Source organism: Gigantopelta aegis, chromosome 7, assembly GCF_016097555.1.
Source record: "Gigantopelta aegis isolate Gae_Host chromosome 7, Gae_host_genome, whole genome shotgun sequence".
Lineage (NCBI taxonomy): Eukaryota > Metazoa > Mollusca > Gastropoda > Neomphalida > Peltospiridae > Gigantopelta > Gigantopelta aegis.
Genome location: NC_054705.1, coordinates 12,687,393 through 12,759,481, shown reverse-complemented (window position 1 = coordinate 12,759,481; position 72,089 = coordinate 12,687,393). Strand labels below are relative to the sequence as shown.

The 72,089-nt window shown below is 36.0% G+C and overlaps 1 protein-coding gene, 2 long non-coding RNA genes and 1 pseudogene across 3 annotated transcripts; all 4 read left to right on the top strand.

The window, feature by feature from the left end:
- The first annotated feature begins 9,389 nt into the window (after positions 1–9,389).
- On the top strand, positions 9,390–10,052 carry LOC121377901. The gene has a single exon (XM_041505998.1). It carries the CDS (start codon positions 9,390–9,392, stop codon positions 10,050–10,052), a length of 663 nt encoding a protein of 220 aa, XP_041361932.1.
- Positions 10,053–31,161: 21,109 nt separating this feature from the next.
- LOC121377900 lies at positions 31,162–35,769 on the top strand (annotated as a pseudogene).
- A 305-nt stretch (positions 35,770–36,074) lies between these two features.
- LOC121376897 lies at positions 36,075–38,119 on the top strand. Its single transcript, XR_005958553.1, has 4 exons — positions 36,075–36,324; positions 36,805–36,975; positions 37,430–37,589; positions 37,931–38,119. It is a non-coding gene; the product is annotated as an uncharacterized LOC121376897 (long non-coding RNA).
- Positions 38,120–57,552: 19,433 nt separating this feature from the next.
- LOC121376898 lies at positions 57,553–61,230 on the top strand. Its single transcript, XR_005958554.1, has 2 exons — positions 57,553–57,789; positions 58,933–61,230. It is a non-coding gene; the product is annotated as an uncharacterized LOC121376898 (long non-coding RNA).
- The last annotated feature ends 10,859 nt before the right edge of the window (positions 61,231–72,089 follow it).

Below are 72,089 nucleotides of genomic sequence, written 5' to 3'. Positions count from 1 at the left end.
TAGGATAAATATAATTCGCTATTCGTGTATTTTTTAATATCTAAAGTGTCAACCTCGTGTAGTTAAAGGCATATTGTCACAGACCACTGACCTATTTAATGGTGTAACAAAGTATTACCTGAACAAAACTAATTTGATTTGTCCCTAAATGTACTTTATTCAACCATCTTTATAACCACCATACTCCATTTATTAATGACATTTTGTAAAAATAATTGAATTATGGCAATGATCCATAATTCAAAAGCTAAAATTGCCGAGAGGGACGACATGGATTTCACTCCATCATGGTTCAGTTAAGTTGACGCGATAGCTAGATTTGGTTTCCAACAATTAATGTAATTTTTATTTATTATCCATTTTAAGAGAAATAAGGTCCTTAAATCCGTGATAGTATGGCTTTAATCGGTATTTGTCTTGGCAGAGCCTCGACAAATACCGATTAACATAGTATCGGTTGATATTTTCCATATTAAAAAAAAAATACATGTGACGACTCCTCTCTCTCTCTCTCTCTCTCTCTCTCTCTCTCTCTCTCTCTCTCTCTCTCTCTCTCTCTCTCTCTCTCTCTCCCATTATTAGTGTGGTATAAGTGGGTGTAATTCTTTGATTTGTTGGTAATATTTATCTTTGAATGTAATGAGTTATTTCCCAGTGTTAGTTGTGACGATTTCAAAACAAATTCCTCAGCCAAATTGTTTTCGTATTCAGTATTTTATGGCTTCGAGCCCTAGCTTGTATGGGATGTTAGTATATAGTCTCTTGTTATATTCTTAGACAGGTGAATCAAACAGTCTATGTCATCCAAAATATAAGGCTGCCTTTCCATTGGTCCGGTTTTACCCGCGCGGCTATTTCTGCCGCTAAGCGGCTCGAACCGCATGGGGAATCCATAAAATGACGTCATTTTGGGGTATTACCCATGATTACCCATCTCCTGCACTTGTGTGTTTTACAGCGTTATTTAATTTTCACATTTTAGGAGTAGGCATTTTTAGCATTCTTCGTGCAATGGGTGAGAAAAGTTCACACATGAGCAAATTGAAATTTTAACTGGCTTGGTGATCGAAAACCCGTGTTTCTGCCAGAAAGAAATTTTTGTGTATGACGCTATGTAATTGAATTCAACCACAGTCAACGGGGTATGGGGGACCTCTCCCAGAAAGAAAATGGGTTAAGTTTAGGGTTAGGGTTAAGAAAATCATACAGTAATAATAAGAGTAATTAATTATTGTCAAAAAGTCAACTTAAAAAAAAAATTAAATCTGCTAAAAATTTGGGTATGGCGCCATACCCGTTTTACCCTCTGGCAGAAACCCTGATTACCAATCCTTAAGTGAATGCAAGTACCAGATCTGAACTAACAATTGCTGGACGAGAATCGCAAGAAAATTCAACGTCCAATACATGACAGGTGCCACAACAACAACAACAACAACAATAATAATAATAATAAAAATAATCATAATCATAATCATTATGTTACTATTATACACGCATATTAATGGAAAGTTAATAAACACAACCATCATAATGAATTAAAATAATATTAAGTTCACTAAATTACGTCTACACAGTATCGGTGACGAATGCTGAAATTTTGCAATGTTTTAATTTTTAAAGATTTCAAGTTTGTCAATTTAAAAATTTATTTATTGAAAAAAAAGAGAAAAGAAGCGAATCCGGACCGCGATGTCTTCCTCATAAATCCGCTTATGTTAACACCCTTTATCCTCGTTCAATGATGAAAAAACGCCGTACAGATATTATAATAACATGAAATGAGTTCAAATAACTGACGTGCATGCTCACCAACTTCTTACTAACAATAATATTTACCGTGTTCACTTTAATAACAAAGAATAAAAAAGTCCTTTTATAGCAAGAATTGTGTTATTTTAAGAGGTAAACTATTGTGTTTTTAAAGTAATTTTTATGATACGGTGGGCTGTTCCGTCCTTACCCATCCCATACCCGTGGCAGGGGCGTAGCGTGATTTGGACCTGGGGGTGGTGGTGGGGGGGGGGGGGGGGTCGAATATGAACCAAGTGGACCCTGTTTCTATTTTGTTTTTGCACCACCAGAGTGGTGTCAGTAAAACAAAATCGGTTCCTCATTGTTCTATGTTTCCAAAATATGTGTGTCATTTTACATGTATTAGCTCTCGTACCGTTTTTTTTTTTTTTTTTTTTTTTTTTTTGAGGGTGTAATTAATTTCAGTTTGGTTTGATGTAAAAAGAAAACTAGGCTTATGTGTTTTGGAATAGGCCTATAACAAAAAACCAAAACAAAAAACAACAACTATTTTTGTGTCCAATTTAGAAAACAATCGGCTCATAAATAAATAATATGTAGTAAATTACATAGCATGGGGTGGGAGCGTTCCCTGTGGGACGGACTTAAGTGATAGTTCAAATCTCGATTTGATCAAATGTTCGGGGGGGGGGGGGGGGGGTTCTTCTGTACAAATTTTTTAGTAATGGATCTTCCTCATTTTACAATGGCATATTTCAATTTGCATATGGCCGCTTGATTAATTAATGACGTCACATGGAAGAAACCGTGTCATAAGAACCCTCAATGGAAATGTGCTAGCCGCGCGGGTAGAAAGGCAGCCTAACTTGATACCAGCAAAACAAGTAGTTTTAGAATAATATGAATGAATTACTTACACATTTGAGCAGGGATCGTTGATCCACCTAGAATTGGTCTCATTGGCAAATCACACGAGTTTGCATTTTCTATGTCTGAAGTATCTTGTTTTTCTACTTCACTTTTTATTTTATAACTTTTATGGATCTTAGGAGTCTAATAGTCGATAGAAATTTGCAGTCTATGGATCACAGCTGATTAAAAAAATCACTTTTCCTTTAGGTGAAGCTCAGTAGATAATGTTTGAACGTGTTTCGTTTTTAATATTTGTTGGACATTGGATACTTTGTTGGAAACAAAGAAAGAAATGTTTTATTTAACAGCACACTCAACACATTTTATATTACGGTTTTATGACGTCAGACATATGGTTAAGGACCACACAGATTTTTGAGAAGAAACCCGCTGTCGCCACTACATGGGCTACTCTTTCCGATTAGCAGCAAGGGATCTTTTATTTGCGCTTCCCACAGGCAGGATAACACAAACCATGGCCTTTGTTGAACCAGTTATGGATCACTGGTCGGTGCAAGTGGTTTACACCTATCCATTGCGGAGCACTCACTCAGGGTTTGGAGTCGGTATCTGGATTAAAAATCCCATTCCTCGACTGGGATCCGAACCCATTACCTACCAGCCAGTAGACCGATGGCCTAACCACGACGCCACCGAGGCCAGTTACTTTGTTGGATGTCTCTATAAATATCAAGTGTCCGTTATAGGTCATGGGCTACATAGAGTCCTAGTGCAACCCCCACCTCCACCCCCTCCCTCCACAACTCTACTACATTATATTTTTCTAGAAGCCCCAATATGTTTTCAACATGAAACTAGCTGCTAAAAGTGAACCAATTGGGATCCAGTACTCATCTGTCATTAGTGTTTGAGGGTACTCCATAAAATGTAATGTTTTTCGTTGACGTCGGGCCATAATTGGTACCCTCTAAATTTTGTTCAGCACTAAAATACCCATATTTTCGTCAGTGGCATGTATAATGTTTCAAATCAAAGCTTATGATCAACTGGTCCACATGGCATACTTTAATATAGGATATCCACTAACACATATATGACTAAATCATCACTAAATGACCACACCTTTTCATCTTCCCACACAATATCTCAATTTCTATATTTTGTTTTTCAGAAGACCACATTGAATGTCTGTTACCTGCTTGCTTGATAGTTTGTCATATTATTTCATTTGACACCAATATCATCATCCTGTGTTCATTAAAATTATACAAGGTGTGATGTTTTACAGGGGTTTACCGAATTGTACTCTTGTAATCCAAAATGTCGGTCTCAGATTTGGTCTCTTTAGAAAAACAGTGTTCAGTTTATGTTTGAAGTTGATTGCAAATTAACTTTTCCAAGGAATCCGATGTTGCCAAACGATGTTTGATCAAGTGTGTCCAATACGTCCCCTGCCACCTTTATTTTCGGTGGTTTAGCATGATCACTTAGTTATATATATAATTTCTGGTTGATTAAAAAAAAGAAAGAAAGTGTCTGCCCTTTTAAATTAATTCAAATAATAGCTAATTCAATCGAATTCAGAATCCTAGATGACAGCCATATTGCTGAACATTGAAAATCGTTGCCAAATTGGTGAAGTATTATGATGAGTTCACCAAACCCTTTTCAAATGCTCTTAATATTTTGATCTTGTATACGTATTGCTACTTTATCGCACAATAAAATGCACAATTTACTTAAAATGGTTACTGCAGTAAAACAAAATATGAAGGTGTTTTGAAAGTATCTGTTAAATCAATGTTGGAAATTGACCCCCAGAAATGCTTGATGCGATAATCAAATATAAGGATGGCATTAGGCCTTTCTTCAAACAACTTCATATATTTGTTGTGAAACACTGAATTGTGTGTAGGATGTTTCAGTAATGTTTTAATCTCGGTTGCATATTGCTCATCTAACACCTAAACAAACTGTGTGTGCATCAATGTACACGCTCTCTACAAGAGTCATGCCTATCCAGTGTTCGAGATTAAAATGTTTGGCCAGTATCCCAATTGGATACTAACATTTCAAAATCTGGTATCCCACCTGAGAATTTAGTATTATATGGTATCCCGGTGGGATACTGGGTTCTTGAAGTCTGGTATCCAAAATTAAATTCTGGTATCCCCAGGATATCGGGATACCGTTAATCTCGAACACTGCTATCAGAAAAGAGGTATCCATGATCCACGTAGATCCACAGCTGTTTGTCGACAAAAATCTGATTCCAGTGGTGGAGGAGACCAACGTTCTGGGTGTTATATTTGATAGGAAGCTATCTTTTGTACCTTATTTATTTTATAAGTTATTAGTAATACAGAATGTGGGGCAGACAGAAAGGTTATGCTTCGTTTGGAAATATGTTTAGTTAGATCAAAACATGATTATGGATGTATTGTGTATTGGTCTGTATGCAAGTCTTACGTCCAGATTCTATATGCTATACACATTTAGCGTTGCCTCCAACTGTCCTGATAAAATTAACAAAAATAACGCCAAATACCAAATGTATCAAATACATGCAGCAATATAATTTTTGTAGGTGGTTAATTTTGTTGAATGTGAAATTCGCGTGTAATTGCGTTTGGAAACCACTAATTCGCTTCAAGTACATCCCCCTTCTGGCCAGCCAAGATCAACCACAAATCGTCAAGATCGGTACATTGTCAATATGGACATACGGCAAAGTACTGCTATGGTAAGACGGTTAAGAGACAATTTTTCGAACCCCTACTGGCACGTAAGAGTTAAGTCAAACTATTCGTTATCGTCTTCGTCAATAAGACTTTTGCAATCGACATCAAGCAATTTGACCTCCCCGTATGCTATGCCATCGAGTTGTGACTAGTGTAGACGTCATCGTCGCTGAACACATCAACAGTGGAACAGAGTTCTTTTAACTGATGAGTCTCGATTCCCACTAAACTTAAATGATGCAAGGATAAGAGTTTATCGCCAGCCAGGTGATAGGTTAGTTGACGTCAGTGTTTGACAACGTCATAGATATGGAGCTGGTAGCGTTGTGGTCTGCGGTGGAAATTTATATTGCCATATGATTCCCCTTTACGTTGTGAATGGAATGGAAATCTCACTGGTGTTCGGTACAGAGATGAAATTTTACATCTTTTGGTCATTGTTGCACAGCGAACCATATGATCAAACTGAGTACTACAGGATAACAATGTGCGGCCACATAGAGCTAGGTGGCAACAGATTTCTTACAAGTTATATGAATGGATTCGCCAGCATATTCCCTTGACTTGGTAGTTGTTTGGGATGAGTTTGAAAGAAGATGTTTTGACAATTATGCCCCCCACACACCAACAATCTCCAAGAATGGTAGGCAATCCCACAGGCTTTCTTCCAGCATCTGGTCAACAACATTGCGTTGGTGTGCTAAATGTCTCAACACAATAGGTGATGATACATGCTACATAACTTAACCTCACTTGTGTGATTTTCCTTTTTCAATATGTCGAGTGTTAACGAAGGCTATCAAATTGTCCACCATATTGTTTAGACATTTTGTTTAAGATCCATGCACATCATTATGTTTTTTAATTAAACAAATCATTGCACAACATTCATATACAGTCATTTAAAATGTTCAGTCCAGTCCAATACATTATTGTTTTGAGTCACATATTATAGTTCGAATGTGCTACCGTTTGCATGTAACTTGAGTCCATATTTCTTTTGCAAGACACTCAGACCTGTTGTAAAATATATGAAAGAAAATGGAACATATAAAAAATACCTTGCTGCATTACGAAAAATGTAGCGGGTTTTCTCTGATGACTACGAGTCATAATTACCAAATGTTTGACATCCAATGACCGATAATTAATTAATCAATGTGCTCTAGTGGTGTTGTTAAACAAAACAAATATACTATCGCAAGTGGTATGTCACGTTCATTTTCTATGGTGATTATTTTCTCATGTTCAGCTTTTTGCTATGTTATGTTCAGGTCTTCTTTTCATTGATGTGCCAAGTTCTGTTGTGTGACCTATGTTATGTTCATGTCAGGTTGTGTGTGCTATGTCATGGTCAGCTTATGTTGTGTGTGCTATGTCAAGCTCAGCTTCTGTTGTACGTGCTATGTTGTGCTAATATTTTGATGTGTGTGTGTGCGCGCGTGTGTATGTGTGTGTGTGTGTGATCAGTATTAACATCATGCAGTGTCGGACACGGTGGGACTGTGTATGTGTGTGTGTGTGTTCGCGCGCGCGTGTGTGTGTGTGTGTGTGTTGTGTCATGTTCACGTTCAACATTCTGTTGCAAATATTCGTTAACTGTAAAGTTTATCAAAATTCATAGATCTCGCTATCGTTTATTCGCCTTTTAACTGTACGTCTGATTACACTGTCTTTTGTTACTGAACTTTGTCCTGGATAACTTACAATTGCATTTGTATGTGCAATATTGTTAATCCATAATGCCTACATGTAGGGCAGTCTTGTAGATCTCCAAAGGCAGCTGCAAGACGGATCTTGATCAGTGTAATTATGCTTGCATTTTGGTCGTATATGCCACATACAACATTATTATGAATTAAAATTGTATCTACAGATACAAATTACATGTTGGAAACTTTGCTTTGATTAAAAACACTTTAAAATAGATATTTGTTTTTCAAGAAAATTCACCAAAACATATAATTATGGTGCACATAATGTAGCAAATCATACAAACATTTTTAATGTTACTGCAATTCCTATTTATATATAGACACGATTCTTGTATGTTGCCAAATGGTTCGTTGCATACAGTATAATCTCCCCCCCCCCCCCACACCCCCAATAATAGACAACAACAAGTCATATTATATTTAGGATTTAAGCACATAAACATATTCACATAATGTATGCTTTATTGTACTTCACATTTGTAATTTCTATCACAGTCCGATAACAAAGAATACATATCGGTCGTATTTGGCACATACGACCTATGTCAGACATAATTATATAACGAATTGTATTTAAAAAGGGTGTATCCACCACATACAACCAGTCGTGTTCATACAATGCACAGCAAGCAAATCGGAGGAAAGTCGTATGTTTCGTGCAAATTGGTTTCTGTGATTCGCTTAAATCGTCCTGTATAAGCGATGCTATTAGGGACACGTTTTAGGTCGGCACTTACGACCTTTTAGCTCTCACGCGACGATCAGACAAATGGAGAAACATGAATGATGATTACATCTTCGTATATTCAGAATGTGAAACAAAATGCGAGGACCTCCCACTGGATCGCGAAACTGACATTATTTAGAGTTGGCTGCAAGATGGACGTACATTGTGTTAATATGTACACTATTAATACATAGTCGATGGTGTGCAGGTGATAAAACAGGGTTGAAAATTAACATAAAAACCATGGTCGCCAGCAGGACCAGTTGAAGAAAAATCTTACTGGCCCTTCTCAAATTCAAGTAGCCCTCCAATTTAACTGCACAATAAAAATCAAAACTAAGAGTTTTCTTTGTTGAATAACAACCATGTATAATAATAACCATGTATATAGTCCGTTTGCGTCAGAAGGAAAACGATGAATTGGCATACAACTTCATAATGAATGTTAAAATTCATATTATTAAGTTTTAAACTCGTACAAACCCAAAAGGTTTTTTTTTAAAAAGAAAAGAAATCCATTATAAATAAAACATGTTTTTTACAATTTACAATTAAATGATACAGATTAAATATAATGTTTAATACAAAAATGCTAGAACAGGCAATTTATGCAGTTTGACGTGCATTGTCTCTCAAATTATCGATATTGCAGTGAAGATACTAACTGCGCATTTTTTAGTATATTAGTCTGAGAGTGGCAGTCCTCTTTGTGGCGATGCAAGAGAGATGAACTCAAGTAAAGGATTTTCTCGGGAGTGGTTGTTCTATAGACAAGGCACTAGATAAGATTGATGGAATCATCCACAATTTTCCCAAATACCCATACGATTTAATACATTACTATTTTTCTTATATGAATTTTATATTTACATGCCAATCAATTGACTTTTGGAATAATCCCTGTCTTAATGGAAAATGTATTTTTTACTGGGAGTTAAAACTACAAGATAAATTTAGATTTTGTCCTAGAATAAAATACTAGTAAGCTAATCAAATAGGATTTATTTGTACCATACCATTTAATAATGTAAAAAAACAAATTAGGTCTACTATATAATTATGTAGTATCCAGTCCATTCCAATAAGCCGACGACTTTAAAAATAAATTTCAAGTGTCTACAATACGTTCAGAGCTATATTTGTTTACAGTCCCAGACCATAATCGTAGAAACTGAAACATAGTCTGGTCAGCCTGTTCTATAATATTGTCTCCTGCCAGATCTGTAGTTCATGCCAGCAGAGATGCGGCAGTGTCTTTTGTCACAGTGGTCATTTGATTCAGTTACAGTGTGTTTCCTTTTTAACTGGTACTATACTCGCCAGACTTTAAAATCGATGGTCGTCCAACAGACTAACTTTGTAAAATTCTTGGTCACCCTTAGGCAATAAAGGTCGCCACGGGCGACCGAGCGACCGCTAATGTTCACCCCTGAGAAAATGTAGGCAATCATTTTGCTTAAAATGTCTCATTTGTTACATGTTACATTAAAAAACCCTAACCCAACACGCAGCAATATAATCTATTTTTTATTAGAATCAAACCAAGCCAAACAATCTATCTATGGCCTGAAGGTAACAATGAAAACTGCAAATGAAGATATATTTCATCTGTCAAAAAACATGAACGAAGTTCAGGAAGAAAACCAGCGACTATATGACGAAATCCTTTACCTCCAGACTAGATCTATGCGGTTTAATTCGTTGTTCTCGGGCATCCCTGATCAAGGTCAAGATGAAAACACAGAAGATGTTTTAAAATCCTTCATTAAAAAAGAACTAGAAATCGAAGACGACTTGCCAATTCAGGTAACTCACAGATTAGGACCATATAGACCGTCAAACCAAAGACCACGAACTATTGTGGCACACTTTCGGCAGCTAAAAGAGAAGGACAAAATTAAACAAGCAGCCAAGAAACCTGCAGGGAAGCCTTTTGGAATAAATTACCAATTCCCAAGAGAAATAGCAGAAAGAAGGAATGAACTATATCCGATATTTAGAGAAGCAAAAAAGAAAAACCAAAAAGCATTTCTGAAAGTGGATAGACTCTTCATTAATGGAAAGGAATATCTGCCAGAAAGTCGACTCTACAACCCTCACCAGTACCAGACCCCAATGAGACACCAAGCACTAGAAACAGATATCAGTGGAAGAGCCCCATCCAAAAAGAGACCCAACCCCAGCCCTGGTTTTGAGGACACAAACCGATTTGATGCTTTAGCCAGTCTCCCTCCCAACTAGGGGTGTCATGGAGTATCAAATTATGTGCCTCAACAAACTATTACCTCTGACACATCTCCTTTAATGTTATCTATGAATCCCAGAAACCACATTATATGAAAACTGATCAGAATACATGTGTACATGCTGTAGATAATGAGGTACTTAAATCAAATAACATTTATTTGGCATATTGCTTAGCAGAACAAACTACTAATTATGTAAGTAAAGCACCTAACTCTATACTTTCTAACATATATCTTGAACAATGTACAGCTACAAAGTATAAACCTATAAATCTTGGTAGCTCCACAAAGTTATACAACAATACTGTCAGCCCATCACCCACAACCAGTACCTTTAGGAGTATTAGCCATCCTATACCTGTACCAGTCAACACTGTCACTAAGCTACCCAAACAAGATTTTGTTACCAATATGCCAAATGAACCTAACACCTTGTTAAACAAAGTTTCCAGCAATGATCCACACTGTGAGTTCACAGGAATCAATATTCCTCATGAACTTAATGTACCCCATAATATACCCCATAATGATACTACATCTCGCACTAAGGCTACCAGTACCAGCATCTTAGAAACTATACCTGAAAGAAAACCAAATATAGCTAGAAAGGAAACATTATCTGAACCCAAAATACTAACAACCCATACTTGTAATACATCAAATGTTGACCCAATTTGTAATATAAACATGGCTGTTAACTGTCCGTCGTGAGACGGATTTCCGTCGTCAGAGAAATTGTGGAAATTATTTTTTCAGTCAGGTTTTTTTTTTTTTTTTAAATGAGAATCACTTCGGCCGTTTTCGGTTTCCGTAATGTCAACCCGATCGCTTCTGACGTTTTTTTTGCCCCACTGACCCCCTTTAGGGACCCATCCCAGGGTATAAACTACTATACATTTTGGGGCCCATTCCCCTAACGTAAATTCCCAATCCAATATCAAACTTTTCCCCAATTAGACCCTTCAACCCAACAGTTTCCCAATAAAGATTCCCAAAGTTGCTCTTATCGTGGACACTTGAACTCATAAAAATGTTTACAAATTTAGCTAATAGTATTATTATTTTTTTTTAAATGAGATCGAAAAAGTGGTTTTCCGATCGATTATGAACACGTGACGAACAACTCTGACCTGGATATGCAAATTAGGTGTATCCTCTTTTGATACAGTCTGTTGTATCGTAGTTTTTAGTAATAATGCCTACATTGTCTGATATAATATATTTTTGGTAGAAGAATATAACTTTTTGTTTTAATCCATCCATTTGCATTAACACATATTTGGGATCTATTGCAACACGTCCAATCCGCTATTTACGGACGTAGAAAGTAAAAGTATTGACTTAATATGCATCCTGCACTACCATTTGCTGTGCTATTTTAAGCAGACGATCTTATTTTGTAAAAAGGTGTGTATATATGTTTCGTACTGTTTTTTTCAGATATTTTATTATTATTATTTTAAAAAAAAATTAAATCATGTTTGGTACGGTTTTTGTAATTACCCCCCCCCCCCCCCCAAAAAAAAAAAAAAAAACAAAAAAAAAAAACCCCGTTACTACAGTAGTTGTAAATTAAGTGAAAAAAAAACCTAATTTAAATTCGCTACTCACTCCCTTTGAAGTAATGGCCGTACCCGATGTCACACCATGTGACGAACAGCACGTGCAAGTTTGAACACTGTTACAATGTAATAGTTTTGCTGGGAGATTATTGCGTATTATAGATATCGAGACTTAATAAAATTGATCCGGTGAAAAATTAACATTTACCGACCAGCGGTATGTTACTTCTTTATTATTTACGATTGAATAATGGGGTCATTCGAGAACTACTCAACGTGCACTAAGAAGAGTAGGAATTATGGGATGTGTGACAAAAGGTAATTGGGGGGGATTATTGTGCAACGTAATGTTAATTAATAAAGTATGCAACCAGTCATTGCCGTTTTATTTTAACATATATGTATTACTAAAGACCCCAAAGTAAAATATATCATGGTCACAAAACGTTACACGAGCGAGAGGGGTATTAAAACTGCAAGATTTTGCGTTACGTATTGTTAAATGGACACAAAGATCAACAGAGGACTATTCAACGTTAACGTAATACAGTATCAGACATTGGCTTTTACCCCAATTTTTAACGACCGTAATCAATTTGCAATAAGACTACGGCGACCCGATGTAAATGTATTTGAATATTTGATTTGCCGTCCATTAGCTGGCGGTCAAGCCTAAATAAATAATATCAAGTAATAATGCAAACTTTAAAACAAATGTCCGTAGCTTGTGAAAGAACACCCCAGCAAATGTCAGCCTAATAGGACTATTTTTATTAAAATAGGTTCACTGCAGGACCCATCAAATTAATGTTTTTGTCCAATATAAAAAAAATAACAGGGTTTGGGTTGGGAGAAATACATGTTTAAAGTGGACTACAATTGTCATGTAAAACACTACCATTTTGAATGGTGATATAATCATGGAACTGACATCCGCCATCTAAACCCCCAACCAGGGCATTGCCCTGTACCTTGAAATTTCAGTCACAACATTTTACTTTTGTTAACAGCCATGAATAAATGATAATTGGAAAGTGCAATGTGTAAGTAGTACAAATGCTGACTCTTCTTATGTAAGCTCAGCAATTACTTATGTACAACCTCCACATATTACTAATATTAACTTATTTCATGCAAGAGCAACTATTGATCATACATGTTCATGTGTCTTCTGTAAATGTATACTCACCTTATATCAATAATATAAATGTCCCTGTGCTATCTGTAAATACTACAAATGTTTACTCACCTAATGACAATATTACAAATGTCCAGGTGTCAACTGTAAATTCCACAGATGTTTACTCACCTTGTGATAATACTGCAAATGTTCATGTGTTACCTGTAAATACTACAAATGTTTACTCACTTTATGATATTACAAATTTCCAGGTGTGAACTGTAAATTCTACAGATGTTTACTCACCTTGTTATAATACTGCAAATGTTCATGTGTTATCTGTAAATTCCACAGATGTTTACCCACCTTGTGATAATACTGCAAATGTTCATGTTCCATCTGTCAATATGATACACACTGTTTCACCTTATGTAACTTCAACAAACAGTAAGGCTGTGTGTACAAATGTTTATTCACCCTATAGCTGTACTACTAATGCATATTTACCTTCTGTAACTACTACAAATGTTGATATGTCCTGTGACAACATGACAAATACTAATTTAGTGTATACAACCATAATTCGGCAGTGCCAGTTCGATCATAAATAACTTAGGTGAAAAAATTACTTCACTTGCTGCAGATGTCATTATGTTTACTGGTGTCAAAAAAAGACAGAAAACGGCTAGATTTGTGTTATTTAGAATAAAAGCTGACAACCCGTTTATTCTGGTAAACGATGCCATTGTAAAGTATGACGCTCGCAAAAATGTGGTGATAACGTATGTTAGATTGATGAAAACGTGGACAAATAGAGATGGTAATAACACAAGTTACACTATCCAAGTAAATGTCGATGCATCGCACGAGTCACAAATAACGGATTCGTTTTGGCCGGAAGATGTACTATGTAGGCCGTACATCTCTAGGGCTAGAATGGTACAGCAAAACGACCAAGATTGGTCAAACGAAGAAACAGAAAGATATTCAAGATATTCATAGCTGATTCTCAGAACTCAAAGAATAGTACATTTCTAACACTTGTAATTACTATAATTTTCACACTACGTGTTATGACATGGAACATGCGAGGTGCGATGTACGGTACCCCACACTTAGTGTCCCTGCTTAAAATTACAGATGTCGCAATTATTACACAACACTGGCTTCACGAGAATACGAAAACGTTTCTCAATGATCTAAACGCGGATTTTAATTCCATAGTAAAATGCGATGAAAACTCGAAGCGCTGTACTCGAGGTTGTGGGGGTATAGCCATTATGTATCTCAAAACGACAAACTTTCAGGTTAAAAACATCAAATGTGATTACGAAAATATTATCTTGATTAAATTAACCAAACCGGCATATGAAAATGTATACCTGATAGGAACACGTCTTCCTTCAACAAATAGCACGAACAATCAATATTTAGAAACTATTGAAAATGTGTGTGAAATTTTTGACAAATACTCCGCTGACGGAATATGTATGATAGCAGGTGACTTAAATGCCGATATTCACAGACCTGAAATCAAGAAATGTTGTAGAGCTAAAATCTTAACAGAAAAGCTATTCATACAAAGACACCTAGTGCCAACATCCTGTATTTCACCTGAACAAGCGAAATGTACCTTTAGATCCAAAGACAACAAAGTACTATTGACTATATATGTATCCTCGAGTATATGAGAGGATATATACTCAAGCATACTGTTAACCATCTTATTCCATATGAAATTTCAGATCACTACTCATTACATAGTGATATTTCAATAATTAAATGTTCAGAAAATATATCAAATATGAATTCGGGTGGCATTAAACACAAATGGTCTAGAGCCAACTCAGATGAGTTAAAAATGTATAAAACGGAAGTTGACAAACTATTAAATTTCAGACATTACAAAAACGATAACAATGTGTCCAATGAACAAATGATAGAAGAGTACAACTCAAGAATTGTACAAGGCCTACTAAATGCATCTTATAGATATATTCCACAAGGCGTGTTTAGACCATTCTTAAAACCGTTCTGGAAGAGCGATGGATTGGATGTTGATTACCACCGCATGAGACAAAGACGTCGTGAATGGACATATGACGGAAAGCCTCGTGATACCCAGTCAGATTCGTATCGTAGATATAAAGATGCGAAACGAACATTTAGAAAAAAACAAGAGACGCTCTGATTTTAAATATAAACAATATATATATATAAGGACATTGAAAATAGCTCCAATGTTGATATTGGATACTTCTATAAAACTGTTCGACGATCCAGGCAAACGTCTTCTAGAATAGATAAACTCATATATAACACAACAGAGGCAAAAACACCGAAGGAAATCACACAGCTATGGATGCAGTACTTCGCTGACCTAGCTACGGAAAACCCAGATAGACAGAATTCAGAAACAGTTGGTATTGAACGGCTCTTATTTAATAGTTACTCTCAAAAAGAAACAATTTTAAACAATCCAGTACTACGGGATGAAGTGTACGAGGTGATAAAACCGCTTCCCAACAATAAATCTCCAGGTCCAGACAGTGTTTCAAATGAACATCTAAAATATGCAGGATATAAGTTTGTGCACCACATCACAAATCTGTTCAATTTAATTATTAAATATGAATATATGCCGATATCCTTTAGATCAGGATGCACGATTCCACTTTACAAACAAAATGGTAAAGAGAAAACAGATCCTAAAAACTACAGTTTGGGTTTCGTAAAAATAATGGAGCTCAACTAGCTGCATGGACTCTTCAAGAGTGTATAAACCATTTCTGTGAATGCCAGTCGGTTCTTTACGCCACTTTTTTGATAATGAAAAGGCTTTTGATTGTGTGTGGGAAGACGGTTTGCTATACAAACTACATAAGCTGGGTGTAAGATCAAAATGCTGGCGTCTCATAAAACACTCTTACACCACGGCTTACGCATACGTTACTTTTTAAGGATGTGTTTCGGATACGTATAAAATTACACGCGGCGTTGGTCAGGGTAGAGTGATGTCTGCCTGGTTGTTCCTCGTGTTTATTAATGATTTAATTAACGATCTTAGAATGACTGGATACGGTATTAAAATGGCACTTGCTGATGATACTACTATTTTGAGTACTACGACCAAGGGTATGCAAGCAATGATCAACACTATTTACATTTATGCTAACAAGTGGCGCTTAAAATACAATCCTAGTAAAAGTTGTACAATCGCATTTACAAATAAGAGAAAAAGAAACCAATGTGAAAAACACTTCTATCTTGGTGAATCTCTAATACCTCAAGTGGAAAAAAACAATATATGCCGGCATTCTATTTACAAGTCACAACTTCTGTCAAAATAGAGTTAATAGATCCTGTGGAAAAGCTACTAAGATAGTAAATTCACTGTACACAATAGGACTCCATATAAACGGCATGAATCCTATCACAAGTGCAAATATATGGAAAAGGGTTGTACTTCCATCAGCATTTTACGGGTGTGAACTACTTTACGATCTATTTCCAAACAATATTACTAAGATAGAAAGGTCTCAAAGACAGTTTGCTAGAAGAACGCAAGGACTTGACCAACGTTCTCCTACCGCAACAACAACAGCAACGCTTGGTCTCTGGTCCCTGGAATCCTATATTAATAAATGTAAATTGTTATTTCTTGGACGTTTATGTCGACAAGACACAACGTGTGTTTCTAAACAAATATTTCTTTGGAAATTAAGACTACATAGTAGGTGTAAGAAATGGAACAAAAAACTTTATATCAGACATCTTTAATGTAGCATACAAATAAAATAGTATTGATGTTATATATTGCTATGTCCAAAATGGTACATTTGTAGACAAGGAGCGATGGAGAGCCAAGGTATACAGAACCCTTCTTGAATGGGAAAATGAAAGCCACCGGTCTCACCTGAGGGATACAAATGAACTTCTTCGATTTTACAACATACACCCAGACATAACGATTCACACTCTTTGGAAAATAGCTTACGTGCATCCAAAGTTCACACTTCCAATATCTTCCGTAATTAAAATAGGCAGCATGAAATTATTTGATAGAAAATGCATTCTCTGTGAACAAGAAACCGTTGACTACACAAAACATATTCTACTAAACTGTGAAAAAGTATTACAAATCAGAAATAAGACTTTTGATAAAATAGCAAATATTTTTTCTGTACACAAATATATTATCTTCTGTGATCAAAATGACGACAAACTTTTAAACTGTATTCTTGGTGGAGAAAATAATGACATCAGTGATATTGATTTTCATGTGTGGGTCCAGTTTATATTGCAATTTTCAAAGTTTGTACATGTGTGTCGCCAGTATATAATCAAGTTTTAAGTGAAAGCTCAGTGTAGGGCAATATTACAGTTGTATATAATCCCATGAAATTAATTAATTTATTTATTTATTTATGTTCCTATTTTTGTTTGTATGTGTATAAAAATCTTCATAATATGGAGGAAATAAAGAGTATCTATCTATCTCCCCCTATTAGGTATATAAATGTTGATCATCCCTGTAACACTACTGCCAAAAGTTAAAATAAAACTTCTGTAGTTAAAAACAATTCTAACAACTCCCCCAGCTGCCAGGCATCTAGCCAAACAAGAATAGAAAATTTAATGAATGATCAATTATCTTTTCTCAGTATTAATATATGTGGACTCAGAAACAAACTATAAATCCCTGAGTCTGTTGAATTTGTGTCTAATTATGATATTCTTTGTTTCACTGAAACTAAAATGGATAAAAGCGACAGCATGTCTACACTGTTACCAGGCTATACCTTCTTTTTGAATAACCGGGGGAAAAGACTAAGACCATCTGGTGGGATTGCCATTGGTATCAAAAATGAATACTCAAAAATTACTTTTAACTTTAAACCTGACTCCGAATATGTGTCTTGGTTTACCGTACCTCAAGAAATGACAGGATTATGTGAAAATTTAACAGTTGGTGTAGTATACATTCTCTCCCCCCCCCCCCCCCCCCCCCATAGGATCTCCATATTACAAAGAAGACACATTTGAAACATTAGAAAAAGAAATTAATAATTACATTGGTAAAAACAGTCCCCTATTACTACTAGGTGATTTTAATGCCAGAACAAATTGTTATCCTGATTATACAATGATTGATACAGACACAGAAATATTAAACAACATTGAAAGTGACATGTTGGACTTTTTTAATGACATATACAAATTAGAATCATACAATGTACCCATTGTGAGAAATAGCCAGGATTTAGGCAAAGTAAACAGTCATGGTATTAAATTATTGGATATATGTAAGCCTCATAATCTATATATAGCAAATGGCATACTGGGCAATGATAAACTTGTGGGAAAAGTTACCTGTAAAGACAGTAGTGTTGTTGATTATGCCATTGGCACTCATCATTTAAAATAGCTAAACATTTTCAGATATTGAACTATGACCTACTTTATTCAGATGTGCACTGTGGCCTATTAATAAGCATAACTATAAATAAACAAAGCAGTGACAAAGATAATTATCGTAACATAGCATACCCCACAAATAAGATAATAGGTAAATGGAGACCCGAAAAATATAGAGAATTCACTAATAAAAGTAATCTTGACTCACTCAAAAACATATTCACAATTCTTGAAAATGGTATGTTAATATACAAACACGTGTCGATAAAGCGACAGAGGCGATGAAAAGTTTATTTTTAGACGCAGCTGAACTGACACTAGGTCATGCACAAGCTCGCACAACTAACCAGTCTGTGAAAGTGAAAAGTAACAGAACTCTTTCTGTAAAGTCGAATCGATGTAGAACGCTTCGCGGAAAATACCATAAAGCTAAAAAAAATATATAACTTGTACAAAACCACAGAAAACAAACTAAGATTGATTAATGCAAGTAAATTATACAAAAAGTGTTTATCGAAAGTACAGTCTGCTAAAAGTTTTAATATTGAAAAACAAATGCGCAAACTAAGAACATCTGATCCAAAAGCTTTTTACAAAATACTTAAACAACAACAAAAGTGAAACTGATGAAAATGAAATACAACTAACTTTAAATGATATAGACTCAGACAGCGAAAATATTTTAAATAGAAAGATAGATGAAGGAGAAATAATAAGAACTATAAAACAGCTGAAAACCGGCAAGGCACCCGAAATCGATAACATAATTAACGAATATATCAAAACTACTATGGATATGATGCTTCCACTCTATACAATCATGTTTAATTTAATCCTAGACAACAGTGTCTTTCCAAATGATTGGTTAATTGGGGTTATTAAACCGATTTTTTAAAATAAAGGTAGTCGTTCATTACCAGAAAACTATAGACCAATAACGCTGTTATGTTGTATCTCTAAATTATTCACAACAATTTTAAATAATCGACTTAATATTTTTATTGAAGAAAACAGTATATTAAACAAAACCCAAACTGCTTTTCGACAGGGTTACTCCACAACAGATAATCTCTTTAATTTACATTCACAGATCGAAATTTTAAAGAATAGAAAAAAGAAATTATTCTGTGCTTTTATTGATTTTCAAAAAGCTTTCGATTTAATATCTAGGACGTACTTATGGCAAAAATTAGTTGAAAATAATATAAAAGGAAAATTCTTTAAAATTCTTTACCAAATGTATAAAGGAATAAAATCTTGTATTTGCACAAATAATGGAATCTCAAAACTATTTCCATGTGACATTGGGGTACGTCAAGGAGAAAATGTGTCACCTATCCTGTTTTCTCTCTTTTTAAATGATCTAGAAAACGATCTAAAAAGCAATCACTGTAATGGAGTATCCCTAGCTACAAATGATATAAATACCTACTGTGAAATGGCAATGCACTTTGTATGCCTTTTATATGTTGATGATACTGCGCTTATTGCAACAAATGCCTCTGATCTACAACAATCTTTAAATGTGTTTTTCCAGTACTGTAACAAATGGAAACAAAAAATTAATGCAAATAAAAGTAAAATAATAATTTTTAATGGCAACAGAAATGATTATAAAAAAGCTTATACCATAGGAAACCACAAACTAGAAAACGTAAATGATTACAAATATTTAGGTCTAACTTTCACTGAACTAAACAAATTTAATATAACCAAAACAAATTTAAAACAAAAGGCAACAAAAGCAATGTATTTTCTTCTATCAAAATCCAAAGACAACAACTTATCAATAGAATGTAAACTAAAATTATTTGACTCATTGGTACTTCCGATTCTTGTATATGGATGTGAAATCTGGGGTTATGAAAATATAGACACTATTGAAGCCATCCACATAAATGTTTTGAGACATATCTTACCTGTGAAAAAAGGAACCCCATTTTTCATGTTATATGGAGAACTAGGAAGAAAACCGCTTAAGATTATTATCTGACAAAGAATTATAAGTTTCTGGGCCCGGATTATCTCTGGCAAACAAACAAAAATATCGTTCTTATTGTATCAGCTAATGTTAAACGACTCTTCTTTACATAACTATCATTATAAATGGATGAGACATGTAGAAGATATATTCAATAACTTATGTATGACAAATATTTGGTTGTCACTTAGATTTACCTCAGTACGATCTCTTCTCGATCACGTTAAATTAAGGCAAAATGACCAGTATTTACAAAAATGGAATAGTGACAAATCCGTATCATCAAGAGGCAAAATGTACTCCATATTTAAAGAAAATCTTTGTTTAGAGAAATACTTTACTTTATTACCACAGAAATCCTGGACAACCTTATTAAAATTCAGAACATCCAATCACTATCTGCCAATCGAAACAGGACGCTGGAACAACATTCCAGTAGAATATAGAACTGGAAATTATTGTTAAAACCATATTACTATATTAAACCTAACATGCTTAAATTTAAACAATTAATGACAAATAATAAAATAAGTGTTCTTAAGAAATTGTGTAAATTAATAAGAGAAATTATGGAAAAATGCCATAAACCCTAAAGAACAACAGAAAAGTATTTTGGATAATTATGTTCGAGTGTATTATTTATTTATTATTAGAATTATTAACTCATTTATATTGTGTATACAGTGTTCACATACGTGTCTTTAATATACTATATACCATACAGCTACAACTTGCATTACTTGTATATTATCACTATTTTGTCAAAATAATATGAGTATCTAATTAGCAAATTACCATATTATCTCCTGTAAACCCCATCTTGTCACTGTAATATATTGTGTATTGCATGAACCTCATATGCCGTTGTGTAACGGCCTGAGTTGTAATGAAGTTTCTGTTTCTGTATACCAGTTGTCAATCACGAGCTTCAGAACATGAACATATTTACAGTAGAATAATATGGTTATCGTGGTTTGGTCTGGTTGGCATTGGCATATCTAGTGGCTATTAATCACTCGCTACCGTCCCGCCGTTAATCCCCAGGTTGGAGTGCCTGGTCGAGTGCTTAAGGTCGCTCTTCCATCCTAAGGGATGTACAGGTGGGTGGTTTTATTTAATCTATCCATGTTGGCTTGCATTAAGCTGAATAGAGTTTTGGTTACATGCCTGTGCGCCAAATGGCACAGTCATCGGCAAATAGTGCTGTGTTTATTGGAGTGGTTGGTTTATATTTACCGTTGGCGTTAAGTGCCGTAGTTATATCATTAATAAATATGTTGAATAAGGTTGGTGAGAGGACCGAACCTTGTGGTATTCCATTTACTATTTCGGTTTTAACTGAGTAGTGGCCATTGACTCTGACTGAGATTGATCTATTGTGTATAAAGTTATTGATAAAGTTAAACATATTGCCTTTAATACCATTAGTTTGTAGTTTATTGAGTATGCCTTGTCGCCATACCATATCAAATGCCTTTTCGATGTCTATGAATATTGCTAGTACTTTGTGAGATTTGCGAAAGGCGTCATTAATACTGTTTTGAAGTCTAACTATTTGGTCTATTGTTGAGTGTTTAGATCTAAATCCGCTTTGTACATTAGTAATTAGATTATTTTCTAATAAGTAGTTATTAAGTCTTTTATTAATGGTAGTCTCTAGCGTTTTACACACGTGGGACGTGAGTGTTATCGGTCTATAACTCCCTGGGAGGTAGTGGTCTTTTCCCGCTTTAGGGAGACTAAAGCATTCTGCATGTTTCCATGCAGTGGGCATTTGGCCCTCCATCCAAATTCGGTAAAAGAGCGATAACACTACCTGTAGGGCTACGCCCGGCATGTGCTTGAGCAGTGTATAGCTTATTTGGTCAGGCTCGGTGGCAGTACTTTTTTTTTAGCTTTAAGAGCAGTTTTTAGTTCTATTAGTATTAATGGTTTATTAAATTCTAGGATATCAGTGTTAGGGTGGTTGGCCGTATTCGTATCGGTTGTTGGTAAGGAGTTATCTTTCTTAAGTTTAACAAAAAATTGTTTGAGGAAATTTTCATTACTACTATTTTTGCTAAATGTTTTACTAAGAAGGTCGGCCTTTTGTTTATAAGTAGTTGCTGTTTTATGTTTTTGAAGGATTGTGGTGGTCGCGCATTGTCCTTGTATAGCTTGAACTTTTTTCCACATTTCTCTAATGGAGGTTCTGTTGTTGATTTCACCACAGAATGTCTGCCAGCTGGCCTGTTTAGCTTCTATGATAAGTTTACCTACTTCGCTTTTGGCTATTTTATATTTAGAATGATATTCTTGTTTACCTGGGGTTTTTTAAAATGTTTACGCATCCTGTTTCTGAAGCCACATTTAGCTTTGATCTCATCCGTCCACCAACTAACTGGTTTATTTTGACTAGGTTGTCTAGTTTTAGGGATATTTTTCTCTGCTATTTTTATTATTTGATTTGTAAGTTTCGAGGTAGCGTCGTCAATACTTAAATTATTTTCTATTTTTATTTTGCTACATTCGCTTGTAAAGCCTGCCCAGTTGGCTTTACTGAATTTAAATATAGGTATGAATTTTTCTTCTTCTGTTTATTTTACGTTACATTTATAGCTGGTTAAGATAGGGAGGTGGTCGCTGTTAAGAGCATGGAGCACCTCCCATTGGGCGTTTGCACCTATGTTATTAGAGGTTATAGTGAGGTCGATGGCAGATGGGCTCAGTGTTTGATCGTGATAGAAAGTTATACTGCCATCGTTGAGACATACTAGGTTGTGTCTGTTGATGAATTCTTCCAACATGTCTCCCTGTGTGTCAGAGTGCTGACCTCCCCACAGTGTGTTATGACTGTTAAAATCTCCTACTAGAATTAGGTTATTGTTTGGTTTAATAAGTTTATTGTAGTCTCTTAAAGTCAGCTGGTTAAGGAATTTCCTTGTAAAAAGGGCCCGGACTTTTGGGTACTGGTCCACTATTTTTGGGCACTCCTGTTGGATTTTTATTAGAGACGCCTTTTTTTTTGGGGGGGGGGGGGGTTTCGCTCCCTTTTAAGAAGTCGCTAGCCCCCTTATTTGTTTATTTTCTGGGCTCCTGACTTTGCACTTATTTCTACTAAATACGGACCTGAAGGGAGTGATAGTGATGGGGGTGGTAATAGTTACCACCGTGGCTGATTTGGTTGGCGTGCTGGCATTCTTACTTTCTTTGTTAATCTGCCCCGAGTGGGCGTTGCCTGTTTCTTCCATACTCTGATTACCTTTATCGCTAGTCACGGCGGACGCGGTTGATTTTATGGCTCCTGAGACGTCCGCTAGAGTGACAGTTCGGCTCCACGCGGTAAGACGTGTTTGTTTCGCGTGTGCACACTGCACGTGCTTTCGTGTGCTCGACTTGGGGGTCCTTCATTTCGTTGTTTTTGTCAGCGAAATGAAGTTTTGTACTGGGATGTATGCGGCCATTGGAACTGATTGAACGCTGGAACGCTTTTCGTTTCGACAGCCTGCACCAGCAGGTTGGATTCTTTTTTAGCGAGATTCCTTGCCTCCACGTCATTTCTCCGTCTGACTGTCGACTTGGGTTTTTTCGTGAATCGTATGACGGCCATTCTGCAGAACGCCACGGTTGTTCGCGTTTAGTCTCTACATGTCCGAGCCTGTCCTAGCAGCACTGGAAGATTGACCGCCCCACTCTAAGAAGAGGTCGGACTCGGGATGGGCGTGTTCGAAACCCTAGTGGTATATGGGCACGTTAAACTAGTTATCATCATCATCATCAGCTGTCAGCAGTAAGCTGCTTCGAGGTGTCTGTATTGACGTGGTCCACCGCAGGGCTGGCCGTTTTACCTGCGAGTGCGAGTGCAAATAATTTTAACATGCTCATATACCATTAGAGTTTCGAGCATGTCCGTCCCGGGGCCTGTCTCTGGATAGCCAGTGACTTGCTCCGGGACAGAACAAAATTAAGGGGACAATTTTGAAATTTTCATCCAAAAATTAAATAGTGGGCCTTTAAAATTTGGATGCACATCTCTAATTAATATAATTAATAAAGAAAATTCTACTCATTAAATTTGGTCGCTATATTAGATTGGGCAGTCAAAATGAAATTAGATAGATGACACGGCTGATTTGGAATGGGGGGGGGGGGGGGGGGGGGGGGTGAAAATGGACAGAATTTTGAAAATAGCAATAAGTAAAAGAAATTAGTAGGATTAAAATTAGAAAGAAAAATGTTACTAGCTAAAAATAAAAATAATTGACTGCTCGGCCGAATATTTATATGATTTGGAGCATTTTGGAAGGACAGTCCAAAAATAAATAAGAGAAAGAAGAGAGGATCGGAGTATTTAATAATATTTTTAAAAAAAAGAAAAAAGAAAATAAGTAATTTCGACATGAACTTTTGAACGAAGGTCAAAAAGATTTTTAAAGTCCGATCTATACATCCACGTGAGTTGCCTCGTTAAGGCCGTTAGGTTGTTACGTCGGCGAGGCTGGAGTGTCCCGGAGGTTCGGCAGCAAATGTTGCCGTCGTAATAGGGTACTGACTACCGTACCGTAGTCGGGGCCGCAGACCGCTCGGATCATCTTATGTAGATTCCGGTTGTCCAACTTGTTGGAAAGTATGGCCTGTCTATAGGTATGCTCCCTCCGGTGCGTCACGACAACGGTGTGGTGAGTACCGAACATCTTGCTGTGAAGTTCGTACTCGCTGCCAACCTCCAGGGGTCTCCAGTCCGCGTTAATGTAACTGCTACGGAGCTTGGTCGGGTCTGTCGTATCTCCCTGCATGTACTGATGAAGGTGTTTCTTCAGTCCGCTCACTGCGACGGTCCACTCGGACCCTTCGGGGGGGGGGGGGGCGACTACCGGCGCTGGTCTCTCGGTCTTGGCTGGCTGGTTGGTCGGTGATGTTTCCTTCCTCTTGCCAACGGCGGCTGATCGGGGCCTGTGGCATGGCGATTGGCTGTACCGGCGATACCGGCCAGTTCTGCCTGGGCCACGTGACGGTCGGCGATGGAAGGTCGTCGTGGGGTGTTTCACACACCGTGGTGTTGAGTCGGTCCCTCTCGGTGGTCGACGGTTCCCACAGGGCTGGTCTTCTCAAGTCAGGCTGGGCTGGGGGTGGCATCGCAGAAAGGACCGCCGCTTTTGCCCCCCCCCCCCACACACACACACCTGTGCCATTCCTGGCGCACTTCTCCTCTTCCTCCATCTCCTCTTCTTCGTCGGTGGGGGAGGGGGGGGGGCAACTCGAGAGTGAAAGGCGACACGTCTGTTCTCATTGTGAAACAGTTCGGAAGTCCGTGTTACCTGCGATGCTATTTTCGGTGGCGGACATCGTGACTCCAGTGGGGTCTGCTGTGACTGTTTGACTAGAGCTATAAACATTCCCAGTCTGGATCTCCACGCGGTAAGACGTGTTTGTTTCGCTTGTGCACACTGCACATGCTTTCGTGTGCTCGAATTGGGTGTCCTTCATTTCGTTGTTTTTGTCAGCGAAATGAAGTTTTCTACTGGGATGTATGCAGCCATTGGAACTGATTGAACGCTGGAACACTTCGACAGCCTGCACCACCAGGTTGGATTTTTTTTAGTGAGATTCCTTGCCTCCACGTCATTTCTCCGTCTGACTGTCGACTTGTTTTTTCGTGACTTGTATGACGGCCATTCTGCAGAACGCCACGGTTGTTCGCGTTTAGTCTCTACATGTCCGAGCCTGTCCTAGCAGCACTTTAAGATTGACCACCCCACTCTAAGAAGAAATAGGAAGCAGGGTCGGCCCCTACTACTCTTTTTCTAGACTTTACCTTGCTTGATAGTGATACCATCTCGTATACCTCCGGAGTCGGGCCCATCCGCACCACTATACCAACCCATGACGACTGGACTATACCCTAGTCTGATACTCTCTCTTGTTCAGACGGATCCGGCTTCTCAAGATCTGTATTTCAGCACGACACTACACCTTCAACGTCTATCGACTGTCAATCTAGGGGTTTTCTTGACGGGATGCAACCCATTTCGTCCCTTTAAGCTGTGCATCCAAACGGCCTTAACGAGGCCACTTGCGTGGACATATCGATTGGACTTTAAACTTTTAGATCTGTGTTCAAAATTTTATGTCGAAATTACTTTTTTTTTTTTAATATTATTAAATAGTTTGATCCTCTCTTCTTTCTCTTATTTAATTTTGGACTGTTCTTCTAAAATGCTCCAAATTATATAAATATTCGGCCGAGCAGTCAATTCTTTTTATTTTTGGCTTGTAACCTTTTTCTTTTTTTTATTTATTCTATTAACTTTTTTACTAATTGCTATTTTCAAAATTCTGCCCATTTTACACCCCCCCAAACCCCCCCAAACCCCCCACCCCCCCCCCCCCCACCCACCCCCCTCCATCCCGAGTCAGGCCACCCATCTTATCGGAGATCGGACTCGGGATGGGCGTTTTCGAAACCCTAGTGGTATATGGGCACGTTAAACTAGTTATCATCATCATCATCAGAGCTATGAACCTGCACTGGCATGGCGGATTGAGTTATCAGCGTCATGTCAGTTTGGGTGTCCTCTTTGTTGTCGTTAAAGTTAATTTTTCGTTGACAGCTCTTTTTGTTAATGGCTTCACTAATCCTTGTGTGAATTTGTGGACCACACTGGCTACTTTGTTTATAGTGCGACTTGACCACTGGGAGGGGGTTTGGGATGGAGTTAGCAAACGTTTGAGATTGTTGCCAGTAGAAGTACTGGTAAAGAAATGGGTTGGTCTGATTGAACAGGACTTTCCTAATTCCTACTAGTTTGTTGGGCACCGGTGATACGCTATGCTTAGCGGATCTCCTTGCCCGTTTAACTGCCCTAATCTGGTGGGTTTTCTTAGCTAGTGGTTGGAACTGGTTGCTAGTTTCAACCTCGGGGTTGACCGTTTCTATATCTACATCGCCATCACTATCACTTTCCTCCTCAGAGCATATTTCTACTGCTAGGTCGGGGGAGCCTCTCCGTTTGGTAGAGCTCGGGGGGGGGGGGGGGGGGAGGTGTTGAGCTTCCCCAACTTAGTAGCGGAGTTTAGCGCTAGTTTAATTGCTAAATCAGCGGCCCTAAGTTTCGGACATGTTGGAACGAATTCCACATTTTCGTCAATTTGGTACGTAACCGCTCCGACGGGACAGGACTCCAAGGCGGCCGTCCGTGGTTTGGTGGTCGTGGTCCTAACCGTTGGGGTAGGTGGTGGGGGGGGGGGGGGGGGACCTAGGTGTGTCCGTCATTTCTGTCGTGGCTTGTACGTTGGGTATAAGACCGTTCATTCTCTCGGGTTGTGGTGGGATAGACCCGGCTACCTGGCTAACTATTGATTGGGTGTTAGTGGCTTCCATCTCGATCGGGTTTCAATCTAAATGTTTGGTACAGTTTGATAAGAGAGTTTGCAATGGGTAGGTTAGCTGTTATGCACTAGAGAGCGAACAAAATAAAATATATGTACTCGCAAAAATACAGAGAACTACAGATAATAATAAATGTCTAAACTGAAAAGAACAAGTACACAAAATTTCAATGGAGAATGCTAACTATTACAACAAATGGCTTACCTTGATCCTAAGTGCGAGAACTGCTCCTACGTCTATGTCCACCTAATCCAAGTACCGATGTGATCGGTGAGGGCATTCCCGGTAACCATGTGCTATAAATAGTAGCATTGAAGATGGCATAGTTCCCGGCAGTTGAGTTGAATACGGAAACGTGTATTTCATTTTTGAATTCTGGACTGTATTTATATAGTAAGGTTTAATGGGTATGTAATAAATATATATATACATGTGTGTGTATACACATACATTAAATAAAGCATCATTAGTGAATCCAAACCCACAGTAATAGTTCTCTATCCACCGAGTGGTCCAACACCAGAAATAGTGTCCTGTAACCTAGACTCAGGGGAATGTCGTACTGTCCGGTCGAAAGGGTTAAATTGAAATGATGTAAAATTCGAATGACGTCATTTTGGATATAAAGTGCTTAACGTTTTTTTTGTTGTTTTTTTTTGCTTTCTGAACGCTGGACAGCATTCAATGTAAAGTTGCTATTGAAATATTTTTGTTTGATGACTATGACTGCATACGTCAGTTATGGTGTATCACCCTAGTACGTTTGCTTAAATGTCAATAAACGTAGTGCCGTGACCTCGGTTAAGTTACATCTAATTTGCAAAGTTATCAAATTCTAAAAGTATGTGATCTGTAAAATATCATATACAGTGTTTATGTTTTACAGCTGGCTTGAAGGTAATTATCAATTGTTTGGATGACGCATCAGCCGGACAAACTACACATTTGACGTGCATGGTTACTGATGTAGGCAAACCCGATGCAATATTCATGTATCCACTGGGTGGTAAAACACAAGGAAGAGTGTTCTGTGATGTAGAGAAAAAGGAATGTCATCATGCCGGTTGGCTAGGGTTATACAGTGCTGAATTCACGACTGATAATCAGATCACTCTTACCATACATTCCTTTGACCTCGAGAGGGATGCAGGGATATGGAAATGTACTAGTGGAACCAAAAGAGATACGTGTTTCAAGTCTGGCTTTGGTAAAGTACATCTACTTTTTGTGTTCTTATATTTCCGACTCCCTTGTAAAGTTTTTACTGACAGAAGTATCAAAAACGTAATTCACTATTGTTTGGTATCTACGTATACCTTTTACAACATATATGAAGTATCAATAAAATAAATTTAAAAAATGTACCATTTTTAATATATTTGCAATAAAAAGTCGCGTTTTCCCCATCACTTGCCTAAAAGCCTCTGAATTCAGAGAGTTTAGTCACGTGAACCCGTGACGCGCCAACAGGCATAACATGAAAGGGTGATTTGCAGCCTTTCAGACATTTTACATGGAAGTGGAATACGCGCATTTTTAAAACGCGAAAACGTTATTCATTACTTTGAAGATATTCTTTCAAATGTGAAACATGGTGAACCATTGTTCGGTGTATGGATGTACAAAAGCTGCAGTTAAAGGCAAAAGACAAACCGACATCGTTTGTATGGAAGCGGTTCTTAAACCGAACATGTGCGTATTGGAAAGGACCGTCAAAATGGGATTCAATTTGCAGTGACCACTTCACACCTGGGGATTACCACAATTATCTAAGATGGTCGATTCGAATGGCACCAAAACTTGTGTTACGGAACTTGTCTGTTCCAAGCCTGTATCCCCCCTGCACTAGTTCTACGACTTCGATTGATACGGCTAACAAGAAACCACGACGAGCACCAGCTAAACCTAAGCTCAAAAGGGTGAGTTATATATATATATATATGTATGTATGTATGTATGTATGTATCAGGGAGTATGGCTTCCATGTACATAAACTATTTTAATTTAAAACTGATTTATTAATTTTTTACATGTGAGAATAAGTTTTAAAAGTAGGGGTAGCGTTGGTGAGTACCCCGGAATGGCCTGGTACAATCGATCAGCCTATTTGCAGCCCGGCACAAAGATACACCCCAATACGATGCATTTATATATGTTATAAAAATAAATGTAGGAAAAATATTTTTTTACAAACAATTCAGATTAACATTTGGTAGGCCTATATGTTTTTGTCTTCGGGCGATGTTCTGGATTTCGTTAGGCTATGTACAGCCCGAACATGAAAAATGCAAATTTTTTCTTAAAACTTGTATCTTTGTGCCAAATATGAACAATGTACACCTCGGCATTAACATTCGGTCTTTGTTTTTGTCTCCGGGCGACGTTCGGGCTCCGGGCTGCAAATAGGTTGAACCGGTACAATTGTTTACACTTTCAGTCATTTTTCAAAATCTACACCTACCTATACATATGAAACCATACATATCCTTACTTCAAAATAAAATGTTAGCACATTCCTGAGGAGGTTTCTTTAAAACATTTAAATTTTGTTTTCTTTCTAGTATAATTATTTACTTCTATTATAATTAACAGAAATAAATGCCTATTTTACAGTGAGGTTTACTAATTTAATTTTTAGTGTATATTACATATCTTGACTCTTGGTTTTGCCAAATTTTACCTTTAAGAAAATTGAACTGCTCTTGCATTGTATCACAAATTTTAAACAGCAGTTCTCTTACCATATTTTTTTCTGTAAATGACAAAAATGTATCCATTAATTTCCAAGATGTTAGGGTACGTAATTTTTCCCTTTATACCCTCTGACAGAAACCCTGATATGCCCATTTAAATTAAATATTGTATGGATATACGCCCAAGGTATAATATTTAACGCAGGATACACCCCCAAGGTATAATATTTAACACAAACTATTCTGTTCGTGTATTGGTAAGATATCCCTTAAATTAACCGCAAATGTGTTTCTGTGTAAGCCCTGCACTAGTACAAACTAACTTATCATGGTATGAAATGACTATGGTACGAACTGACTTTATTTTCTACTGACAAAATTAAACGGTTTATAAAATTTAAAAAAGAAGAAAAAGGTGGTGTTTGCATCTTATAGAGATGTAATGTTATTTTGTAAAAGACATCATGTCCGGCATTACAAATTTTTGTTATCGTACGATATGAAATTCAGTTATGGTACGAAATGACTAAGGTACGAAATGACTGGGGTACACAATGACTTTTCACTATGGTACAAAATGACTAGGGTATGAAACAACCAAATTAGGTACGAGGTGACTAGCAACCATTTTGGACACTTGAAAATTACTATATTATTTTCAAAATCAGTTAGATTCAACTAGATTGGAACATGTGTTTTGATTAAGTTAATCACTGGTTACGCAGATCTATGTAGAATATTATCTAGGTAAAAATCATGCGAACCTACAACAAGTTGCCAAAGATTTTTATATATTTCCGCCTGTTGTCGTGAACTTTATTTTCTGTTTGATATTTTTAAATACTTGTGTAGATGTAGAAAACGTAACTGAAATTAACAAATACCAACACATATTTTTAGTATAGTATATTGTTAAGTATTATTAAATGGGAAAAGGAAAAACAACAAAAAAATAGATTGGTTTTACTCAAAATTCTTCAGATTCTCCAATCACATGATGCTAAGTTATATGAGGATGGTGCAGTTGGTGATGTCCAAGCTGATGAGGTTCATGATGAGGTTCATGAGTTAGATGCGATAGGCGAGGTCCATGATGATGATAAACAATCTACATGTACATCTAAAGATACATGGACGCAGTGTGAGGTTCAGCCTGGATTTACAAGGACAGTCAAGTTGTAGACTTCATTGTCATTGATAAAACGTCCTCATCGAAGCAAATGTAAGTTTCACAGATTAATTTATCTAATATTTTTTTCAGATTTAAGATGTACTTATACTCCAACAGCTATGTAGCACTATAATGACATTATAACAGCCCTGTTAAAATTAGCTATTCATAATGAATATAATGAACACATTTTATGAAAATACTTTTTATACATGTACACTATATATTTTAGTCTTTTTTATTACATGTATACATGTTTTTACACCTAAACGTTAAATGTTATATGACAAAGAATGCACTTATTTAAGCTGTTCAGGTTGGTCCTGTAATGACAAGTGTTGGACTTGGTTCCACACACCTAAGAAGGTACTCTCCACCCCAGCGGGGAGTGATGATGATGAGATGAATGTTAGCAGCATTGGAATGTATCATCCACAAGAGGAAGAAATGTATTTTGAAAGCAATATCTCGTAAGTAAAAGCTATGGCTTTTCGTACACGGACTGATTCTCATTTCATTAACGAAGAGGTTTTTTTTTACCATTGTGTATACATGTCTACTCTGCTATAGCATTTTCTATTAATTTATCGTATTATAAGAAATTGTACCATTATATGGTATCTGTCACACAATTTTGTTGCGTTGGTATCTTTCATGTTTGGGACGGGACGTAGCCCAGTGGTAAAGTGTTCGCTTGATGTGCAGTCGGTCTTGGACCGATTTCTGTTGGTGGACCCATTGGGCTATTTCTCATTCTAGCCAGTGCTCCACAACTAGTGTAACAAAGGCCGTGGTTTGTACTATCCTGTCTGTGGGATGATGCTTATAAAAATCCCTTGCTGCTAAACGAAAAGAGTAGCCCATGAAGTGACGCCGGCAGGTTTCTTCTCTCAATATATGTGTGGTCCAGGGCCACCAACCTAATGGAAATATTTTTCTGGAATATTCTGGTATTTTCGTTTTTTAGGGCGTGAACGCCCCTTTCAAAACAATAGTTTAAAGCGCGGAAAAACACCATTTTCAAAAACAAATTATAATAATTTAAGCAGCGCCATATTTGACATTAAAAAACACAAAAAAACAACCAAAGACATACACAACAATACATTCTATTTTTATTATTTATTGGAATGTTATGTATTCAATAATAAAAGTATAAATCAATCCACATAAGTGACAGAATTATTTTCTACTTCGCTTTTAAGCATAGCCCTACTTTATGGCTTGTGTACTTTACAAAACATGATAAATATATTCATCAGTGTAAATAAAGTTACTATACCTAGTACAGCAATTAACAGCATTATCACACACACACACACACACACACACACACACACACAGAGAGAGAGAGAGAGAGAGGAGGGGAGCAGAGAGAGAGAGAGAGAGAGAGAGAGAGAGAGAGGAGATATATAGAGAGATATATATATATATAGAGAGGGAGATATATATAGATACCAAACATACAAAATCATCACACAAAAAAACCCACTTTATTAGCAAATAGTGTAGTACAATTTCACTCCCACCTACAGATTAGTAATAAAGCGAGAAACTTGGGCCCAATGTTATTTTTATGAAGGTACATTGCCACATTTGCACTATTTCATCAGTAGGGTCGAACTAATTTGTGGTTAACTGAATCAGAGACGAAACGTCTGGTACCCACATTAAGACTGGCTATCGTCTGCATTACGCTTGCTTTACTATTAGAGTATCACTTTTCGCGACAAAATCTAAAAATGGTTTGTAAAAATGTACATTTTGTATAGTTTAACTTATTTGAATAAAACAAGATCGGTAGGTATATTAATTAATTAATATTAATGTCATGAATGTGTCAGAAGTTACTGGTAGCTAAATAGTATTTAGTGAATTGCTGCACGTGAAAGGATAGGAAAAGAACTTAAGTAGAGAATTGTGGATCCATTTCTTTTGTTTTCGTACGATCGCAAGTGTTCTGCTATATGTTCTGGTTTTTACACACCGTGGCGAAGTTGCATGCATCGCCATAGAACCGATGTCTGTCCCGTAGTAATTACTATATGATATTTGAAATAGCTTCAAAATGAATGCATAAACTACATAACAAGTAAGACAAATTTCCAATCTAATTAAAATTAGCTACCCTATTACATGTGGATCTAACAGCAGCCCGTTGGAGCTCATGTCCAGTTGACCTTTCATTCGACGAACCAAAATCTTACTTGCAAAATCATGCCAGTGATTTAAAAAGAATTTGAAAACATTCGGGATTATGCCGAGGGTATACGAAATGATTCGGGTGAATTACGAAGTTCGCCTATTACATAAATAGTCTCGCCCGATATTTTTAGAATTTGTATGCTCCCGAATAACGCTATAAATGGCGAAGTGTAATTGGTCGATATTTGAATTGTTATTGTTATTTATAGATGAAATGTCACCTGGACATGTGAGTCCACGCAATGCTGTTAGATCTACCAGGGTAGATCCAGTAGAGCTAATTTTAATCAGATTCGACAAATTTCATACATGGCTTCAGTTTACTCAATTGTCAAAAACATTTTCATTGGTTGCACGTTGACAAATATAGCCAATAGATAAACGTCTTAGTAATAGCACAAAACAGTCGATAATACCAAGTTCAGGTTGCAATGGTGAATGCAGAATGATAAACTCTGTTTAATAAACTCGGGATTTAAAAATATAGAAAATTAAAAATATATTTGGCATTAATTCCAGAATTCCGGATATGGGTTAAACATTCCGGATTTTTTCGGAAAATTCCGGAAAGTTGGTCGCCCTGGTGGTCCTTAACCATATAACCATACATAAAATGTGCTGATTGCGTTGTTAAATATTTTCCTTCCTTTCATGTTTATTCTTCAAAAACGGAGTGTAGGTGTAACTTACATTTTTTAGGTTCACCAAGATGTGAAGGCAAAAAAGTAATCACCTCTGGACCAATCATATTGCTGTAAAGTGTATAGATGCATGGACAATTTAATTAATGGGATATAAATCCTTAACAGCCTAAACTGATTTACACTGTAGTAACTATGTTCAGTGCCTTTACTATATGTATTATAATCAGTAATTACAGCAGCAAAAACATAATCTATTATAAAAGTATATTTGTAACTTTTATTTTCAGTGGTGCTGTGGATCCTGTTCAGGAAATAAAATATATAGTTTTCAAAAGTTGTTTGTGGGAGTTATTCTCCAATTGCCCTATCTGCTCCAGGCACTGCATAGTTGATGAAAACTACAGACAAGGAAGTAAAGTTTCTGTTCTACAGAAATGTCTTTATCGGAGTTATGGATTTGAAAGAATCTGGAGTTCACGGCCTTCTTATGGAGACATTCCATGTGGAAACATTCAGTTGTCAGGATCTATATGTTTTACCACATTGTTGATACCCACAGTCTACTATGGGTGGAAATTGAACCAAGCTGAGGTCTTGCAACAATGGATAGCGGTTTAATCCTCGGGGGAGATGGCCGATCAGACTCACCTGGCCACTGTGCAAAGAACGGATCGTACTCGATGATTGAAGAAAGAATTAACAAAGTGGTTGATATTCAACGTGTTCAGGTATAGTATTTTACTAGATTGTTATTAAAATGTACATATAACTAACTGAAACTTCAGTGCCGTTTCGTGAATAAACGTTGAGTATCATTATTATATTTAATGAAGGTAACATCAAAACGATCAAAATTCCAAACTCAGGGCTCGAAATATAAAGTAAAATATGGCTTACTGTTATTTCTTGCAAATAACAAGCCAAAGGAAATATGTCCGGCGAAGACAATATAGTATGGCCTGCTGAAATGTAGTATGCAAGGCTTTGGGATAATGTATGAAAAAGCGTGACTTCTGTGATGTATTGCTTTTAGCAGGTCACTGCTACTTCACCTGGTAGGTCTAAAATCAGACAGCTTTTTGTTGTTCGCTATTTAAAAATTTAGCAGGCTTCTGTGACTATCGAGACAGAATCCAAAAATATCTATATTACACCATTTTTATGATTCTGGCAGTCTTGAAAGAAATCCCCAAATTCAATGCCTGCAAGTTTATCTAGGTTACTTATATGTGAAGAGAACGTTTTTCAATATTCAATAAATCAACTGAGTTTGAGACTAATCTTGCATAAAGAAACTGTATTCCTTTCCATTTCAGAGCAATGAAGTGACACACATCGTAGCCATGGAGAAAGAAGGCTTGATACGATCAGTATAATTTTTTAAAGGATACAGTCTATTTGCTGGACGTCATCATAACAGATCGCCATCCACAAATCCAGAAGTGACTGAGAGAAAACCTTGCTGAAAAAAAAACATTACTACGATGTTTGGCATGTTGCCAAAGGCAAGTATTATCTTTATCCCAGCATGACTATTTGTGGTATATGACTGGTATATCACAAAGGTTGTGGTATGTGCTATCCTGTCTGGAATGGTTATATAATATATCACTTGCTAATAGATGCTGTGAGTTTCTTCTCTAAGACTTAATGATGAAATTACCAAGTGTTTGACATCAAGTAGCCGATGATTAATAAATCAATGCACTCAAAACAAACTTGGTGAGCATACATCAGGGGCACAAATCTAAAACTTGTGGCAAGCCCTTTTGTAATCCTAATAGGATTTTTTTATTTTTTTTTTTTTTTTTTTTTTTATCATAACTAATTTCTTTTTATTCATATCAGGAGTAAAAACGAAAATAACTGCAGTGGCCATGCCAGATGGATGCTGTGATCTGAAGCCCTGGATTAAAACTATATCCAACCATCTATACTGGTGCGGTTCTTCTACACCCAGTGGAGACCAGCATATGATGCTGGCTAAATGGAAGTCCCTTGGACATACAAAATATTCACACAGGTCATGGACCAAACTTCCCCAAATGTATCCATGAAAACTTGGAAGAGAATGCAGCACATAGAAAGAAGTGGCTTAAACAAGGTATATTTGTTTTATATAATTACAGTGTACATTATGGACTTAATTTTGCCTTCAATATTATTTTTTAAATGTCTACTGAATTCTTTTTTTTCAAGTTTTCTTTTAAACATTTGATGACCATATTGGGGTTTTTGCTTCATCCATCAGCAGTTATTTTTTCTGAAAACTAAATATGTAACATTGTTTTATTACATGGCAACTAAATTATCCCACATTTTATGAAAGTTTATACTTTGCTTCCCCCATATAATAGAGCATACAATTTATTGTAACAGTTAAAACAAATTCATGAAAAACAGCATTTGGGACTATAAAAAGAAAATTGTTAAAAAGTGCAGAATTTGCTCATTTGTAATATTTATCTTCACACACACACACACACACACGTACGTACGCACGTACGCACGTCCGCACGCACGCACGCATATATATATATATATATATATATATATATATATATTATTATTATTATTATGTTAGATTCCAAAAGTTGTGGAAAACGTGTCAAGATAATAGAAAACACACGCTTGTGTAATGACATCAAACAGCTTAGCCCTCTTCACCAGACTTCAAATGTGGAGGCCTTCCATGTGCTTATAACCCATGTCTGCCCCAAGATGACAGCATTCAGTTACAAAGAATGATGTGCAGGTAACGATTTTCATATTTAAAACGATGGACAATTTGCCATTTGTAGTTCAGTTGAGTATTGACTTTTATATCATACTGTCAAGTGAAAACTGCAAGTAAAATGCCCTTTTCTGCTAATCAAATAGTAGCTTAAGTGGCAATAGTTGGATATTTTGTCCCATGTGTTACAAATACCATGTTTGACACTTGATGTTTTCCGGGTGGTGTTAATCTCAGAAATAATGTATGACTGGTGTGGCCAAAATAAATTATAAGAATTTCTTTTCGAAATGGGGACAGGATGTAAAATAATTAATATACAGGACATCAAGTAGCATTTAAGTTGAAACACATTTTTGTTTTATTCTTTTGATGTGCGAGGATGGAAATTTGAGATTTATATGTGGCACAATTTCTGTTGATTAAACAGATGCTGGGGTGTCAATTTTAATTTTACTAAGTACTTTATTTACAGTTTCCAGACTTTATCTGACAGCATTACACTTCAATGAAAACAGCAATCGCCCAGCTGCAACAAAAAAAAACCGGACAAATCGCATACACAGTGAGTTCCCCAAATTTAAGAAAGGTGGATACACAGTGAAAGAAAGAAAAACACCACCAACATATGCTAGGTACAGAACGAATTCATTATTGATTTTTTTTATTTAAAACAAATAATACTTTTTGTATAGCTTAATGTGTCAATAACAAATGCATAACTTAAATTCAACAAATATTAGATGCTGTTTTTTATATTTCAACACAAGAACTTTCACAAAACATTCAGACTGTAAGACTGGACAGGGAGACTCAAGAGTAGCACTTAATGTGTCGATTATTTTCAGCAACATAAAATTTTATTATTTATCATCTTGGAAACAAAATAAATATGACTGATTGATGGACACAAAAGCATGTATGTATATATAAAATAACTTTATTAATCATGTAGGTTATATGGTTGTTATTTTAGGGTACATTGACAAACTGATGACCATGCTGTGTGATGGAGTGATCTCAAATCCATCAGAATTTTCCTCTATTCTGGACTCTATAAACATTCACAGCTTTTTGTGTTCTAACTTTGATCGACAAGATATGGAAGAAGCCATAGCTACACACACAGTACAAGGTTTAATCTACCGGTAGTGCAGGCATTTAAAAACCTTGACACAAATCTGACTGAAAATCGTTGCGGATAGCAACCACAACACAGGATGGAAGGACTTTTCTGTTGTGCTTTCCAATAATGCCCCAACACCAACATACAAACTGTCTGTAGGCAATGTACCTATATTTCCTGCAAATGAACAATAGAAAAAATAAGTTCATAAAAATGTAGTCTTATTCAACTTACTGTACTAGCACAACTATGCTATCACATCCGTTATAGCATAGTTGTTGTGCTAGTACAGTAAGTTGAATAAGACTATTGTAATTTTTTTCTTCTAATTTTCATTATTATTCATACTTACCTAGTACTAGCACAACAACGGTAACCTCCCACCTGCCCCTAGGTCTTCCCTTGATTCAGTCATTACATACTTTGAATCGAAGACAATGGTCTGTTAATGTGCGAATACACCTGACAAGGGAAAACATTTCTGCAGTGGAGCAGATTACTCGGGTTGTATATGATTGTTGTTGTGCTAGTACTAGGTAAGTATCAATAATAATGAAACTTAGAAACAGATTTTGTAGATTTGAACACTAGTTTTAATTGTTAATAATAACCAAGCTTGAAGCCATTACAGACAGAGTTTTTGAGGCATTGTCTATCAGGTCAGCTGTATGCCAAAAACTGTTTTACCTGAATAAAATCGTACTCAAATATTTATAAATCAATACTGCCTTTGGATAGTGTGTTATGTTTTTATTTGTTATTTATTTTATTCAACTGATTATCCTAAGTATTTTAAAATTGGCTATAACATAAATGACGCGGCTAGCTCTGGCACTCGCCAAATTCGCCAAATGCGAATTTCCAAAACAATTTTAACAAAATAATTTCATGAAATAATTGATATGATAGATAATTTGGCAACATTTCCTGCTGATTCAAAGCTAGCCTTGAATGATTTGAGACACTGTTTGATATGTATAACAGGAAAAATATTCATGAATTAAAACAATTTAAACGTACTCATTTCTTGTTCCATTTATTTTGGCATCAAAATGTTTGTAAGTCATGTATGCAACTTTCAGTGTCCATACATTTAAACATGCTGATTCAAAGCAGCTCCAGGAATGTCTGGGTTCGTCAGTTTTATGTTGACAACATTTGTGTTCAAAACAACACTTGCACTCAAGTGCTGTATCCATGACTGCACATTTTCCACATTTACACCTAAAATAGAAAATTGATGTTTGTGTTAAAATTTGGTTTTAAAATGATTTTATAGGACTGAAGCTACTACATAAAAGGCACTCGTATGTCAACAGCTTGCATGTATAGTCCAAAAAGTGTTTAGTAAAATACTAAGTGAAATAATATGGAATTACTAAATTGGTACATTGTTTGTTCCAATAAAGAAATATAACAGAACATTTATAAGTTTAGTTCTACCAATGTGAATGATAATCGATCATAAAAATTTGTAATCGATTGTGTGGGGAAATATTCCTACAATTAGATGATGGAATTAATGTAAGTATGTTGGGGTTGATGTTTATTTTGATCTGTATTTAAAGAAAAATATACTAAAAGGTAGCTTATAGATCCTGGTGAACACCACAGGTGTTCAAATAATTCTAATTCTGTGATCCCCAAAGCATATATTTAGACATTGAAATTATCTTCATACGACAAACAGAAGTTGAAAAAAGACGTGTTTTCATAATTTAGGTGGTCATCTTGGATTTCGCCACCTGGTGTAGTTGGCTCACACTTTTGAGACGCTCAACCCCGCTAATTTTATTCAGAAGGCTTTAAAAATAAGAAAAACATCTTCAAACCTTTGTCCCAGTAAATTGGTCATGGAACTGATTATTTTGCCTCTACTATTAGTAATGTTGAAACAAACACTTTTCAATAGCAATTTTGCATTAGGATTTTCCAGCGTTATTAAAGCGGAAACGTCATGCACCCAGTTGATTGTTATTGTAAGAAGATGGAGAGGGACGTTAATGGAATACAGATGTAATTAAAATTTACAATTAGCTATGTCATTAGAATGCTATGCCACATTAAAATAAAAAATAGTCTACTAACCTCAACCCCGTTGCTAATAGTTATTAGATCAGACAACAAAGTTTCCATGTTCGTATCGTTGGATATGTTATATTTAGTATGTACAAAGCCAAAAAAGGGGTGCAAAGAATGACTATCATTGATCTAAATAACTTTAAGATTTTAGTCTTAGTTAGGCACGTGACTGTAGTAAGTTTGACTTTAAAATCACACTAAAATTGCTCTGTTGAATGGTTGTTAATTTTAAGATCTGTATCATAAAATTGGTCTTAACTCGCTAAGTTCGACCGGTGTTTAAGAAGTTGTTTGTGCAAACTAACTGGTCTATTCCAGGAACATGACCATAGGATGAAATATATGTTATTACACTAGAGTCCAATGATGTCTTATAATAACAAGTAATCTTGTTTTCCAACTAAATACAGTTTGTTTTATTTAACGACCCCACTGGAACACATTGATTAATTAATCATCGGCTATTGAATGCCAAACATATGGTTATTCTGACTCATAGCCATCATAGGAAACCCGCTTCAGTTTTCCCATTGCAACAAGGGATATTTTATATGCATATTGTTCAGTTGTGGTGCACTGGTTGGAACGAGAAAAACCCAATCAGCTGAATGAGTCCACCTCAAGTGACAGTAGTGGTATGTTCAGCTCCGGCCGCAGGTGAGGGTCTCATTAATATGTATGATAACTCATTAATATGCAAATGCATGCATAACGTCACAGGTCAGCAGCGTAGTGGAAACGACGGCGAACTTTATGCACTAATCTAAGTGTTGATAAGTTTATTAATTAAGGTAGAACAATTGATAGTAATCACTGCCTTATAAGGAATATGGTGCGAATCACGTGCCCGTTGTATGAATGAAATGGGCAGATGTTCAGAAAAGTCAATACGATCGCGCTCGAGTGTGCGTGACGGCAGGTTGTATAACACCACAGTGTATTCAGCTTGGTATTGATTTTGTTTTTCTCCTCGGGGTGTATGTGCATTTGTTTGTTAAAAATGAACTGCGGTCGATTTGTTGTTGGACCAACGTTTTATTTATAATTCTAAGGTTTTTACAAGATTGGATTAATTGATTAAATGCAATTTATTACAATGCTGCGTGGTCGTATTAACTTTATTGAACGGCCACGTGACTCGTGCCGTATTCCTTATAACGCAGTGTTTACTATACATTGTTCTACCTTAATTAATAAACAGTCGAGGCATGGGATGTTTAATCCAGATACCGACTCCAAACCCTGAGTGAGTGCTCCGCAAGACTCAATGGGTAGGTGTAAACCACTTGCACCGACCAGTGATCCATAACTGGTTTAACGAAGGCCATGGTTTGTGCTATCCTGCCTGTGGGAAGCGCAAATAAAAGATCCCTTTCTGCCTGTCGTAAAAGAGTAGCCTATGTGGCGACAGCGGGTTTCATCTAAAAAAACTGTCAAAATGACCATATGTTTGACGTCCAATAGCCGATGATAAGATAAAAAATCAATGTGCTCCAGTGGCATCGTTAAATTAAACAAACGGGTTTTTTTTTAATGGACTCATCAAAACTTACATTAGTGCATAAAGTCCGCCGATGTTTCCTGACCTGTGATGCCGTGCATGCATTGACATATTAATGTGTTATCGTGCATATTAATGAGGGACCTGTGGCCGGAGCTGAACATACCAATACATTGTTCTAGCTTAATTAATGACGTCATCAACACATGCATTAGTACATAAAGTCTGCCGACCTTCTGTCTACGCTGCTGACCTGTGACGTCGTGCATACAATTACATATTAATGAGTTACCATACATATTAATGATATATACCACTTTTTTATGTAAAACATTTGTAACTGGGTTATCACTGCCATATAACATGTCAACGCTATGATGCACTGTCGGCTTGTGTATAGCAGAACTAAACAAAATTCAATATTTATGATCAATTAATTTATATCCATGACAATAATAAGGGTTTACAAAATAAACTTTTCTTACAGCAGTGTTTTGTTGATATTGAAGTGTAAATGATATATGAATTATCAGACAGTTTTGTAATTTTGAGGGTGCATAACTGTACTTCCTGCGACGCTAGATACAGCTGTGAAGGTGTTAAGTTGATGATCTGTACTAAAAGGTTAGTTTATTATTTTTATTTCTAATTCAGTACCCGGAAAAGACTGTGAGTATTGCATCTTCTTTTCTTTCATTCTTGACATTAACTAAGCCATCTTTTTTTCATGTCAGCATTTTGCACACTTGCTTTATATAACATGAACAGGGGGAACACATACTACTACTAACCTGCATGCCTGAGACACTTCTATCATAAGAATGCTACTATTACAGCATCAGATAATTTATGTTGCTAATTAATCATACCTTTGTCACATATTTTCTTTCATTTTCGGGAAAGGTATCTGCTCTTATTGTTGTTCTTTATTTTTGTGTGTTATTTTTTATGTTATTGTGTTGGGGCGTTGGTTTTGGTTCTTTTCATGGTTGTTGTTTGCATGTTTTGAGTAGAATATAGTGGTGTGGATGTGTGTGTTTCTATGGACGGCGGGTCGAATATGAACCTAGCGGACCTTTCGGTCTACATTTTCCCTGTACAACTGTTTGAAAAGTATAACACTGCACTGTGAAACGTTTTTCGGGGTGGTGGGTGGGGTGGTGGTTCGGTATTACCTGGCAATAGGCAATGCCGTTGAGATTGTCACAGCGTTTTCAGCTGTCTCCGGCATTTATATTATCATGGCACTTTCAATTTTCAACATCACTTTTATTCTTTCTTTTTTCTTTCTGTTTTTATCATTGCCAAATTAAACTTCTCTCACAAATTAATAACAAATCTGACGCGGTAAATGTCATGCATTATATTTTACAATGGCATATTTTTTCCTGGGGCCATATTCTGAATTGTCAGGGTGGCCACAGCCTAGACTCTTGGGTTTTGAAGTTGATTTTCTGATTTTATATTTAGATTCCCAAGCCAAGGCTAGGAACCTATTGTTTTGCTGAGATTATTATTATGATTATTATTATTATTATTATTATTATTATTATTGTCCCCTCTGTTGTGTCATGTTGTAAGAAAAGTTCTGGTATGTAGTTGGTTACTTCGCATGGGATTCATTGTATTAAAAACGCGTATGTATAGGTGATGTGTATTGGCCTCTATTGCGAATTATGTGTAAGTTCTGTTTGTATAGCAGATTCTGTGCATCTGACAGGTGAAATATCTTAAAATTGCAGCTTTAATTTATGTTGCCTATCTACAAACAAAGTATCAAAATATTGAATTAATCTGATGCCTATTTTCAGAGGAATAGGAATATCTAATGTTGACCCCGGCCTGTTTACAGCATTTTTTTATTTTATGTCTAAAACCCAACAATCAGTGTAACTACAGAAGATTCAACTTACACAAATATTGTTTTAACTGTTATGTGCCTGTTAGAGTGTAATGCATTGCAGATTCGCATTTGTTTAAATTTTGAACTTTTTCACATAGATTCTTCAAATGAAAGATACACATTTTATGTACTGTTTGTATTTTTAAATCTATGAAGGTGACCGAAATATAATTTATATTTTAGGATTAATCAGTAACTGCTTTATTAACATATTAACATATGGCAAGACAAAATAAGGACTTGTTGCCCTAGAAACAGCCATTGTAGAAACAGGACTGCTACACGGAGACGACACTACAGCTGTCATTAAGATAGCTGATTTTGTACTTCACAACAATGAATTTCTTTTCAAGATAGATAGATTCTTTAAGCAGATATCGGGTACAGCCACGGGGACGCCCTTTGCGGTTACCTATGCTAATATACATATGTCCTACTGGATGTACAAGTACTGGGAAAACACTTCCAAGAGACCTGACATTAAATACAGGTTCATTGATGACATCTGGGCTTGGTCCACTGCCTCAGAACCGGATATTCTAGAGTTTGTTAATAAACTTAATGAACAACACCCCAAATTTAAGTTCACACTTGATTTGAGTAATAAATCGGTGACATTTCTAGATGTGAAAATTATTGCTGATAGCAAGGTTCTGGACACTGACCTACATTGTAAAAACAAATGCTTCTCACAAATACCTCCCCCCCCCCCCCCCCCCACCCCCACCCCCCACACACACCTTACCAGCTGTCACCCACGGCAGTGTTTAACTCTATTGCTTACAGTGGTGCTATCAGAATTCGCCGTATATGCAGTAAACCTGAATGGGAAAGACAGCACCTTCTAGAGTTCATTGAATACTTGTTAAATTGTGGATATAAAAAGAAAACAGTTGTGGCTATGTTCAAAAAAGCACAGAACCGCCCTAGAGCTGAAGTATTACAGTACACAGACAAATCCCAGTCGACCAAAAACATTGTACCTTGGATAACTACCTATGATCCCAGACAACCAAACCTCCGTCAATTTCCCAAAGACACAAACATTCTTCATACTAGTGAAAGGATGGCTAAAACTTTAGTGGCCACATCCATCACCTTTGCTGAACGTAAAAATGCCATGTTAGCTAACATTTTCAAATGTAACCAACTGCCCTACTGGCTTTAACAACTAAGACTTTTTATACCCCTTTGTTCTTTAATTTCATTGTTATGCTATTGGTCAGCTCCTGTTTTGTTACCTAGCTTTGTGTTTTTAACTTCCAAGCTGACATTCTTTATTTTATATCTTACTGGTTATATGCCCAGCACTTTGTTTGTTTATTCTCCTGAGGATGTTGGTTTTTAGACTAACGAAACGTCGAATATTTTAAATACTTTTATGCAATCTAAAATTTTAAGGTGGTTTCAGTGGAAACATATATTTTTATATATACTTTTTTAAAAGACAAAATAAAACAACACTACCAAAATACAGTCTGCATGCGTGGCTACTGCAGTCATCTATTTGAAAACACATGACATGTTCAATACACAACACTCTCTGCCTACATTTGGTGTGTGAGAGGTCAGCTTTATTCTTGAATGTACCTTATCATGCTTTATTTGTGGGGTGGGTTTTTTTTTTTTTTTTTTAAAGTATTATTGTTGTTTGTAAAGACGGTTCTGGGTTGATTTGGCTAAAATTTGAAGTTGGTTAGGTAAGAGTGTGTATGTGTATGTGGGTCGGTATGTATTTAGAGGGGAGCGGGTAATTGTTACTGTAATTAAATAATGTATAAATATGTCTGACTAATGTGTACAGCTGTTACAGCTTGGGCTATATTTTATTATTTTTTATTGTTATTATTATTATTACTTTGAGTTTTTGTTTGTTTAGGTGTTTATTGTTTTAATGCAAATATGCCATTGAAAGACATTCAACAAGTAAAGAGAAACAAAACCAAGAAAACAGAAAAGAAAAGAAAAACCCCACCTAGATCAGCTTCATTTCTGTGTAAAAAATTAAATCTGACTTTTTGCATGTGTTTGTGCATCAAGTGATTATAGGCAAACCATCTTATGACAGGTCCATTTGTTTACCTTGTTCGATAATCAAAATGTAGCACAAAATATATAATTATCAGTACAGTCCTACTCCATGTTAATATCTTGTAACGATATGACCACTCCACCGTCTACAATTCCAACATTACTGCATTTTCTGTGTATTTTTTATTCCTTTTCTTTGGTTATAAGTACACTCTTACTAGCTCTCGTACAATGAGGTTGTCCCTAGAGAACGCCGTTGTTGACCTCCTCCCCCCCCCCCCCCTCCCCCTCCCCATATCATGGGGCTTTTCCTCAACACATTTGGAAAGCTCGTTAAGTATGGAGTGCAACATGACGTCAATCCGACTACTGTTACTCTTCTTTTACGGGGACAAACTGAAAAACTATGATTTTCAATAAAAAGTCATCATAATATTGCTTCCGCCCCTGATTTCACCCTGAAAAAAAAGACACCCGGATATAAACTTTTAATAAAATGTATAATTCTTAAATTGGTAAAACGATCGTTGTATAGGAGATGACCGAAAATAAGTTGTTGAATGGAACTCTTCTGCACGAAATCTACTTCCGTGGACTATCACCACACTATTCAAAACAATAAACACAATGTCATACACATAAGCCTAGCCCTGACCACGTCAGTTTGATAGTCTAGCGCCAAACGTAATCAAATAAGCATTAGATTCATCTGATTCATCTGGTTCATCAATATATATATATATTATACCCCGTCTCACAGAGAAAGCCTTTTTTTCATACTATGGCATTTACTAAACATTATTTATTTATGAGCCGACTGATTTGTACTGTACACACATAGTATTTATTAGTTATTTCCTAAACACTTTTCTTCTTACATCAAACTGAAATTATTTACGAAAAACAATTTAATAGAATGATGGGATGGACAATAGTCCATTATTCATAGTCCTTCCCATCTTACAAAAAAAAAAAAAAAAAAAAAAAAAAAAATGTTTTTGGTAAATAATTCCAGTTTAGTTTGAAGAAGAAAAGTAAAAAGCAAATAACAAGAACATGTGGGGGTTTTCTGTGCAATTTAGAAAACAGTCTGCTCAAAAGTAAATAACGTGTAGTAAATTACATAGTAGGTCTATGGAAAAAGGCGTTTATAGGCGTTCTCCGTGGGAAGGCCTATAAATAAGTAGACAACATTTGCTGGAGATAATTGTATGCAGACTTAAAATAAATATAGTCTGTAAAATTAACACAAATTATAACAAGAAAGATAGATATAGTATACTAGTTCTGTGGGTTTTAAGAATACTTATATGAACACACACACACATACACACACGCACGCACACACACACACACACACACACACACACACACACACACACACACATATATATACACAGTCGAGACTGGTCTAACGGCCACCTGTATATAATGGTCACCTGCCCATATTGGTAACCATAACCCAGTGCACTTTCTTCTTTATTATACCTGCATATAACAGCCAACTATTCAGTGTGTCCAGCGACCACTATTGTTTGCCCAAAATTAATGGTTGAACCTGCTATAACGGTCTCAAAAGACCAAGGCAGTCTATCCACTATTACACGGACTAGCATACAGAAAGCACCATTCTTCTGGTGACAAGCTACGTGTATTCAAAGTAAGTACCTATTTTGTATAATAATAATACTAATAATAATAAGCAGTTTTAAGAAAACATTTTTAAATGTTACATAATTCACCTATCTAATAATAATAATTACATAATTCACCTATCTAATAATAATAATAACAACAACAACAATAATAATAATAAAACATTTTTAAATGTTACATAATTCACCTATCTAATAATAATAATAACAACAACAATAATAATAATAAGCAGTTTTAAGACATTTTTTTTTTAATGTTACATAAGATTTTCTACCCATCATACTTCTTGAATATTTAACAATAATGATTGATTTTCAATTTTCCTTTCTGAATGGGGTAGACGACAATCAGTGGAGAACACAGTACATTATAAATTAAACCTAACATTTCCTTTCTGAATGGGGAAGACGACAATCAGTGGAGAACACAATACATTATAAATTAAACCTAACATTTCCTTTCTGAATGGGGAAGACGACAATCAGTCGAGAACACAGTACATTATAAATTAAACCTAACATTTCCTTTCTGAATGGGGAAGACGACAATCAGTGGAGAACACAGTACATTATAAATTAAACCTAACATTTCCTTTCTGAATGGGGAAGACGACAATCAGTGGAGAACACAGTACATTATAAATTAAACCTAACATTTCCTTTCTGAATGGGGAAGACGACAATCAGTGGAGAACACAATACATTATAAATTAATCCTAACATTTCCTTTTTAAAATATTTTAAATTTTACTTTTATATTATGGTACTAAGGGAGAGGGATCTAGCTCAGTCAGTTCAGCGCCCGCTTCAGGTGCCACGGTCGCAGGATCGAAACTCCTCCGTGGATGTCTACCATTGGGCTTTTTCCTCGTTCCAACTATTGCTCCACGACTGGTATATCAACGGCCATGGTATGTCCTGTCTATGGGAAAGTATATATAAAAGATCCCTTGCTTCTAATGGAAAAATGTAGCAGGTTTCCTCTGACAATGTGTCAAAAAAAAACAATGTTTGACATCCATTAGCCGATGATTAATACATCAATATGCTCTAGTGGTGTAGTTAAAACAAACTTATCTACAACTAAAAAAAACATTTGAAGTTGTATCAAGTATTAAAGTCTACTTTGCCTTTTCTCAGCCATGCCACCAAAGACATTAGCTGAAAGAATAGCTGCACACCGAGCAAGAATTCGCAGCGATCCCAACAAGAAACTTGATTATCTCAACAAGGAACGAATAAGAGATAAAAGGAGAAGACTGTGTAAAAAGGAAAATGCATCTGATAAAGAAACTGAAATGCGACGACAGCAAATTAGACAACGTGTGAAGCTCTGCAGGCAACGTCAGAAAGACAGACTGAATAATTTGATAAAGGAACAGAATGAGGTGCCAGTATACAAATCTGCACAAGCACTTGGAAAAGCAATTATACGAGTTAAAGCCATTCTTCCAAAAAATCCAAGGAGTCGTAAAAGTGTTGTCGGCCAGTTGGCTACAATTGAAACTTTGATTCCGAAACCTACATCCAGCTACAGGTGTTCAAAATTGCCAGATGAAACCATCAGTCTTGTCTGCAGATTTTTCGAGAGAGATCATATCTCACGACAAGCCCCGGGTAAAAGGGATGTTATCATTGATAAATAAAAATAAAAATAAAATAATTCAGAAACGTCACCTGACAATGTCAATCGGCGAAGCGTATTCATGTTTCAAAGAAGATAACCCTGCAGTCATTATAGGGCGTACAAAATATTCTGAACTCCGTCCTATTCACGTGCTTCCAGCAGCCGACATGCCAAAAAACCAGTGCCTTTGTTTATATCACGAGAATATCATTATGATTCTTTATTGTCTGTCCAAGAAGGCCTCATATGTGTTTCATCCATATTCACAGGATTTCATTGCTCGATGTGTTTGTGATGCAACATCAAAGACATGCATGAATAATGACTGTGAAACATGATGTGATGGGAAACTATTTATTGAGGCATTTGAATCGAAGGTCACCAGAATAACCCGAGATCATGAAGTTTCATGGTATCAGGTGGGCACGGTTGATGCACAGTTTGAGAAACAACTTCAGCAGGGTACTGTAGATGAAGTTATGTTATTGTTGAAGTCAAAGTTACCAAACTTTCTCATTCATTCCCATGTAAAGAGGGAACAGGCGTCATTCTTTGAGGAAGTAAAACATGTAACTGATCCATCACATGCAGTACATCAAGTTGATTTCTCAGAGTATTATACCTGTGTGTATGCTGACAAAATCCAGTCTGCTCACTGGTATCAGAGACAAGTTTTATTATTCACATCCGCTGTGTGGACTGTTGGTGGTATGAAATTGTGTGTGTTTGCCAGCGATAATCTCACACATTTTAAAGAAACTGTTGTTCCATATATTACACTTCTCATTCACAAAGTTTTGAAAGCAAACCCTGATGTAACGACCCTCCAAATATTTAGTGATGGAGCAGCATCACAGTTCAAAAACAAATTCATATTTAGATTTCTGACGACAATTAAGGCAACACTCGGCATCACAGTGGAATGGAATTTGTATGCTTCTTTCCATGGCAAAGGTCCCGTTGATGGGATTGGTGGTATTGTTAAGCGTACTGTTGAATGCTGTGTTCGAACCCGCAAAGTGATTGTACAGGATGCAAGTTCATTTGTTAAGGCTGCAGAAATGTGCAATATCAATATTGAAGTTGAGGAAGTAACACAAAATGACATGGATCGATGTTTCAAAAGATCCCCAGTACGAGACTTGTGGAAGTCAATCAATGCCACCCCCAAGATACAGAGCATTCACTCTTATAAGGTCATAGATAAGTCAACCATTGTTTGCCGACAAACGTCTAAGGCTATACTTCAGAAAGCTCATAAATTCCATGGTGAACAAAATAATGTCCTCTACTCTCAGTATAAAAAAAGTCATTTTTGTTGGTGATTATATTAAACCTATCATCGTTGTTTTGTTTATGTATCTATATAAATATGTTTCAATAAAGTCTATACATTATTTTATTTTTTTATTTTTATTTGATTGAATAAAACTTTTTTTTATTTTTTATTAGGTTTAAACTTCACACGGATACAATATTCGAAATATGACAGCTGAAATAGATGACATGTTGCTTTTAATATGGCGGACAAAAATGTAACACCCGTAACGTAACACTTGTAACAGTTATCACTGTGCATAATTGATTTAATATCTAACAAGCAATGAAACCAGGGTCTATTCCATTAATTACCTAAGTTCACCTACCCATATGATACAAGTTTTATTAAAATTACTCATACACTTCACAGGATTTTGATAAAATGTACTTCTTGAAAAAAGATTTGTCTATTTCGTGTAACACCCGTAAGGGAAGTTAGTAGGTCTTTTAATTAGTACATAGAATTTTAAATCATAAATATTTTATGGAAGTTGGGAGAGAAACAAGTTAACTGTATACAACTCAAGTAATGTGGAGAGTGATACAAATAATATTCTCTGCAACTTCACTTTAAAACATTTACCCCCCTCAAAATGTAACACCCGTAACGACGGTCGTTGTAACGAGGTCGGACTGTATATATAAGCATTGATGCTGTATGTCTGGCCTAAACTGATTTTAGCAGTGATATTACTCTTTCAATAAAATATCCGCATGTACATGATGCACAAGTTCATCACTAAAATTTAAACGATAATCATGTGGTCATGGAATTGTGTTGTTGGGTAATGGAAAACTTATGGGAAATCAACTTGAAAAAACGTGTACGAACCCTGATTTTCAAAATGTGATATTTGCGTTAGACAAATTATCTTGTTCTTTTATATAAGATTTATATTGCTGAGTTTGTACTTCTCTGGCGTTTGTGCCTTTTTGACAATAATGTTGAAGATGCGTTTGCAGAGGGGATGAAGTGGGGTTGTCAAAACACGCCCTCTTCAAAACTTTTCCACTTGCCACAGTTTAGGTCCCAACACCCTGCATAATTGACTGGCCGAGTGTCTGCTTTGTCCATTCTGCAAACTAATTTGGTTTAATATATGACATGTCGGACTCTTGGCTCTGTGGGGTTTTTTTTTTTAGTCCGAACACACCATATCATCGATAAACATTCTGTTGTATGGTTTTCATAAAGGTTTATCAGTTAATAGAAATACCAATGACTAAAATTGCGTTACAACAGCTCAGTAGGTAATTACACTGACTAAACAAAACAGTAACCCCTGAAAAATGTTCATATTCTCAATAATATGCACACTCAATTTACAGAGGTAATTTTGATAATGACACTTTTACACCTGATAGTTTTGGTCACACTAGGCATGCAGGAGCCCTTTTAGCTGAAAGAATAGCTGCATACCGAGCAAGAATTCGCAGCGATCCCAACAAGAAACTTGATTATCTCAACAAGGAACGAATAAGAGATAAAAGGAGAAGACTGTGTAAAAAGGCAAATGCACACTCAATTTACAGAGGTAATTTTGATAATGACACTTTTACACCTGATAGTTTTGGTCACACTAGGAGCCCTTTTTGGCTGATTGGGTTGCCCGAATAAAACTAAAATCTTCGAATCAGGAGCACAACACATATTTGCATTTCTACCAAGAAGCTGAAAAGGATCCCAAACAAACCAGTCTTAATTTTTACATAAATTACAACTAATATTGTGAGTAGAATGATGGAAATACATGGTGAGGTTTTCAATCCAGCTCAGTTTGCCTGAACGTGACCCCCTGACCAACACTCCACCCCGTCTCGTACGCTTAGGGCATTCCCAGAGGCCAGGTATAAAAAGGCAGAGACCCGTCCACCACCCACACACCCCACTCGTCTCTTATGATTATGGTGGTTGACTGCCATAACGCAGTCTGTGATAATTAATTTCAAGTGTTTTGATGCAACTTGTAACGGGAAATAATCAGAAACTTTCCGACAGGTGGCACTCGTGTATTATACAACATTCCGGTTTCTAAATTTGTATTGTCGTAACGCACCGATCGGTATATCCACTCTATTATTCCCTACCTAATTGTGAGCATGTATGTGACTGAAGCGTAGAACGGCTAAAAATTGAAGTAAATAATAAAAATCTTCGAAATTCCACAGTTGGGTGTTTTAAAAAAAAAAAAGGTTCAGTCGTATCGTGGGTTTTCCCAACGACATAGGCTACTCCCTACCGTTCTTACAACTTTCTATCATATATTCACCATGCCAAAACAATTAAATACGTACACATTTGACTGATAATACTTGAGTGTTTGCAATAAAAAAAAAAACGGTAACAACATTTAATAAACTTTTAATTTGTAAAACGCCACGTTCCATTCTTCGCTGTTTACTTCCGGGTTCTATTCAATGTTTGTTATATTTAATATGAAGATATACGTGTTTAAGACCACAAATTATTCGTTTGCAGAGTAGTGTAAATTCAACCAAATTTGTCAACATAATTATTTTTTTAATAAACTATTTCAATGAAATAAAAATGTAGAAAAACCCAACCAAAACCCAACCCAATTAAAGTTATGGTAACACAAATAAATAAATAAATAAATAAATAAATACAGTAGAATCTCATTGGCTCGAACACTGTCGGTGCATCAAAGTCTGTTCGACCCATCGGGTAGTTCGAACCATGCATTCCGCTGTTGTCGGGTACTTCTGTAACACAGAAATCAATCGGACAACCTCGCATGTTTCCCTATAATCGGCTGGGCGAGATGATCCGATTGACTCATGAGTTAATTGTTGTTACTTGTAAGGTTCATTCATCTAACGATTAACGCATTACAATTGTCTGTACCTGAAATATAATTACCGACAGGTGCTAAATTAACAACACGATAAGCGTGAAAGGGTTGACGAAAACATTATATGTAAATTATTGTTTTATATTTCTTTGGATAGAAGTAGCCGTTAGAGCTAAATATGTTTAACACATCTAACAGAAAGCTTCTGTTCGATCCCAGGGGTATTCGACCAATCAGCACCAAAATAAAGGGTTTAATAGAGAGAAAAATCGGAACACTTGTTCTTGGTTCGAGAATACCGGTAGGTTCGACTGTTGGGTGTTCGAGCCAATGAGATTCTACTGTGTGTGTGTGTATATATATATATATATATATATATATATATATATATATTATAAATATAAATTATAAATTGTGTGTGTGTGTGTGTGTGTGAGTGTAATAAAAAAAAATATATAAACATAATTACAGAAATAAATATTAAATTTTCAAATGATAACAAATAATAGGAAATTTAAAATATTAAATATACTGTTTTTTGTTCTTAATTTTCTTTTTCTGTTTCACATGTAAGTAGAAATATAACAATGCTTTTTCATGAAAAAAATTTTGAAATTAGAAATGATAGTGGTATTGTTTTGGAATATTTATAATTTGTTAATGTAAATAATTTAATTTGTGTGTACAAAATAACATAATCTGATAGGAATTCTGATTTCACTGAGCCTGTTTTAACATAAATGTATTTGACACACCGGTATCTAAATATTCTACTTTTCAGTACTTGTATTAAGAAAAGTATCATGTGTAAATTATCTTAATCATGGTTCATGCACTTATTTACCAAAAACATTAATGACTTTCCATGATTTCCACTGATAATGAAACTAACAGCAACTGGAAACTGCTTTAGACATTATATTTTTTTCTCTCTCTCCAAAGGATGCAAGAGTAATAAATTATAAATTAAAGAAACAAAATACTGGTATTTTACAAAAGTGGATTTCTAAAACCAGATGCAACAAGAAATAATTATGACGCACTTAACATTAATTTCAAGAGATGCATTACATGTAGTATTCACACATGGCTTGTTTCATGTTCAATATATGATCACAATTACTTGCTTAGCATGTACATGTATTTGATAAGTAGATAAACAATAACTATCAGGTATTTACATTTTCAGTCCAACAGTGTGGGTTTTATCAATACCGTGCTAGAATTTATCATAATGTCAACATATTCCCCCCCCCCCCCCCCCCCCCCCCAAAAAAAAAAAAAAAAAAGTATTGTAACTGTTATACGGCTTAACAGTCACTGCAGAATAAAATGTTGGGTTTTTGCTACATTTGTCCAAAATAGTCTAGTTAGGCAAAAAAGAAAAGACAAGAGACACCCCCCCCCCCCCCCCCCCTTCCAAAAAACACACACAAAACATTTATTTTAAAAGGTAATAAATAAACTGAACAAATATTAAAATTTCCAGTTTCAGGATATTTATGTAAATAACTGCTAGATTATAATTTGGAAAGTATTTTGTTATGGTCAGTTTGTTTTTGAGTCAGTAGCAAAAACCAAACAGTTCGTTCTATTATGGCTCAAGTATTCATTCAAATCTCACATTGCAAAACAAGCTCTGCAGTGTCTAGAATAACCGATATTGAAAAGAAAATGAATATTTTTATTTTTACTACAACATCTCAGCTTATTTTAAATTTGGTGTTAAACATCTGTGTTTCAGAAAAACAACCTTCATAATTTTGACCCATGGTCATTTTGACACTTGGCATAGATACTGGCCAACACAGGCTACTCCTACCAATTACTTTAATTTCAGCATTTTCACTTTCATTGGATTTATTTGTTTACACCACTATCACAGCATACTTTGGTAGTGTTTTTGTCAGTAATTTTAGTATAAGCTTAGTATAAAAGAAAATGCATCCTAGATATATATTACATCTTACAAAATAGATACACAAATTAGTAGGCCGCCTATAGGCAGATTAACAAAGGAATAATGAAATATAGGGTTTAACAAATGAAGAAAAGAAAATTTTATTCTGCCTTGTGCCTAAAAACAATTCTGGAAACATGACTAAAACTATTAGGTAGGGCCAGTCTGAAGTTTAAAAAAAAAACTACATTTGTACTCTTTTAACTTAAAACAAAAAAGAGGAAAATAATTAGGGTAAGCCCTTTTTTTTAGGTAGGGTCGGTTTCAAGCAACATTTTTTTTACGCCTTAATAAGGTCTGTCTCTCTCTCTCTCTCTCTCTCTCTCTCTCTCTCTCTCTCTCTCTCTCTCTCTCTCTCTCTCTCTCAGACACCACAACCTTTTAACTGACAGCACACTACCATAGTACCTCCAGCCCAACCCCACTTTCAAATACACACCACTGGCCATGTACATAATTTTTAAAAAGTGTTGTTTCTAAAATATCTTTTCTTTTAGTTTTGTGAAGTTATAGATTAAAAATAAATTAATTAATTACTAAATAAATAATCGACAACAAACATGTCAATGCATTGGATGGGGTAGGACCAACCTACCAAACCCCCCCCCCCCCCCCTCATCAAAACGTAGTGAATTTAAACACAAATAAATAAATGCTCACATAGCATACATGAAAGGAAGAAAATATAATATTTCAACTAAATTTTATTCAAATAATATATAAATATATATATATATTTTTTAAATCCACACACCAAGAATGGATATGCTTTTTGGCAGTGACATATACACGTCTCGTTTTCGAGGGATTCACTGTTGTATTTTGTCATATAATAGATCCGTTATGCAGTCCAGACATTCTTTGTGCAATGCCTCATCGTCTGAAAACATTTGACCACTTTTCCTGTTGTTACAGTGGTGAATAATGTAATTTTATCCGACCAGTGGCTTCAAATCCCACTACCGAACAGCTGTTTAAAGCGAGACTATAGGGTGTATAGTAACGACGCGACCTCTAAGGGGGAGATAATTTCTGGGTCTTCACCATTGTTCGTCTATAAAAAGCAAATTTTTCATGTTTATTACTCCTGTTAATTTTATTATATTATAGTAACTGGTCACGGTAGTATAATATATTAGTACTAAGTACTAGAACTAAGTACAGTTTTCAAAGTTGTATTTCATATGTAATAAGCAAAACATTGGGAATAAAATTCCACTGGACTAGGAATACTAGGATTAAAAGTCCTGGCCGTTGGGAATACTAGGATTGAAAGTCCTGTGGACTAGGAATATAAGTTCCACAAACTAGGATTCCGAGGAATGTAAGTCCGATCGGACAAAGATTAACACAATCAGAAGTTAATCGGATTGTGACTTGCAGTCAAAATATAAACTTATAAATCATATTATTAAACATTATGTTAGTGTATTTAGAAATTGTCTTGTGCTCTTTGCATAATGGTATGGGTTTTTGTTTTTATTTATTTACCAATTTTCTATATATTTTTTCACAATTTTGGGCTCCATGTGTGTCTTACGTTTCTTCATGTAGAACACATGAATATATAGAATGCTTTATAACTGTGTTTGTATTATATACTTTTGAAAACAGCAGCATATTCTTTCCACTTCAATATGATAACAAAAACTGTAAGATTACAACCCCCCCCCCCACCCACCCACCCACCCTCCCAAAAAACAAACAAAAAACAAACCCCACAAAAACAAACAAGAAACAAACAAACAAACAAACAAAACAACAACAACCCAAACCCTCACGTGTCTGACCCAGTAGTCTATGACATACTAAAATTAATTAAGTTCATAATCAAACTTCTTTTTTATGTAACATTGAGATCTGAAACCACACTATTCGTTAGAGAATCGTACACTTATCTATCACACTACGAGGAAAGGCTGCCAAAAACTCACTTTTTTCTCGTGTCTTGCTAGAAGTTCATGCAATTTGCAGAGTATGACAAACAGACATCTATATTCATTTGACGGACTAGTATTTATGTCGCTCTTGAGAAATGAATATAAGTCAGGTAGGAATACAAGCCCTAGAAAACAAACTACTTAAAAATAAACCAGGTTTGAAAGTCGGGGTAGGGCTATGGTTCCTAAGAAATGGATGTCCGATTGGACTACTATTCTTAGGAACTGATATCTTTGGTTTACATGGACCTGCGTTCCTTTTAAACCGGCTCCAATTTCAGCCAGCTAACTTTCACGGAATATTTTGTTGGTTCCCGAGGTGGCAACGTGCAGCACATAAACCAGTCTAACGGACGTCTTTCTGCTCGGTCCAGTGTTGAATTTAGCCCAGTGTTATCGCTGGGCGTCTTCATTGCGTTTTGCCGCACCCCCCCCCCCCCCCCCCAAAAAAAAATATATAGTGACCCAGATTTTTTTTTCGGGAGGGGGAGGGGGGGGAGGGGAGCAATCATACTTTTCTGATGGTCTGATGAGTTTCGAGCATAGCTGATTGCTGTTGTCTACTAATTAGTTTTTTCTTGGGTTGTTGTTGGGTTGGGGATTTTTTCTTTCTTTTTTCTTTCTTTCTTTTGAGGGGGGGGGGGTTGCTTTCTTCATTTGTTTATTTCTTCTTCTTGTTCTTCTTTTTTTAAAGTTGCCTCCTGTGTAATTCATTTGAACTACTGGCCGCTATACTGTTGTTGGTTTTTTCCCTTTGTTTAATGCTGCTTTTTTCTCTTTCTTTTTTATCATCAAATTCACATTTTCTAATGTGTTTTTCAGGTACAGTTTCCTGCATGCTGTCAAATACATCCATCATGTTGCAGTTTATTGCCATGTAAGATCACATTGTTTATAATCAGCACATACACTGTTTATAGTGTTATTACGACATGCTAGCGTTAGATATGTTCACCATAAGAGATTAAAACAAATTAAGAAATAATCATTAAACTGGTATCACGATTGGAAACAATGGTACCCGTCCAGTCAGGTATTGTTAACAGCAATACCAAATGCAAATGTGTTGTGTGGCAAAGTAGTTTCCTTGTCCCTATTTGATATGGGTAGCCTATATTCGGTTGCAACCGGTTTCCTCACTATTTGGACCAAACACTAACACGATGAATGTGACAAATATTATTGAATGAATGACATTGTAAGTTGTAGAAGCATCACGATGGTTTACAGATTTGTATATAAAAATCCATAAAATTCTCGTGATGCTTCTAAGACGAATTTATCTTGCCAACATGTTTAACTATTAACCAATAATTAGTAACAATAACAAATAAACGCCAAACTGTAAGGACTGCTTACCGTCATTTATATAATGAAAACATGACTATGCGCAAACAACGGGAATCGGATGAGAAAATATAGTTTATCAGAAGAAGAAAAAACCAGTTATAAACTTCAAATGTCATAAACGTTTATTAAATATATCAAACATTGAGATTTTTGTTTTCTAAAATACCTTCTTCACACTTTCTACACTTTCACATACCTTTTCATAACACTTTGTTTTATCAATGTTAATTCCGTACATATCATCTTTTCCTTTCCTTTTCCTTTTCTTTTTGGCCTCAGATAATAATAATAATAATAATAATAATAATGAATATCAGCAACAAAAAACAAAACAAAACAAACACAACATCAACATCAACAACAACAACAAAAATATGCATAAGGTCAGTTGACTAAATCTATTTGTGTGTATATATTTTGCCATTTATATGTATGTGCATAACATATGTATACCATATGTAAAATACAAAACTATTGCGAGAAAGTGAGCTCAGGGCACCCTAACCCTGACATTGCCATTCTATATTCCGGGGACAATAAATATTTTTGAGTACAAGCTGTGATGTATGTTTCAATTTAACAACAAAAACAGTGAGTTTATTATTATTTTAATTTTAATTTTAATTTTAATTTTAATTTTAATTTTTTTTTTGTTGTTGTTAATTTCCAGATTATGTACCATGATCGTCACCAAGAACCAACTCTGTGATGTCTTCTAGTTTGTCTGCTGGTTGTCTTCAGCTAGTACAGCAGCATCTCTAACATGTCTGTCAATTCTCCAATCTGGATTGAACATCACTGTCCCAACAATTGCGACATCTGTTTCAGACTTTTCATCAGGATGTTCTTCACATATTGTATCATATAGCAATAGAAATGTTCACACTTTAATAGCTCAGTTGTGTGACTATGCCAGTTACAAACATTTACTAAATTAATATACTATATATTTATTACCCATATGGTTATACCTTTGTACATATTAAAGTGATACGTCCCACTAGAACGTGACGTCATCGACTGGTGCACTACAACCTTACAGGAACACCATCCAAACGAGTTGAGCGATATAAATTAAGATCGATTATGGCTAATATATATCATATGAAACTCGCTACCATTTGGTATCATGTTTATCTCCCTCGTAAAAAAATTATTTCACTCCTGACATGCACATGATACGAAGTGGAAGCTCGTTTAATATCCTATATATCTTTTTGTTTTTTAAATATTGTATGGTAAGTATTGTTGGCTACATAAACCATCTAATTTTCAAGACAAATCATCAGATATATACTAGAGTTTTAACCCCAAAAAAAGAAAACAAAAAAAAGAAGAAACGAAAATACGACTAAATACTGATTTGGTTGTAGATGAGGCTATCTCAAATGTGAAATAGCTGTAAAAATTATTTTGGGAACTTGATAAGAGGCTGACGATATATTTTTGCTAAATTATTTATTAGAACCTGTTTAGCAAACGAAGGAAAACATAAATTAAACTGTACAAAATCTGTTATGTTATGTGAGGGTGGCATTTTTTTCTGTAATCCAAAACGTATGGTAATATTTTATCTCCGAGGCCAGAATAGATCTATCTACAGTTAAAATATATATATTAATGACTTTTAAGCATGTTTCTTCAACATGATAAAATTATCAACAATTCAATATCGACCTTTTCGGACATGGGTGTATAGCGCAAGAGACAGCCATAGTGGATTGGTTAATGAACTGCCTGTTCGGACCAGTACCACAGCCAGATGCGGTAATATAGAAGAAAAAACCCCAGAGGGAATTGTTCTAAATTTTGGAGTGAACATATATGTTTATATAATGCATGTTCGCAATGGTGTATGTTGTTAGTGCCAACGAGAACCCGTTCTACTGGCAATCTTCATTTGAAGTTGGGCAATTTAACATGGCTTTCAATAGCAGATGACATGTTTTTTAGTGAGACCACAATGTAAAACATAAAATTGGTGTTTATCCCCAAAAATATAAGTTTAGCAAGCCAAAATGAAAATGTACTAGTGTAGCATCCTTATAAAAAGGTAATTTTATCGATGTGTATTTTTTTTTTTTTTTTAGGGGGTGGGGGTCAAAATGTATATGCTAGTGTTCTTACATGTAATATATACATTGATCTGAGTTTCTAACATTGAGTTTCTCATTGTAAAAAGTCAAAATTTAAGGTCACAAGATCAATATCCAAATTCACCCTAATTTCTCTGATTCTGTGCATAATGAATGTTTTCGAATGTAATAGTATCTTGAATATAAAACATAGTATTCTACTATAAAAGTAGAATTTGTATCTGCCATACATAATGTATGGATCTTCATGCTGAAATATACAGAAAAAAAACCAACAACCAGGATTTCCACACTTCATTGTGAAATAATTGTTGCCCATTGTTGATCAAAACTAATATTTTTAATGAACTAACTAGATAATTAGCTTTTTTGTTTGTTCCTTATATCACAACTACCAAAACAGGTCATGCATTACCATGTAGTGTTGCTTGTTTGATGGCCATCTATTGTGTGGATGACCAAGGAGTGATAATGTGACATGAAGTTTTATTGGATAGTATGGTATTTTGGTGCATTCTTTAGAGTTCATAAGTTACACTGGTCTAGTATGACTTTTCATGGTGTAAATGACCCAAATTATCAAGTGTACTTGAAACCATGTTTGACCAAATCTGTTAAGGTCTCACTACACAGATCACTTCCTGGTGAGAGTTCATTGATTGCAGTCCACTATAGTTCCTTATTGTGACACAAGTTACGGTTCACATATTCGCTTCTTGGAAATGGTGAAAAATTAAAACAATATGGTAAGCCTTCTGGCTGTATTTTGCCCATGCTATTTTGTAATATTGTTCATTGCAAAAAACTGAGACGGAAATGTTCTCAATTTTGGAGTGAAAATAAATGCATACATAATGTGTGTTCGCAATGGACTATTGGTGTATGTTGTTAGTGCCAACGAGAACCCGTTCTATTGCAATCTTCATTTGAAGATGGACAGTTTAACATGGGTTTTAATGACAGATGAAATTTGTGTAGTGAGACCATAGTATTTCAATATCTGTGTTCACATCTATACAAGTTAAACTGGTTTAACTATACTGCTTTAGCTAGAACACTCTTGTTTGTTAATGACGAGCGTTCACACATACATTAGCTATACTGGTATAAGGCGGAAGTGTAGTTATCCGCACTTGCGCAAGACATCAAAACAACAATGGATTGCAAGTCTGTTACGCGGTTGCTGTGACGTCACTGTCAATTCCGCCTTATACTACATGTAGTTTAACTCAAACATATTTTAAACTGTTTTAGTTATACCAGTTTAACTAAATCACATACCCAAGTGTTTTATCTATACCGGTTTAGCTATACCAGTATATAGCCCGAGTACTCTGACTGTAAGAGAGCGTGACGGACATTTTGAATGTTAAATACGCTCGCATGAGAGTCGGAGACAAAGGTATGTAATTTTGTTTTTGATGTCAAATACCTTTACATCGATCATTTTCGAGTTCCTTGACTTAAACAAAAATCCACATATTAATCACTAATACGCACATTACGAAAGGAACCCGACAGCACCCACATTCACTAGCTTCGGCAAACTTCGGACAGCAGAATTCTAAGATCGCTGGCCTATATCGTGACGTAGTTTCACATGATCGCCCACCCAGTAATTCCGTCTTCCAGGGGCCGTCTCATACGATAATAAGACGAGTGTTCGACAATCACAAAAAGAGTTTGTTTTGTTTAACGACGCCACTAGAGCACATTGATTTATTAATCATTGGCTATTAGATGTCACACATTTGGCAATTTTGTGTGGGACTATTATAGCTTGGTCTCTGACTATAATGAGAGCGTATATCCTTCCAAATGGCAGTATATAGCAGTCCAATGTCAGTATTGTAGAGAAAGCAGTATACAGTAGTCCCATGTCGGTATTGTGGATAAAGCTGTATATAGTAGTCCCATGTCGGTATTGTAGAGAAAGCTGTATATAGGAGTCCCATGTCAGTATTGTAGAGAAAACCGTATATAGTAGTCCCATGTCAGTATTGTAGAGAAAGCAGTATACAGTAGTCCCATGTCGGTATTGTGGATAAAGCTGTATATAGTAGTCCCATGTCGGTATTGTGGAGAAAGCAGTATACATTAGTCCCATGTCGGTATTGTGGATAAAGCAGTATACAGTAGTCCCATGTCAGTATTGTGGAGAAAGCAGTATATAGTAGTCCCATGTCAGTATTGTGGAGAAAGCAGTATACAGTAGTCCCATGTCGGTATTGTGATAAAGCAGTATATAGTAGTCCCATGGTCACATCTCTTAGTAGCCCCCCCCCCCCCCCCCCCCCTGTCGAACCGGAGAGCGATATGGGTTTTGTCTCCGTATATCCGTCCGTGTGTATGTCCATCTGTCCTACATATAACTTTTCAGACTTTCAAGATATTCAGCTGACATTTTGTATATAGCTTTATCGTGTTGTTACAGATCAGGTTCGATTTCATGAAAATGTGCCCGTTTGTAACAGAGTTATGGCCCTTGAAGTTAGGAGATATAAACATGTGTTGTACCCGATAGCGGACATGAATGCTTGTTCACGGTACTTGTCCTGCGAAAGGGATATGCGTAGAGTTTAGAATATAGACAAACCATGAAATACAATTTTACTTTAAACGTTCTGATAGAAAAGTTCGTGGTTGTTTAAGAGAATGAATATTGTATATTTGTGTTTTTCAGGTTTATTGTTGACTTCGGATATTAATTAAGGTCATGCATACTGTTCGAAATAATTATGGACTATTTGAATTCAAATGAAGAGGTATAGAAATGAAATATGCATGCAATTGTACCCCCCCCCCCCCCAAAAAAAAAAAAAAAAAAAAAAAAAAAAAAAAATATATATATATATATATATATATATATAATAATAATAATAATAAAAATAATAAAAAAATATTATGATCAGCCCAGATCCCAGTTCTTTTCCCCATCAAACATTCGTTTTAGGAGGCTCTACCGAATGAACTAGATCCTGCCCCTTTCGCGTTATTAATGCTAGGCATAGGCCAACACTAGCTGGTAGTTTTTAACACTCTTACAACTCGATTCTCGTCGTATACCACTCCTACAACTAATTAGTTTTTAATTTTAGCACACTAGTCGTAAGTTGGGAGTGAGGGAAATTACAATGCCACTGTCGAGTTGACCAACTTCGTCGTGGCAGTTGATAGTCTGAGCATAGCATACTGCTTTAACTTTTAATGTCTTAAAAGTGCTATCCGTCTAAGATATTTAGTAATATTTAATAAATTTTGCTTTGAAGCTATAGGCCTAAAACATTTTTTTTTAAATGTACAACTAAATAATTCCATTTTACTAACTAGCGCTAGCCGCTTAAATAGCCTATACTTATTTGGAACAGTGTGCTTTTTAATAGCCTACCTATTTGCATTTAAACATTGTTAAATAATTTTAGAATTTGTTCTCTCTCTCTCTCTCTCTCTCTCTCTCTCTCTCTCTCTCTCTCTCTCTCTCTCTCTCTCTCTCTCTCTCTCTCTCTCTCTCTCTCTCTCTCTCTCTCTCTCTGTGTGTGTGTGTGTGTGTGTGGTTTCCTCCTTGCATGTATATTAATATGACATTGCATGTTCCAGTCTGGCTGTTTAACGGTTGTTTAACGGTTGCAAACGCAGAGAGATGCTGGGTGTTAACTTCTATATGAAAACGGGATTCGGGTGGTTGGATGCGAACGTAGCACAGTGTTAAAGTACTGACCTGGCGTGCGCTCCAACCAGTTTTCGACGGCTGGTGCAGCAACGGCCATGGTATAATGCTATCCTGTCTGTGAAAGGGTGCATTATATATAACATAATAACTTGCTGCTAATATAAACAGCTTTGTGCTGACAGAACCAATCAACCATTTAAGTTGTGCTTACATCCACTGAAGGTTCAAGCACAACTGTCTTGGGCACATTCTCCAGAATTCCCCGGTGGATGTGCCCTAGACAGGGGCTGACAGCTAGTTAGGCCTACCTCTCATCTGTGTGGTTCTTAAAGGCATTCTCCTCAGTTTGCAGCCATTGCAAGATGTTTTCTACTAAGTCTTTTTGATGACTAAAACTGCATATTAAAGGTATTTTCCTGTTTAGGTTTTCGGCGTCTTTATAAGTCGGGCGTCTGTTGTTACCGTCCTAATATTTGTAAAAACTGAAACCGGATTTTACCTCGCAATAATTCTGGTGCGTAGGAACAACTATATATTACCAAGTATATATTACCAAGTATATAGTACCTAGTATATATCACCAAGTATTTAGTACCTAGTATATATTACCAAGTATATAGTACCTAGTATATATTACCAAGTATATAGTACCTAGTATATATTACCAAGTATATATTACCTAGTATATATTACCAAGTATATAGTACCTAGTATATATTACCAAGTATATAGTACCTAGTATATATCACCAAGTCAAATGAAAAACGACTGCTACACATATTAGCATCTGATTGCAAACACATTGGATGTACAGACACTGGTATTCTAAAGACGAACATCTAGTTACTGTGTAATTTTAGTTACTAAAATGGCTTGTATCAGTCGGAAACACCTGACAGTGGCTGAAAACTCAGGATTGTCCCTTCAAACTTAATGTGTCCGATATAGGGTTGGGCGGTTTTACCGGTTTACAGCAATACAACAGTCCTGATACGATATATCGCGGTACATTTTTCTACATGATACTCTCGGGAGTTTCCGTCACTGATCGGAAATGTTCGTAAATTGCATTTTCGTGCATAATATATATATATATAACATATAAATTAGCCATTTGTTTTTAAATGTGTAATATCTTAAAAAACAATAATCGCAAAACGTTCGGGGCGACTTTAAAAAAAACAAAAAAAAAAAAAACAACAACTAAGGACTGCCAGTTTACCTTGATTTCGTGTTCTGAACATTTCCAACATAACACTACAGACACGGATAACATAAATAGTATATTAAATGAACATATCTTTAATATAACTCTTTGGATATGGGTTTTTTGGGGTTTTTTCGTGTGTTTTTTTTGTGTCTTTTTATTTTATTTGTTATATATATATATATTGCAATACGTATCGCAATACACACGGACATATCTATAATTTTAATTTTTTTACCAAACATTAATATATTCCACAATATATTGCAATACGTATCGTAATACACACGGACATATCTCATAACACACGGACATGTCGCAATACACACGGACATATCGCATTACACACGGACATATCGGATTACACACGGACATATCGCAATAAATCGAAATACGAACATTAATGGCAATGCCCAACCCTTGTCCGACATAATTTAACCCTGAATAAAAATATGTTGAGTTTATAGCTAAATAAAACAATTAACGGTAATGAAACTTCGCTGACAATGTTTGCGCTACAGATCTCTTCCCAGATTCAGGAGTCATATAGGATCATGTATGAGATGTCAGTCAAAAAAAAGAAAAAAAAAAAAAAGAAGAAAAAAGCCAGACAAAAGTTAGGACAGTTTTATTTTTAACATTAAATTCTTGTGTTTAATATATTGAAGTTATGCTTGTGCTTTCAATGGGTTTACTATTTAACATGTTTTGTTATTTCAATAAAAACGTTTGATGCTTCTGACATCTGTTGTTTGGGTTTTGTTTGTTGTTTGTTCGTTTTTTGCATATTTGAAGTAATGCTTGGCTCACACGTTCCGATTAAAGCTATGTTTCCATTAATGCGGCTGCAGTTCGGGTGCGTCAAATTGCAGCGCGGTTGCTTGCATTTGTTGTGTTTCCATTTATGCAGCTACTGACTGCGATTAGTCCACTCATGAAATTCAAGATGCAACAAATGCAACAGAACGTATTCTTAGAAAAAAAAATAGCTTATTATGTTAGTACTATAAAATTTGATACAGAAAAAGATTAAAAAAAACACAAAAAAAAAAAAGCACAAAAAACCCCACAAAAAAAGGTGGCCCCAGTGTTGGATGCTTATTATAAAAATTAGAACCAACAAGGCGTGTATCAGAACGATGTATTTATATAGAAAATACATATTTGGACAACATACTGTGCTGGCATCATTTCGATTCCATCCAGAACTTTTATTACAATTTTTACGAGATACTGACTTTTATTCTAAATTTTAATTTTATCTATCTGTGATATTTGTATTTTTGCATAGTTCTCTACACTGTGTTTTCATTAACTTTAGAATTTTTATATTGATGGTTATCATCGCATTATTGGTGCATTTACAATAGTTTAACGCCCAATAGCTGATGCATTATTCATGCTGGTGTGTCGTTAAACATCCATGAATGAATGAATGAATGATTCTAATAGAGTCCATATTTCTATTTTAAACATTCTTTAGTATTTGACTTTGCAGTGTAATTACTTGGAAAACATTTTCTTAGAAATATGTGAATGGATGAATGAATGAATGTTTAATGACACCCCAGCACGGAAAATACACTTGATTGGGTGTCAAGCTAAGATAAATACATAAATGAAGTGATGATCAACATCAATATGAAAATTCAGGAGGACTACTGTAGTGCAGTGACAGTGTGCCTAACTGACTACAGCCTGTAGTATTACGATTATCGTTTTGAAGGCGTGGGAGGGGTCGAAAATGTTAGTGTCATAGGATCGCTAAATACTGAAATACGTCTCAGGTCAAAACTATATCATGATTGTTTTTCTTTTTGAGGTTACGTCATATCAAGAATACTGTTAGACATATGTGATAACTAGATTTTACATATACTTCAGTATACGTAGAACCATAAAAAGTTATCGTCTCATTTTTAACATTTTAATTTTAATTTTAAGTTTCACGAGAGAACATGCTCCTATGGAGACTTTTATATAACAAAAAAAAAAAATAATAAAAATGTGTTAGTCATACTATTGTAACTTGATTACCTTTGCTGCCGTGGAAGTGTGTATATGTTCATTTCCCCACCAGAAATCTCCTGCGAGATCGCCGAATTCGTTCTTGTACTCTGCCCAAGACCTGTTGAAGTCGACACCAACCTGGACCCGCCTGTGAAACAATATGTTAATCATATTTATGTCCAAAATTACATAATCGCTGGTTCTGGGTGACCAACCTAATAAAAATATTGTTTCCAGAATTTTCCGATATTTTAATTTTTAAGCGCGCGAACATCCTTTTCAATACAATAATTTAAAGCGCGAAAACACCATAAAAATAGTTTAAACAGTGCAAAAAAATCCTATGCAAAATAACTACCAAAGACAAATTTATATTATTTATTGGAATGTTACGTATTCAATAGTAAAACATATAAATCATTCCACATAAGTGGCAGACCTTTTGTACTTCCTTTTTAAGCTTAAGCCTACTTTATGGTTTGTCTAGTAAAACATGCTAAATATATTCATCAGTGTCAATAAAGTTACTATACCTAGCACAGCAATTAACATCATCACCACACACACACACACACCAAAATTCAGCAATACTAACAAAAACTACATGTTAGTAACAAAGTGATAAACAACCTTGGTTCTTTTTACGTAAGAACACATTTGCACTATTTCATCGGTGGGGTCTAACTGATTTATGGCGAACTGGTTCAGGGACGAAACGTCTGGTACGTACATTAAGTCTGACTACCGTTCTGCATTACGCTTACATTACTAATAGAGCAACACTTTTGGGGTGCCAATGTCAAGAAAAAATCGCGGCAAAAACTAACAATGGTTTGTAAAAGGTTACATTGTTTATAGTTTAAACTTACTTGAATAAAACAACATTGGTAGGTATATTAATGTCATGATGGGTCACAGAATACTGATGGCCAAATATTATTAATGAAATTTTCATCTACGCAAGTATTAAAAAGTAAAAACATTTTCATATATGGTTTGCTGGCCTCGATGGTGTCGTGGTTAAGCCATTGGACATAAGGCTGGTAGGTAGAGGTTTCGCAGCCCGGTACCGGCTCCGATCCAGACGAGTTCCAACGACTCGGTGGGTAGATGTAATACCTCTACATTCTCTTCTTTCTCACTAACCGCTAACAACTAAATCACTGTCCTGGACAGGCAGTCCAGATAGCTGAGGTGTGTGCCCAGGACAGCGTGCTTGAACCTTAATTAGACATTAGAACAAAAATAAGTTGAAATGAAAATATATAGCTTCAGTTTACTTGATTTCAGTGGTTTTGAGGTAACATATTTTTGTATTTAATTTGGTATGTTTATTATGGGTACAGTTATTTTGGGCACACCATTTAATGTCTTGGCTTCGTTGCAATCTAAAGACCTGGGCATTGTTTTCTTAACATGACATCTCAGTTTACCATACCACGAATTGGCCCATATTGTTTCACTAGTGCAATCTGTATTCCAAAAACACATTAAGTGGAACATTAAAAAAAAATAAAAAAATATTAAATGGAGAAAAGAAAAGGTGACTTTACTGTTTCTTCGAAAGAATGATATTCAGTCTAACAAAATGTGTAAAACAAATTGAAATAAAACATTAATGTATAGTTATTAGTGGTCTGCATGTATAAGTACTTGGTATAACTGAAAGCTAAAACCTATATAAGCTGTTAAATATGTCCTATAAAACTATTACAGTAACGCGTTTTATTTACTGTGTGCGAAACCATAGCGATGAAGCCACAATGTCCTGTCGTCAACCTTAGTTATAATTTGGCATGTTTTGGCAACTGCCTTCTCCCGTTAGTTTTTGTCTTCTTGTTTTCACTAATTGTCTCAATATTAAATTTGTACACATCATAATCTACAACTAGCTAACATTACCAATGCATTGCATCCCTCACCTTTGCTGTTTATTGCTGTTCATTTTTCAAAATTTCTGAAGCAATAGCAGTACGGACAGATAAATTAAATGTTGAAAACAGTAAGTACATTTTACTTTGCACTGATTGGCCAACTGCACTTAACCTAGAGTTATTGAAGATTAACCCTGGGTTAGTGCAAACTATCCCTGAGTTTGCTAACCCAGAGTTAAAAGTATGTTTCAGCAAGGTTCAATCTGATTAGTGATTAGCCAACCGTGGGTTAAGGAACTGAACTCACAGTTAGTGCTAATCAGTGATTAAGTTAACCTAGGTTTCGAACAACAGGATCCTGAAATTTATATTGTTCTCGGAGAAGCATGCCACCACCACGACCCCCCCCCCCCCCCCCCCCCCCTCCACTGGTTCGGGCCCACAAATGCATGTATGTTCATCCACAGACCACAGTAAGTTAGAAATACTCCGTGGGCCCTGTGCAAGTCTTGAAAAGTACCCCCTCCCCCAACTACCTTTTGCTTCATATAAACACGACTCAAAGACAGCGTGTGTGCCTTTCCCTCACATGCCCCCTCCTCCCGCTTCCTACGCCGGTGGCCTTGTTGCAGCTCTAGTACATACACTGACTTGTAAAAGTAGGCCTATAAGGTGTGTGATGTTTATATGATTTATATAGTTGTATATAATATGTGGGCATTATTATTATTATTATTATTATTATTACAGTGGACTCTGTCTAAACCGGACTCGCTTCGTACCGTTGATATAGTCCGGTTTATACAGAGGACCGGTTTAGCCAGAGTTCATCCAGAGTTATGGTTCTTGAAAGATCGGCGACTCGCGATCAGCAGTGACATTTACACCGCAAGCCAGACTTTCAATCGATCATTTCAAAGACAATAAAAATATTTTTAAATTGCAAAACCTTTTAACACATAAAACATAAAACGTAAAATGAATAAATAATTTATTGATTTAATACACATCAAATAGCACAAGGACATGGTAGTTTTAACAAGTGTCACATTGATTGAATGGACTGTATCGAATGAATAAACATTTTATTTATTTAAATAGCAAGTGTCACTGTTATTAGTTGAATGAATGTACACGTAGTTTATCGAGTTTCACTGCTGTCTGTTTGTTCCTGATGTTTCTTTCAAGGGCAAACTCTTCTGTCATGACTTCCAAGTTTAAAACTGGTTGTAAAAGTCTATTTTCTTTAGTTGCCGCAAAGTTTTTAACTTGTTTTATAATTTTTAGCACTTCGGCATAATTTAGTTCAGGCATTGGGTCCAACTCTGTGTTGTTGTCATCGTCTGAGCTGTCGTCTGCTGGTTTTTCCTCACCTTTGTCGGTAGATTTGTGCGCCGCCACTAGTTGAGTTTCCCAGTCACTCGCATCCGGGTCCTCTGTGGGAATATCGTGATCGAAATTAACAAACTCAGCCACTGAAACTTCACTTGAGATGGTGGCTAGCAATGTAGCGAGAGGAATGTTGTCATCATTTTCATCATCAGATTCCTGCTCGGAGGTGACAGGAAATCCGCACATCATAAAACACTTGGCGATTGTTGTTTGTTGGGTTTCCTTCCATGCTGCGTTAATCCAGTTTACTGCATCCAGAACCGTGATTGCCTTGCAGAGCTCGGTCACGCTTGCACAGTCTTCCATCCGCGAAATGAGTGATCGCATCAGATACTTTCGGTATCGTGCTTTGAAAGCTTTGATAATACCCTGGTCTAATGGCTGCAGCACTGAAGTGGTGTTAGCGGGGAGAAATTTCACCGTTACGTTGCTCACACTTAGATCTTGACCGTGGGATGGTGCGTTGTCAATAAACAACAGGATTTGAATCAAATTCTTGTATTAATTTGACTTTAGTTTCTAACGAAAGTTCGATACGCTGCCGTTTTTTGGGACGTTCCGCCATTATAAATGAAATGAGAACAACGGGCAACGGGCAACTTATTTTACGTGCCCCTATCCACTAGGGTTCAGGCACGCCCACCCCGGATTCAGCCTCTGACTTCGCCAGTGACCGACTCCGGGGCGGGGAGGGGGGGGGGGGGGGGGGGTTGGGAAGTGTGGGAAAGAATGCAGGGGATAATTTTTAATAGTGTGGTATGACCACTTAAAAAAAGAATAAAAAAACTAAAACAATTTGGGGTCTACCATTATCTTATAGTTATATTATATATTAAGTATAGTAGCACCATATATAAAAATCCTATATCATTCTATTTTTTTTATTATTTAATTAGTAGGTGCAAATTAAATAAATTTTCGATCGGGCAGTTCAAAAGAAATATATTATATAATTATTTCCTTATTATAATATCTATATATATATTTTTTTTTTTAATTTAAAATTTGCCCTGGAGGATAACGGATTCGCAAAGGGGGGAACATCGCGCCACTGGCCAATCCGGCGCTTCAACAGGCGGGGGGCCCACTCCGGTCGGTCCGGATTTCCACGGGGGGGCGTTCCGGGGGGGGGGGGGAGGCCTCCTAACAGGCATCCCTATCGGTCCAAACCGCCAACGCCCTATCGCACCCAAATAAGCACCCTACCACTTTTCGAATTAACTTTGGGTTTGATTAAATAATGCCATAGTCTTGTTTTATTGTTCCATTCGGTTTGCCAAAAGTTAAGACAATTTTTATGAGCTATGGCCATAATTTCATTAAGATTAATATTAATATTAATTTCAATTTTATCCATTAATAAAGCTTTTTTAGCTAATAAATCAGCATTTTCGTTGCCAGAGATGCCGACATGTGCAGGAACCCATTCCAAAGTTATAAAATAATCCTTTACTATTATTAAAATTAATCATATTTATAATTTGTTTAATTAAGTAAGAACTCTTGAATTTAAGATTCTGGAGAGCTTGTAGTGAGCTCAGGGAATCAGATAGTATAAGGAATTTTTGGGGAGCCGGA

Bases quoted from the DNA above. Each gene is read 5' to 3' on its own strand.
- LOC121377901 (XM_041505998.1), top strand. From the start codon at position 9,390: ATGAAAACTGCAAATGAAGATATATTTCATCTGTCAAAAAACATGAAC.